The 71,052-nt window shown below is 46.7% G+C and overlaps 1 protein-coding gene across 3 annotated transcripts; it reads left to right on the top strand.

Moving 5' to 3' along the window:
- Positions 1-17,079: 17,079 nt before the first annotated feature.
- Positions 17,080-47,907, top strand: PEG3 (paternally expressed 3). 3 transcript variants are annotated; one of them, XM_077756980.1, is made up of 14 exons: positions 17,080-17,227; positions 21,914-21,999; positions 23,953-24,031; positions 24,570-24,699; positions 28,565-28,700; positions 30,102-30,171; positions 32,533-32,609; positions 35,042-35,516; positions 36,094-36,183; positions 36,916-37,065; positions 37,150-37,259; positions 41,330-41,432; positions 42,446-42,538; positions 42,707-47,907. In XM_077756980.1, exons 8-14 carry the CDS (start codon positions 35,123-35,125, stop codon positions 46,750-46,752), a joined length of 4,986 nt encoding a protein of 1,661 aa, XP_077613106.1. In that variant the 5' UTR covers positions 17,080-17,227; positions 21,914-21,999; positions 23,953-24,031; positions 24,570-24,699; positions 28,565-28,700; positions 30,102-30,171; positions 32,533-32,609; positions 35,042-35,122; the 3' UTR covers positions 46,753-47,907. The 3 variants fall into 3 exon arrangements, with proteins under 3 accessions (XP_077613106.1, XP_077613107.1, XP_077613108.1); XM_077756981.1 differs by lacking the exons at positions 23,953-24,031; positions 24,570-24,699; XM_077756982.1 differs by lacking the exons at positions 23,953-24,031; positions 24,570-24,699; positions 28,565-28,700; positions 30,102-30,171.
- Positions 47,908-71,052: the final 23,145 nt, after the last annotated feature.

Below are 71,052 nucleotides of genomic sequence, written 5' to 3'. Positions count from 1 at the left end.
CAGATTCTGTGTCTCCCTCTCTCTCTGCGTCTTGTGCTCACCTTCTCTCTTGTCAAACATTTAAAAAAAAAAAATGCCGACTTTGTTTACTGCCTCGTTTGGCCCTGGATCCAGGTCCTCTCACTTGCACGTTGTGAGGCTGTTGACAACCGCCCAGCCTTTCTTTGTCTCTGTTTGCCAGAGATCATTGTTCCTAGGTTGGAGTTATTGCATAGAAAGCCTTAGTGCCTTGGCGCAAAGTCCCGATTAAAATGTTAGCTGTTATTAATTTGTAGGGATTCGTTTTTTGGACAGAGAGGGTGATGGGTCAAGAAATGGATGCCATTGCAACCCACAGAGTAGGGCACAAAATTCTTTGGGAAACCTGTTTTTTATGACTGAGACCATTTGGTGGCTCATAATTCTTTGCTCCCTGGGAGTTGGTAGGAAGTTTATAACCCCTGCCCTCCCCCAGCCACCAATATTATTTGATAGTTTGGGTCCTTTATATTTTGTCAGGAAATTGTGCATTTCCTAATATTTGCAGATTTATTAGGTTAAAATTAAATGGCATGGTGTTAAGAGTGTAGCCTCTGAAGGCGGAAACAAGGGTTAGAGGCCTAGGCTCTTACCAAGAGCTTTGGTGCCTTGAGCAATGTGGTTGACCTCCTGAGGCTCTAACTTTATTCCCAGAATTGGGCAACAACAGGACCCTACCTTCCCTTGTTGTCAAGAGGATTAAATGGCAATCTTTGACTTAACACAGCACCTGGCAGCACAGAGAAAGTTCCATAACTCTCAGCTGTTATTTTCATTCTGCAGCATTCTTTCCAATTAAAACAGCTTAGGGATTGTAAACCTCTGTGAACTAGTTAATTAAAAGGAGCTGGGAACCCCTCCACTGTTCTCTAGGCCTTGGAACACATTATGGAACAGAAATTACTTGTTCCTTGAAAGTTGGAAGGAAGCTTCCATTCCTACTCCGGTCACCCTTTGGGGTCATGCTTTTTCTTTCCTTTGGGAGGCACTGTTTATATTCTTCCCTTCCATTTTGCTAAGATTTTTATTTTTATTTAAAGTTTATTTATTTGAGAGGGGCAGAGAGAGAGAGAATCCCAAGCAGGCTCTGTGCAGTCAGTCAGCAGAGGCCAACATGAGGCTTGAACTCTTGAAACCGTGAGATCATGACCTGAGCCAAAATCCAGAGTGGGTCGCTCAACCGACTGAGCCACCCACGCACCCCTTCCTAATACTTTTAAATTTAATACTAAAGAATGAGGTCAGGAAACAGTCTTTGTGAAGGGCCAAATGGTAAATATTTCAGGCTTTGTGGGTTATGTGGTGTCTATTGAAATTAATCAGCCACTATAGTATGAAAGCCATAGAGAGTATGTGAATATGGGTGTGGCTGTGTCCAATAAGATGTTATTTATGGACATTGAAATTTGGATTGCATGTAATTTTCCTGTGTCAAGAAATACTATCCAGGGGCGCCTAGGTGGCTCAGTTGGTTAAGCGTCCAGCTTCGGCTCAGGTCATGATCTCATAGTTTGTGGGTTCGAGCCCCACGTCGGGCTCTGTGCTGACAGCTAGCTCAGAGCCTGGAGCCTGTTTCAGATTCTGTATTTCCCTGTCTCTCTGACCCTCCCTGCTCGCACTGTTTTTCTCATTCTCAGAAATAAATAAAACATTTTTTAAAAAATTTTTAAAGACTATTATCCATTAGATTTTTTAAAGCCATTTAGCCACTTTTGAATTCAACCATGTTGTATGTGGATGGGACAGGACCAGACAGTAGGCCGGACTTGGACTGCAGGCTGCGGTCTGCTGACTCCACCATAGAACTGCATGCATGGCGTAGTGATTCGTGGTGTGATGTGGCATCGGGAAGACTTGGTTCCAACACACATTCACTGTGTGTACTTGGGCATGTTACCCAGCACTCTGTGCCTCGTGTTCTTCAGCTTACAGCTAGGCATTGTTACTGACATTCCTACCTCTTTGGGCCATGAGGTTGAGATGATGCATGCGGAAGGTCTTGCTCAGTGTTGTGCATCTGGTGAACCTCGTATTAGGTATCTCCCATTCTCTTCTGAGAGTTGAATACAATGAAGTGTTAGAGGGTGGCTCTAGGTGACTTGGGTTTAAATCCTGGCTACTTATTAGCCATGTGACTTTGGGCTGGTCACTCAACCACCCTCCCTCCCTTTTCTCATCCTTAAAGTAGAGATTATAATTGTACCCACTTTAGACAACTGTCTAAAAGATTGAATAAGCTAACACTTTATGAAGTGCTTGGAAAAATTCCTGGCACATATTAATTCTCAATCAACATTAGCTATTATTATGTCACAATAAAATATTTGGGGCTGAAAACCCCTGTGCTGTGTTGTATAATTGTGAGATTTTTTTACTTCACTGAAGTGGTACAATTTACAAAGCAGAGGAATTATTTGCTTGTTGGAAGTGTGAAGAAAGTTGCCCCAAAATGGCAAGGGCTCAGAGAACTATTTCAAGAAAGCAGTTCTTTGGCATTTACCAAGTTTTTATCATCTGCCTTCCTTTCAAGAATGATAACATTTCATTATGGCTTTCAGATTTAATAGCCTGGCGATGTACCCCGTGGTGGCTGGGAGCTCGGGTATCTCACAGATTTGGGTTTGATTCCTGACTCTAACGCCTACTAGCATGTACCTGGTATGAGATAACTAACCTCTCAACTCTCAGGGCTTGCCTGAACTATAAGACGATGATAATAATATTACCTGCCTCACGGAGTTGTGCGGATTTAACATCGTAATGCACATAAAGGCTGGGTGCCAGGCTCTGCCCGTAGGAAGAGTTAAATAAATGATAGCTATTACTTTTAGTATTCTCCAGGGCACTCTTAAAGGAAGACCCATTTGAGAATGAAAACCATTTGCTAGGTTCTTAAATGGGCAGCCTTCCCTCCTACTCTTGGTTTGGAACACTTAGTGCTGCTGTAGGAATTATTTGTTCTGAGGAGATTGCCTTTGTGAATCCATTAGTCATCAGTTTATTTGTTCTCAAAAAAGGGGGCCATTTCTTGGAGATCTTCACTATATTTGAAGAGGATTGTATTGGGAAGTAGTAATAAGCAGTGTCGACCGAAAGACCTAGGTTTGAGTCCGGGCTTTCTCAACCAATTAGATTGTGACTTTGAGGGGATGACATCCTTTCTGAGCTGCAGATTTCTCCTCTATAAAATAAATATATTCTGATTTCTTTAAGATTATTGGGAGAATTCATCCAGATATGTATTTTTCTAATAACTTTAGATATAATTCATATACCATACAATTCACCCATTTATAGTGTACAATTCATTGGTGTTTAATATAGTCACAGAATTGCGGACCACGAGCAATTTTAGAACATTTTAAAAAATATTTTTATTTTTGAGAGAGAGAGAGAGTGAGGGTATGAGCAGGGGAGGGGCAGAGAGAGAGGGAGATAGAGGATCTCAAGCAGGCTCGGTGCTGTTAGCACAGAGCCCAATGCAGGGCTCGAACTCATAAACCATCTGATCATGACCTGAGCCAAAATCAAGAGTCATACACTTAGCTGACTGAGCCACTCAAGTGCCCCCTAGAACATTTTCATTACCCTGGAAATAAACCCTCACTCCCTTCCTCTCTTCCCCAGCTCTAGGCAACCATCAATCTCTCTATCTCTACGGACACGCCTATTCTGGACAGTTCATATGAATATGCAAGCTGTCATACGTATATACAAGTTCATACAACACATAAGCTATCATGACTGGCCCCTTTATTTAGTGTAATGTTTCCAAAGTTGACCCACGTTGTGGCATGTCTCAGCACTTCATTTTTTTTTACTGCTAAATAGTCTGTTTTATGGTTGGACCACATTTTATTTATCCATTCATCCGCTGAGGGACTTTTGGGTTGTTGCCACGTTTTGGCTATTACGATAATGCTGCTGTGAACATGCTGTATAAGTTTTTATATAGGCGTATGGCTTCATTTCATCTAGAAATGGAATTGCCGGGTCCTCTGGTAACTGTCTAACCTCCTAAGGAACTACCAGACTGTTTTCCAAGTGGTCCCCAGATCATTTTTTTAAAGCGCTTCACCTGGTCCCCAACACAGAGTGAGTACCTCAACAAGACAGCTGTTCTGGTAACACATTGTCATTGTTAGAAAAATGTTCTCGAAAGCCACTCTCCCAATTTAGTTAAAGGAATTGGCAAGCCGTCTGCCTTTTTTAATGCCCTGTAACAATTTGTGCAGACTAAGAATAATTTGTTCCTCGGGCATTTGTAGGACACTTCCAGTCAAACTGAGATTTCAAGTATTTTCTGCTTCCCTAGAAAATGATGCATTTCTTTCAGGTTTTCCAATTTGTTAGCATAGAATCACATAGCATAGTGGTTGAAGAAGCTGACCTCATTTACGAGGTATGCAAGTTTGAGTGAGCCGCTGTGAACCTTAGTTTCCTTGTATGTAAAAGAGATGAGGACACCTGTCTCACCCGTTTGAAGGATGAGGTACGAAAAAACATGCAATGCTTGATGCAGTCCACAGCACGCAAGAAGTGCTCAAGAAATATTAGTTTTTAATCTCCTAGAGATCGTGCGGTTGAAAATCCCAGTGCTAATTAAAATGTAATTAGGGTAATTAAAATGTATTGGGGAGAGTCTTAACACACAGAAATTCTTTGTAAAAAGATTTTTCCTAACTTCTTTTTTCCTATCCCTTTGATAGTCGGTTTTGGTCACTTTCATTTTCCTTGAAAATGTTCCTTTTCATTAAATTTTCATATGTGTTAGTCAAATCTTACTTACTATTAATGTGTTTGCTATAACTTTTAATAGGTGACATATTTCTGTGATTCAAAATTCAAAAAGGAGAAAGGGGTATGGAGTGAAAATTTCCTTCTCACATGCAGTCCCCAGCTACTGGTTTCCTTCCCTCCCTCTTAATAGCCAGTTTCACTAGTTTTGTGAATAATCTTCCCAAAGTTATTCCGTGCCTATAGAAGCAAACATAGGGGGCACCCAGGTAGCTCGGTCAGTTAAACGTCCGACTCTTAGTTTCAGCTCAAGTCATGATCTCACGGTCATGGAATTGAGCCCCGCTTACAGCGTGGATCCTGCCTAAGATCTCTCCCTCTTTCTCTGCTCCTTCCCAACTCACACACATGCGTGCACTCGCTTGCTCTCTCTCTCTCAAAAAAGCAAACATAGATATATACTTGTTTCCCTTTTATTTAACCAATGAAGTATTCAACTCCTTGGCTTTTCACTTAACAATGTGTCCTGGAGATCATTCCAGGAGATATTTCTCATTCTTTGGAAATTTTGTATTATACGTAATATATACAACTTGTAAAATCTGTATCTCTTATCTACAACTGTTTTTCTGCTTTATGAGTCATTTGTTTCTTTTATCTGAATGATTGCCTTTTTCTTGTTCTCTTTAGATGTATCTTCTGATGGGCCTTCGGCAAAACCAACCAAGTAAGCGTGCATGTTCTCTCCTAGCCTAACCGTATACACAGTGGAAGCCGGATCACGTTTCCATATCCTCTTGGTCATGTCCTGAGATGTCGATAGGTGAGTATGTGTGGAAATCGTGCCGTTTTCCAGGGAACTTGAGTGAGATCTGAGTGGTGGTCGCCCCTAGGAGGAATTTCTGCAGTGTCCTGGAGGTCGTGATTGCCAGGGATCTCTGGTCCTTAAATGGCCTTCAGGACCCTACAGGGTCTGACTTTTCTCTGCAGCGTTTGATTTATGCCACTTCATAGTCCTGTGGCTCTGCCACATACTCCTTTCTGCCTCCTAATCTTTGTACACGCACTCTTTTAAAATTTTTTTTTTTAATGTTTTATTTATTTCTAGGAGAGAGAGAGAGACAGCGTGAGCAGGGGAGGGTCAGAGAGAGAGGGAGTCACAGATTGAAACAGGCTCCAGGCTCTGAGCCGGCAGTCTGCACAGAGCCCGACGCGGGGCTCGAACCCACGAACCGCGAGATCATGACCTAAGCGAAAGTCAGACGCTTAACCGACTAAGCCACCCAGGCGCCCCTGTACACGCACTCCTAATTAGGCATCAAGTGTCTTTCCTCAGCACCAGCTCCAGGTCGCATTTTTATTGTACGTGTGCATCTTTAGCACACTGACTGCCTGTCCCTCACGTTGTGTGGTTATTTGATTGTTTGGCTTCATCCATGGACATACGTCCTATGTAGGCAGAGACTATCTTTTTTTGTTGTTGTTGTATCCCTAGGGTCTGGATATAGTTGAAATTCCATACGTATTTCCTGAACAGTTGAATAAATGAGCATCTGCCATTTTGCCAGGTCAGGATTAGAGCTTTCTCGCTGATAAACCAATTCAAGAAAAAAATATGTGAATAACCCTGCGTTTTCCAAATAAGTATTTTGATTAGCATGTGATAACCTGACTTCTGAATGCTTTTGCCTCCGATGAAGGAAGGTGCCCAGTGCCCTCTCAGCCGGGGACATGTGGGGACACTGGCTGGTGGGCGAGCCTTCTCGGCGTACAGGAACTCTCGTAGTTCTGGCCCTAACACTGTCTGGCAGACTTGACATAGTTTCCTTTTAGAACCTCTGATTTATGACAGGTTGTCCTTTGCCTAAGGCTTCGTCTTATATGTAATTTAACTGTTTGGGGGAGTTATTAACGTTTGAATTTAGGAGCAGTTTATGTGAAAGGATTGGTTGCCTTTAATATAAATGTTTAGTTTTCTGTTATCCTGAAATCCCCTGAGAGGGTTAAAAAACAAAAGGAAGTTTCCCCTTAAGTAAAACCTGGTTAGATCTGCATCACTGAGGAACTTGATACAAATCCGTATACTAAAATATTTACCCGTTAGGCACTGAACATATATATATACATAAGAGTTGTCAACACTGAAGAACTGATTTTCTTTCTTTCTTTTACAAAGTGTTGCTTTTAACCAATCTATGCAACAACCCAGCTCTGTGCAGAGGACTTCCAGAGTTAGAGCTGCAGCAGAGACCTCTCCAGAATTCCTCCGCAGCCTCTCCTTATACCTGATCTGAGTGTAAGCATTTCAGATGTAACATATCCAAAAGAAAGCTCTTGATTTTAGGCTCTTCCCCAAACATGTGATTCAAAGACTCACTAAATAATACTTCCATTTACCCAAACGAGGAACACAGGAATCATTTCTGATACTATTTTTACTCGCCACACACACAGATTCTATCAGCAAGATGTCTCTGTTCTGTCTCCAGAATACATCCTGTATGTCTTCACCTCTGCCTATGTCCACCGCCATCATGTTCATTCAGAGCGCCGCCCTTCTCTGCCTGGACAGCTGACTCTTCTCTTCCCCAGATCTCCACTTCTTCACACAGCAACACGAATCATCTTACAATGGATTAAGACAGACCTTGTGTATGAACCTTTAATGGCTCCCTGTCACCTTAAGGTTTCAATTCAAGATCATCTTGGCCTACCATTCCTAAAGAGCTGGCTCTTACATACCTGTACAACCTCATTTTATGCCCCTCAACCCCATTTTTCCTGCCCTCTACCCATTCTGGTGTCCTCCCATCTTTTCCCCTTATGGTCTTTGTATACTGCTTTGTACACTGTCTGTCTAGATTATTATTCCCCTTGCTTTTCCCAAGCCTGGCTCTTTCTTACCATTTAGTCTTTCTTACCATTTGCTTCTCTTTCAGAGAAGACTTCCCTGACTACTCTGTAACCACCACACAAACACATCCCTCGTCATTTCCACATCCTGGTTTTTTCTTCAAAGCCCTCACCATGATTTTTAAAGGTTTATTTTGTCAACTAATTTACTGTATGTATCTTCCAGTTAGAGTAAAGCTTGAAGACATATTTATTAAATAAATGAATTAGAGCAGGGGCCATATCAGTGTTATTCACAATGAACCATGAACCTGGCCTTAGCATCAGCCCTCATACGGAGTAGGCAATCAAATATTTGTGGAAAGAATGAATGAGCAAGTATTTACTCAGAGATTTCCATGTATTAAGCTCTGGGATAAGCCATGGAATCATTACACCCAATAGCCCAATCTATTACAGATTTATTGTAGACCAAAGTTCTCAAACTTCTTGATCTTAAGACCCATTTACATTCTTGAAAGTGACTGAGGACTCCAAAGAATTCTGTTTATGTGAGTTGTATCTATCTCTTTATCTCTATATATCTAAATAGTTTTTGAAATTGAAATGAAAATTATAAATTTATATTAACTCATTTAAAAATAACAGTAGTAAATCCATTACATGTTAATGTAAGTAACATTTTTTTTTCTGAAAATGTCTGAATTCCCAAAACAAAAGATGACTAGGAGACCAGCATTGTTTTACATCTTTGCAAGTCTCTTCAACATCTGGCTTAAATGAAAATAGCTAAATCCTCCTCTGCTTCAGCATTCTGTCTGTCAGCCTCAGGAGAATGCCACCGCACACTTGGGAAAGAAATGAGATTACTGCTGTAGATAATTTAGAAGATACTGTTTTTGGGATGGTGCTGTGAATTTTTGCATGCACACTTCAATCTCTTTTTAATATAAACTTGCAATGATGTTTATGACACCTCTGTAGATCAAAAACTGAACAGAAAAATGCAAGGATATGTGGGGTTCAAAGACATAAACCTGCCAGACTTTTGATCTTGAAATGGCAGAGGAAGTTCACAATTGGATTGCTGAGGAGTAACGAGGTCTATAGGTCCCCGATGCATATTTAGGTCCCAAGCTCATTGTGTCAGATGGGCCAGGCTGGGACTCTCTTGATATGAGATGAGGCTGGAAAAAACTACTGATGGTTACTCAGGGCTCCAGCTTATATTGTGAGTAGTGGCAGTAAGTACTCATGTACCTACTGTATGTAAAGAGGTAAAGAGACAGCCATGTAGAGAGGACCCAGCTTAAGTAAGCTTAAGTCTTGTTCAGTGGCCAATATTCTGTATTATCACATGGCAAAGAGGCCCCAGTTGACAATATAAAACTTGTCTTAGGATTAAGTTTCTCATGGGCAGGTAGAGATAACTAAAAAAAGAAAGAAAAAAGAAAGAGAAGAAAAAAAGCTAGACATGGAAAAGAGAAGTACTGAGAGAAGGGGATAAACATATACCATAGGAGAAACACTTAGAAACTAAAATTGCAAAGCACTGTATTAAACTTAGGAAAACCTGTAATAAGCAAGACAACAAAATCAACAGCTAGGACATGAATTCACTCCTGACAAAATGCAATTCAAGTCAGATAGTTTTAGTATGACTTTAAGATTCTTGAAAGATAAAGAACAGTATTCATAAAATGTTTTCTCAAATGGATGAGACCAGTTGGATATAATCATTGTAAAACACATCAAGGGAAACACTCTATTGGATGTAGTTAAAAAGAGGAATTATGGAGGTGCCTGGCTGACTGAGTTGGTAGAGCATACGACTCTTGATCTTGGGGTCATGAGTTCAGGTCCCACGTTGGGCATAGAGTTGATTTAATAAAATATACATATTTTAAAGAAGAGGAATTACTCAGAAAGCAACCCAGAAAAGAATACAAAAAATAGAGAAGTTAAGAGAAATGGAAGATAGATGAAGAAGGGCCGATATGCTCCAGTAGGCTGAAAAGAAGAGAATACAATTGAAATGGGAAAAAAGTTATTTTGGCCAAGAAATACTGGGCATGAATTCTCCAGGAGGGAAGTAAAACCTTCATCAGGCCCACAAGTCCTGAGCAGGATAAAAATGAATCCATACATACCACCTATTCTAAAAGCTCCAGGGGTACATTTCAATTGACACCAGAACTCAGTAGTGTCTAAAGACATTGGAAAACATATTTTCAAAATAAGGGGAGAAAATGAGGGTCACCTTAGAATTCCATACCCAGATAAACTGTCATTTAGAAATGTCTATTTTTTTTAATTTTTAATGTTTATTTTTGAGAGAGAGAGAGAGAGTCAGTCAGAGAGAGGGAGATACAGAAGCTGAAGCAGGCTCCAGGCTTTGAGCCATCAGCACAGAGCCCGATGTGGGGCTCAAACCCATGAACTGTGAGATCATGACCTGAGCTTTAGTCTGATGCCGAGCTGACTGAGCCACCCAGGCACCCCTAGAAATGTCTTTTAAAGACATTTTTAGAAATACAAATAGATAGGGGTGCCTGGGTGGCTCAGGTGGTTAAGCGTCCAACTTCGGCTCAGGTCATGATCACACAGTTCGTGGGTTTGAGTCCCGTGTTGGACTCTGTGCTGACAGCTAGCTCAGAGCCTGGAGCCTGTCCTTGGATTCTGTGTCTCTCCCTCTCTCTGGCCCTCCCCTGCTCATACTGTCTCTATCTCTTTCTCAAAAATAAATAAAACATTAAAAAAAAGGAAATACAAATAGACTACCTTATACAGTAACTAAAAGGTTTATTTAAGGATCTATTTCAGTGAGAAAACAAAAAGATGAATCTAGAGAGAAAGAGTGAAATTTAAGAAATCAGAATAATGGAGCACCTGGGTGGCTTAGTTGGTTAAGCATCTGGCTTCGGCTCAGGTCATGATCTCACAGTTCGTGGGTTCAAGCCCCGCATTGGGCTCTGTGCTGACAGGTAGCTCAGAGCCTGGAGCCTGTTTCAGATTCTGTGTCTCCCTCTCTCTCTGACCCTCCCCTGCTCATGCTGTCTCTCTCTCTCTCTCAGAGATAAACATTTAAAAAAGTTTAAGAAATCAGAATGAATGAATAAATTATCAAAATATGGATAAATATAAGTAATTATTGTCTCAAAACTGTTTTGTTTTGTTTTTTAAGTATAGCCAAGGGGTACCTGGCTGGCTCAGTTGGTTGAATGTCTAACCCTTGATTTCAGCTCAGATCATGACCCCAGGGTTGTGGGATCAAGCCCCACATCAGGCTCTGTGCTAACAGTGCAGAGCCTGCTTGGGATTCTCTCTCTCCCCGCCCCTCTCTGCCCTTCTCCTGCATGCTTGCTCGCTCTCTCTCTCTCTCTCAATAAGTAAATAAACTTAAAAATTTTAATAGAAAGTATATCTAAAATTCTAGATAATAACTAGGAAGGAAGAATAGGAAATTCAATAAATTGCTAAGGTATTTGAGAATATCCTTTATTGTTTTATGCTTTGTTAAAAATATATATATTTGCGAAAAAATATACATATATAAACTTGCGTATAAATTAAGAATTTAAAGATAGACAATAAAGTAACTGAAATATAATTGAGAGTTTCCACATTAGCAGAGCGAAAAAGGAGTAAAGAAAATTTGACGTACTCGGTGGAAGGCAAGAAAGTAGAAAATAAGAAGCAAAGGAAAAGGTACATTCAACAAGCAAATATATAAGAAATTTAAAATGGGAAAAGATTAACTCCTCTGTTTAAAAGTAAACTGCCAGATTAACTTCTTACGTATTCACCGTAACAGAGGAAATCATGAACTTGTTTCTACCTAAAAATATGGCCTCGAAACATAAAGCAAAAGCTAAAAGAATTACCAGTAGCAGTGGATAAAACCAAAGGTATAATAGGTGATATTATTATAACTATTTAGAACTGATACATTAAGCAAAGAGAAAATTAGTAAGAATTCTGTAATGTAAACACATAGTTAATAAGCCTGGTCTTACGAACACACATAGAAATTGCTAGCTAACGATTATAGAATACTCATTCTTTTCTAACGCACTAAACAATTAAAAATTGATTACATCCTAAGATCACAAAGTAAGTTTTAACAAATATGAAATAATAATGCATAGGCTATATCATTTGGCTGTAATGCAGTTTAATTAGAAATCTATAATCAAAAGACTTTTGAAGAACTTAGGAACCTGAATGCATTCTTTAATTTCATGGAGAGGAAATCTAATGGAAACCATATAACACAGTACTAAACAACACAAATACATAGAGACCAGTTCAAATGGTATTTGGAGAGAAAGCTATGCAGTGTATTTGTTAAAAATCACAAAAGATTAAAAATAAATGAGGTAAATATGCTATTCAAGATTCTCAGAAGAGAAATTCAAATAAGCAGGAGGAAGGAAATAATAAAATGACCAGAAATTAATTAAATGGAATAGAAGAAAGAATATGATCAAAAAGCCAAAAGCCACTTTAAAAACATAAAAGTGTCAAATCTTTAATAAAACTGATAAAACACAAGAATAGATGAAATGATATTGATACTAGGAAAGATGACATATTACCAATGCAGAAGATATTAAAAATCAAAGAGAATGCTGTGAATAATTCTGTGCTAGTAAAGTGAAATAGACAGTTTTCTTGGAAAATATAAATGACCAAAATGACTCAAGTCAAAGCAGAAATATGTCTCAAACTTACGAGGAAATGAAGTCCAAAATATTCCATGTAAAAAGACATCAGATCTGGATTTTACAGTGAGTTATACTAAACTTTAAAAAATCAGAAAGCACCTATTTTTTTAATAAACAATTGTGGAGAATATAACAGCAAGATAACAATCCAAGTCATTTTATAAGGCCCGTATAACCTTGATACTAAAACCAGGCAAGCATAGTATAATTAACTTAGATGCAAAAAGCAAACATGGAATATAAACCAGTAGTATCCAGTTGTATGTGTATATAAATCAGACCCTCGTAATCATGGTCAAGTATGGTTTAGGAATGCAAACATGTTTCAACAACAGAAAAGTTGCCTTACTTCTCCACATTAACAGATTATATAAAATAATAAAGTCTAATCTTCCCAATAGATATAGAAAAGTCATTGTGTAAAATTAAACTTATTCATGCTAAAGTTTTTAGAAAACCAGAAGTCAAGGGAATTTCCTTAACCCCCAGTAAAGGGTTTCTACAAAAAAAGCATGTGAGCATTTTTACTTGTTGGTGAGAGATAAGAAGTATCCCTACTTCAGAGGTCCTAGTCAATGCATTAATGCTAATGGAATGAGTTACGACTGTCAGAGTAAAAAATGTCAGTAATAAAGATGTTAACATTATAAAAAATCCAGGAAAATCTATAGACAAACTAACAAGTATTAGAACTAATAAGATAGGTAAGCAAATTCACGGGATACAAAATCAATATAAAAGAAGCAAGAGCAGATAATTCTTCTCAAAAACTTCTAATCCAAGAGAAATCATGAGAAAATACTAGACCAACTCATTGAGAGACATTCTATAAAATAACCTGACTAGTACCTCAAAACTGTTAAAGCCATGAAAAACAAGGAAATACTAAGAGGCTATCACAGCCCAGAGTTGCCTAAGGAGAAATAATAATGTGTCCTGGCTAGGATCCTGGAACAGAAGGAAGAGATTTATAGAAACAGGTAAAATCCGAATAAAGTCTGTAATTTAATTAATAGTTTTGTACTAAGGTTAATTCCTTCATTTTCACAATGTGCCAAGGTTATGGAAGATGTTAACATTAGGGGAAACTGAGTAAGGAATCTTTATCCTATCTGCAAATTTCCTGTAAACCTGAAGTTATTTAAAAAAAAAAAAAAAAGCAGCTATACCATGTTGTAACCCTCAAATAACATATTAGATAAGTAATAGGAAAAAAGACTTCCTAAGACTTCAAATTGAAATCCAGTAGGATATCTTTTTCAGTTGTTTTTCTTTTTTAAGTTATCTCTACACAATGTGGGATTTGAATTCACAATCCCAAGGGATCAAAAGTCACATGCTCCACTGACTGAGCCACTCAGGTGCCCTCAGGTAGCATATTTCATCAAATTTGGCAAGCTAATTCTAAAACTCATTTGAAGATGGAGGGCTAAGAATAGCCAAAGACCCTTTTGAAAGACACTTTTGAAGCAAAGTAGGACAGATGCCCTTTCCAATGTCAAGATACTGAAAGTTGTAATAATTACTGTGATGTGTTAACACACAGAGATAGACAAATGGGCCAGTGGGACAGACTAGAGAGTTTTGGAACAGGCTTACTCATATACAGAAACATAGTCAGTAGGAAAATTAGATCCCTACCACAAAACATACAGAAAAGAAAAGGAAACATTAAAAAAAAAAACAAACACCACCACCAAGGCTAATACCCTTGTATCTTTATGACTTCAGTGTGGGTAGGGATTTCTTAAGGAATAAAAAGCAGAAATATGAAGGAGAAGACTTAAATTTTCCAGTGCCAGTATGTAACACTTCCATAACAAAGGATGTTGATGGCTTTTCTTTTGACTTGTTTATGGTACATATTTTAGACTTCTATTTAAGTGCGACTGGTAGGAGACAGGGGTAGGAGACGGGTAATTCAAGCTGGAACATGACACCTTACCCGTCTTTAAACATCACCCTAGATGCTGTGTAGAGAATATTGGGAGGGAAGGGTTTGGAGTGGAAGCAGGCGATCCAGTGAGTAGGCTAATAACCAGGGGAAATCACGGTGAGTAGGACTGTCACCAAGAGGGAAAACGTTGGACAAATGTAGGATGTCTTGGATGTAGGGTCAGCAGGACTTGCTGATGAAACAGATGGTGACGGTAAGGAAGAGAAGAATCAAAAGCAATTGTGAGATTTTTGGCTATGGCAACCGGTGCTCCGTATAGAAATATATAGAATTATAGGATGAGGAAAGGGGAAATTAAGTATTTTAAATGCTTTGAGTTCCTGTTAGATATGCAGGTAGAGCAGTCAGATACAGGAGCCTCTGTGCAAAGTTCTGTGGCCGAGGATTTAAATTCGGGAGCTGTGGGCGTCTAGGTGACATTTAGACCGTGCCTCGGAAGCGCGTGTTTGTGGAGAAGTCTAGCGACTGAGTCCCGAGCGTTTAGAGGTTGACCCGAGCACAGGCCAGCTCAGAGGACGGAGAAGAGACCCCTGGAAACCAGGGCGGCGACCTGTCGTGTCAGGAAAAGGAAGAGAGCGTGGGTTTTTGTTTGTTACCGTTTCTTTTAATGAGGCTGTCGAATGTTACGCAAGGATCGAGCGAGATTCAGGTCAAGTTTCCTAGCTGCGGAGGGGACGGCCCCGCAGCTTCGGCGGGTGACGGTGGCGGGTCGGGGAGAGGCTGTGCAGCCAGGCCGGCGAGTGCGCGACGGGAGGCCGCTCGGTCCGGAGCGGGGGTCACTGCGGGAGCGCCCAGGGCCTGTGGTATCTGCCGGGAGCCAGCGATCCCGGGTCCAGAGCGACACTTGTACTGCCTTTGAGGGGCGAGAACGGGGTCGGGAAACGTGCAGAAATCACCGCCTTCCGAAGCCTGTCCAGACATTAGCGTCACCTGGGGAGCCTCACAGCCACCCGGCGCGGGGCCCGGGGCGCCCCCGGGGGAACAGCTCCCGGGCCCGCCCTGAGGTGTAGCCAGGTGTGAACACCTCTGACCCAAGGGCGGCACCACGTTCACGTGCCGCGGGGCCCCTGGAACCTCCCGAGGGGCTGCTGGGGAACAGGTTTCGGAGGCGCGCGGCACGCCCGGGGTTTCCATTCCGACTTGATGTTCCCGGTGGCGCTGCTGGCCGAGACGAGACTGTTGCAGACTTGGGGAGCTTTAAACGCCCCGCACCCCAAGCCGGTGGCTTCCTAACGTAGCAAGCAACCACTCATTTCTATTTATACTTACTGTGTATAAATAGAACATTTAATTTTGGGCACCGTATTCTGTGTGCTTGTAAGTAACCTGCTCTTTATAATTAACCATCTTAGGAATTTGTTCCTTGAACATTAAAATCCTGCATTTTTTTTTAATTGGCCACGTAAAGTTGCAACGTATGGATTGACCAGAATACAGTTTAAATCTCATGCAGGGTACACTTTTCTAATAAAAAATGACGCTCCACGAAAATGCTTGCCTACAATCTTTGACGCTTCGCTGTTTATCTTTGCTTTCGACCTTTGAGAGTGCAGAGCTGGATCAATGGTACATTAATGAACTTTGTATAATTCATTGATTTTACTACTAGAAAAGAAACTTGTATTTATATTTTATATCACACAGTATGGGTTGGAGCAGGGGGAAAATCCTCCCTTCATCCTCCCCCNCCCCAGCAATTCCTCTTCCTTGGAGGTAACCAGTTTGCGATTTCTTGTTTTGCACAAGTTTCACCTGCAAATGTGTTCATCCTGAGCAAACAAGCAAATGGAAACACTTACCAGCTCGTTCCCACAAACGTGAACAGCTTGTCCCAAGTCCCGGACAAGGGGGTTCCGCTCCCCGGTGTCCTCGGCGGTCAGCGGCGTGCCGGACCCGCGCTGCGGGGAACCCGCGGGGTCTGTGCGGGGGGCCGTGTGCGGGGCGGCTCGTGGGGTCTCCCGGGCACTGTGGGACCTGTGCACACGGAGGGGCTGCGTGCGGCGCTGCGGGACGGATTGAGGGGTGTGTTAGGGACTCTGCGGGGATCCGTGTGGGGTCTGTGCGGGATGCTGCGGGGACCTGTGTGAGGATCTGTGCAGGGACGCGGCGGGGTCTGTGGGTTCCGTGTGGGGGTCTGCGCGGGTTCCGTGCGGGACGCGGCGGGGTCTGTGGGTTCCGTGTGGGGGTCTCTGCGGGTTCCGTGTGGGGGTCTGCGCGGGTTCCGTGCGGGACGCGGCGGGGTCTGTGGGTTCCGTGTGGGGGTCTCTGCNGCTTCCGGCGCAGCCTTGACCGCCCGGAGCCCACCAGCCCCCGGCTTACGGAGGGGCCAGCCCCGCGGCTCTTGCACGTCCCGGACAGAAAAGTGTCGTCTCCCACTTTCTCGTTCTTCACACTTCAATGTACATGGTTTTGCCCGCAGGATTTCCATTTTTTGGACAAATGGTTTTTTTTTCTTTTTCTTCATTGGTTCTGTGTTTGGGAGTCGTTAGTCGGCCCTTCTCTGTGTCACCCCCCCCTTCTTTGTGTGGGGGTCTCACACACCCCCGCACCCTCTCATCGAGACCCCTGTCAGGGGCCCCTGGTGTTGGCTTCGTTGACGTCAACCTGCCTTCGCGCCAAGCTGTCACCACAGCAACCACTGCCTGATTGACAGCACTCAGAGGCGTGGCGAGGGGGGCCCGGGTGGGACGCTCGGCCTCTGATTGGCCTGCGCTGCAGCCCCGCCTCTGCGGAGAGCCTGACAAGGAGTCGCGCGCAGAGGCTCGGTGCAGACGCCGGGAGCCGCGGGAGAACGAGGTCGGAGCTGAGGAGCGGACATGTCCACCCTGGGCTGGTGGCGCCGCCGGGCGCCAGGGGCCCTGTGGGCGTGCTAGACCGTGCACGCGGGCTGCGCCCGGGCCGAGCCGTGAGGCCCGAGGCGGTGTGGTGAGGGGAGGTGAGTCCAGCCGGACCCCCGCCCTGCACGTCCGAGTCAGGACGGTGTCCGAATGCCGCCTAAGGCGGCACGGCGGTCACGCCGTAGTCTGGGACCCTGGTCAGATGGGGAAGGGGGAGGTGGCTGGCGGACACCGCCTGGCGGGGTCCTCAAGGGGTGCAGGGCGCGGGTTGCCGCGCTTGCCGTGGGCACCATCCTGCGTGTCCAGCCGGGGTCTCTGGGATGGGCTGCCCCTTTGAGGTGGCCGCGGAACCGGGGTAGGGGTGGCTGCCGCGCCATCTTGCCTGGTGCAGGTGGGGGACGGGGATGGGATGACCACGGACTTCTGTCAAGAGGGCCCACCAGGGTGGGTGCTGGGGAAGTGGCGGGCTGGCTGGGTCTGGGGGCTGCAGATCACTACGTCCGTCGCTCAGGCTGTCCCTCCATCCCAGCCAGAGTTTGGGGGGCGGGGCTTGTTTTGCCGCAGTGGCGGTGGGAGGAGCTAAGGGCCGCAAGAGGCGGGGCCAAGGGCTTCATGCCTGTGGAGTATTTTCTCTGGACTGTGAGTGACTGGGGAGCCCGCCCACACTGGCGCCATCTTTGGTGTGGGCGGTAAAGTTCGCTGCACAGGCGCTGCCCTGATTGGTTGGCCGTGGATTGGGGCGGGGCCAAGGGCGGTCCAGACTGCCGCGAGCCCAGGTGTGACGTTATCGTTGAGTCCCGCCTACCTTGGCGCCATCTTTGATCGGGGTGGCTGAGGTTTGCCGCGCAGGCAGGCGCAATGGTGGCTGGCTGGCGACAGCAGGGCCGGGCTAAGGGCTGTGGGGGACCGTGATGACCCCGTGTTGTATGCAGTGACTGAAAGCTACAGGGTCCTGACCACCTCACACTTTTGCTAATCAAAGGTCTGGCTGCAGAGGCTTGCTCTGACAGTGCCACCCCGATTGGCTTGAGGGCTGAGCTCTGAATTCTGAGAAAGGGCCATGGCTGGTGACCCAGAGACCGCTTTGTCAGCAGGGTCCACGTGGTTTGGAGAAGCCAGGCCTTGTGCTAAGTTTGCCGCGGCTGCCGCGGTCGCGGCCGCCATGGAACCGTTAGTCCTGAAGTACAGGGCTACAGTCTGTCGACGTGCCCGCTGTTACTCGTTGGCTATATCTGGGCATGGCAGATGCCAGTTTTCTCTTATGGTTTCTCAGTTTTCTCTTATGGTTTCTCAGTTTTCTCTTATGGTTGTCGCCTCGCGGTGTGTCTGGCCCTATCTTTTGGCTAGGGGAATGCTGGAGACACGGAGTAGCGGAGCTGTGCCGCGCAGACTCTGTCAGCGGGGCAGAGGGGGTGGGGCCACGGGCATTTTGGGGAACTGACCCTGCTGCTGGGCCCCGCCCAGGCTGGCACTATTCCTGACTATTCCTGGGCCGACAGGTGACTGCTGAGACTTTTGCGCAGGCGCCATCTTGAAGGACGCAGAGTTGCAAGGGGCGGGTCCAAGGGGGGGAGGAGCTGCAGAGCTCGGCCCACTCTACTGCTGTTAGCCGACAGGTGGCCGCCGAGACTTACTGCGCAGGCGCCGTCTTGAAGGACAGCAAAACTGCAGGGGGCGGGTCCAAGGGGAGGGGCTGCAAAGCTCGGCCCACTCTAGTACTGTTTGCTGGCCGACAGGTGGCAGCTGAGACTTCTGTGCAGGCGCCATCTTGAAGGACAGCCGAGCTGCAGGGGGCGGGTCCACGGGGAGGGGAGGAGCTATATAACGGCCCATTTTAATGTTGGCCAACAGATGGCAGCCGAGACTTACTGCGCAGGCGCCATCTTGAGTGCCCCCCCCCCGCCCGGGGCTGGCTGTAAGGGGTGGGACCAAGGGGCGGGGCTGCAGAGCAGCGCCCACTCTGGCTCTGTTGGCCGACAGGTGGCAGCTGAGGCTTACTGCGCAGGTGCCATCTGAGTGACCGCGGAGCTGGCTGTAGTGGGTGGGATCAAGGGGCGGGGCTGCAGCAGCGCCCACTCTGGCTCTGTTGGCCGACAGGTGGCAGCTGAGGCTTACTGCGCAGGCGCTGTCTTTACCGTTGCGTGGCTGCAGGGGCTGGGCCCAAGGGGAGGGGCTGAGGAGTTCCGCCTACTCTGTCGACAGGTGGCAGCCAAGACTTAATTCGCCGGCACCTTTTGAGTGATAGGGGCCCTGCAGGGGGCGGGAGCGAGGGAAGGACTGCAGAGCCCCACCCACTCGAATTATAGTAAGACCAGTAGGTGACAGCTAAAGCTTATTGCATAAATGTCACCATTAGTGATGGTGGTATTACTGGGAGCAGTCTTGATAGAGGCTTTCATGTTTTGAATAACAGGAGACTGCAGACCCCTACCCATTGGGTGGGTAGTCCTGGGGTAGCCCCTAGAGGCTTATTGCACAGGCGCATCTTGAATGATGGCAGAGCGGCAGGGGGTGAGTCTGAGGGAAGGGCCTGCAGACCCCTATCCATCCCAGCGGTGTGTTTGTTGTCCTGTAGGTGGCTGCCGTGGCTTACTGCGCAGGCGCCATCTTGAAATACAGCTGACCAACAGGGGGCGGGCCCAGAGTTGGCTGCTGAGGCTTACTGCGCAGGCACCATCTTGAATGACGGCTTAGCTGCAGGGGGCGGGACCAGAGGAGCAGCCAGGGCTTGCTACGCAGGCGCAATCTGAATGATGGCGGAGCTGCAGGGGGCGGTGTGAAGGAGGAGCTCTCATGTCCAGATTGATGGGGCTGCAGACCCTGCCCAGCCTTGCGCCATGTTGGCCAGTAGGTGACTACTGAGTCTTAACAGCTGAGGCGTCATCAAAAAGGACTGTGGAGTTGCAGGGGGTGACCTGAAGGTGGGACTGCCATGTCCTAAGTGACTGAGGGGTCCTGGAGAGGCCTGTCCACCTTCGCATGGCTGAGAAAAGGAGTCAGGTTTGCTGTGCAGGCTCCAGTTTAGCCAGCCCGGAGTGTTTGCTGCCGTGGCTGTGCAACAGGGTGGCAGGCACGACCTTTCCTCAGAAGGACACCAAAGCCAAGTCTTGGGAATGTAGCGACAGGATTCATCTGTGCAGCCCTGAGGGTCTGTTTGAAAAACTGGGGTTCAGGTATCGATATTTTAATAGATTTGGGGAAGGCCAGGTCTCCAGAAGACGGAGGTGTGTTGTGACATAAGTTTTGGGGTGTGGAGGCTTTGAGGTCAGTATGGAGTTTACGCAAAGGAAAACATCTATAAGATCTTGGGACTGGACAATTTAGGGCGCAAAAAAGAGGGGCGTGGCACCCTAGGCACGTCGGGGTGTGGTTTGGGAGAGTCCTTCTAGGGGGAGGGGGCAGGGCCGTCCTGGCTCCTGGGTGGGGCTACCTGCTGGCGGCTGGAGGGGGTGGGGGAGCTGCGCGCGCGGAGAGCATCTTGTGGCCCTGTAGCTGCGTCCCCTGCAGGACTGCGGTGAACTAGCACTGAACTAGCTCTCCCTGGGTTTGCTTACATGTATCCCAGACTCCAGCCGGGGCACTTCTAGTCCTGGCTCCACCAAAGCATCTCATAAGCCCCCACCTCTTTTTTCTTTTTCCTTTTCTTTTCTTTTCTTCTCCTTTTTTTTTTTTTTTTTTTAGGTAAAGAAAGTAACATTGGAAGGCTCCTTCCCCACCAGGTGGTGAGAGAAACCTAACTAAGTATGCACATCTTCCAGTCGATATCATCAATATAGAGTTAGAGTCATAGTCATGAAGGTACTTCCCCCAGGAAGTACCCCCTAACTGATTGAATGCGCCCACTGAGGCACAGTGGGACTTGAAATATGTAGTATTAACCCACTTGGGAGCAGGGTGATAACCTCTAAAATGGTAGATAAGCTTAAGGAATGAAGTAATTACCTAATGACGGTAGTACTAAGGTCCTAATAAAAGATAAGCTCCTCGTATTACTTAAATTTACAATGCACTTAAACTTATGGGCCTGCATCACTAGCTATTAGATGGCAAAACTGGAATTTTAATGTACTTTTCTAAGGAGTATCTGTTTCACTAGTCCATATGGTCTCCACGGAAAATGTCAGTAGAAATTCTGTTTTTCAAAGTGATGTTAGCTTGATCTATAGTAGTCTGCCATGAACTCTGAGATTGAGTTCTCTGAGCATCTGATTTTCTATAATAGGAGACTTAGAAAATTAACGGTATTGTGGTGAGGAGTAGCAGAGACAGTGAAAGTAAGATGTTAAGCACTCTATGGGGTTTGTAAATAAGTACATAAATATATAAGTAAGTAATAGTACCACTTCAGCTCTTTTTTTCTCCTGAGTTTTGCCTACATGTGTCCTTTTCTTTTAGAGGGACTACCAGTGTCACATAGTTAATAAGTGGAAAGTCGGGTTCTTGAATTGATTTCTTAATCCAAAGTCCTGTGTCTTTACTGTTTTGCTTTGCTTGTTAGAAAGCTTTCTAAGATGTTCAGATAATGACTTGCACAGCCACTGGTGTAACCCCACAGGGAAGAGGCTATGATTACAGTCCACAGTACGGCTTGTACCTCGGGGAGCAATGCCCATGGCCCGTCCATCTAGAGAGGGAGGGCTCTTCCTCCCGGTCTCACTTGACCTCTGCCACTGGAGGAAGTAAAGGTGCACCTGTTGTGTAGTCCTTTCCAGTCTGAGGAATCTGGGGTTTGCAAAGTGAATTCGGTATATCTCATGCTTTCTTTTTTTTTTTTCCTTCACCAGCTTTGCCTTCTCGAGCTTCTACCCTTCTCAGAGACAGCTGGCAAGAGGAAGTGGTCCAAACACTAGGTGGCTGGATCCAGGTCCAGGTGAGCTGCATTCTGTTCTCACAGTGCCACACTCATCCTTGGAGTGAACACATTCTTCCTCATCCTGACACTTTTCTACTGCATATGTACTCCAGGCAGCCATGCAAGTACTCATTTGTGCTTTCTGAAAACTCACAGACTCTTCTGGTGAATTGTGTGTTTGCCAGAAATTCTCCTTGGCCTCATGCTATCCTTTTCAGTTCCCTACCGTTTTTTTTTTTTTCCAACGCTCAGTTGCACTTTCAGGCCTACTCTTTATCTCTTGTTGGATGATTAAAGAAGCATGAGAGATCCATCAGTTCTTCTAGCAAACATGGCCTAGAGTGGGAAAAGAGGTGTATTTTTGGAGTTCATAGTCTATTGGATAATGAAAGATATTGACAAAATAATTGTGCAATTTATGGTTTTGAGAGAGAATATTCACTGTAGGCAGTTAACCTGAAAGAGGCCACATAGGGCCTTCCTGGAAGGCCAGGGAAGTTCAGGCTGAGCACTGAAGAAGGGAGGATGGTAGGGTGTTGTGGGAAGGGTAATCTCAAGCAGATGGCACAGGGGCATTTTTGAGGGCTCCAAAGAGAAGAGCCAGAAGTCTAGGATGCCTGGAGCAAAAGAAAGAATTGAGTGGCATTTGATCAAGGTGGGGAAGAGGTCAGCTGGTGCTGTGTGTGAAAGGCCTTTCAGTGAGTGGTAAGTATATTGGCTTGACATGAAGCACAGTGGGAAACCATTGAGATGTTTTAGCCATAAAAGTAACATGGGAATCAGATTTGTGTTTTAAAAATATCACCTGTTGTAGGGTTCAGAAGGGAGGGTGGAAACAGTGACTGCAGCGACTGGGTGAGGGATGATGGCTCGGATTAGGGTCAGAGCAGAGAGAGAAGTGAGGCGGACGGATTTGAAAGAGCTACTGAAAGATTTAGTGGGGCCTGTACTCTTCTTTCACACCTTGCTGACTGCTTCACATGAGGTACAGTGAATCACATCATGTGGGGAACTGAGTGAAATAGCAAACATGGATTCCGTCAGCAAACATGGATACTGTCCCCCATTCTGGGATAGGACCATGCCAGGCTTTGTGTCTCTGGAAGTGGGTGATGTAATCACTGGCTTCAGCGTCTGCTGAATGGGAACTGTAGTTAAATGAGGAGTAAGAAAACATGCTTACCAAAATAGGTGACTGTGCTGATGGTGTGTTACCATCTGAAGGAAGGCTCACGTGCCATCCCAGGTGGGTCCCTGGCAGTGGATTGGCTCATTCCTGGCCTCAGTGAATGCTTCAAGTATGCAGTGTCTGGTCCTAAAGCCTGTGGAGACTCAGAAACCTTATTTTGCCTAAGAACTCATCCTGTGTTAGTAGATCCACACTAATGAAGCTCAGGAGACCTGTGTAAACCCTACTGACATACTAGTTTATGTTGAAAACCAGTGTGACTAAAGTACAGTGTTCCTGTTTCCTCAGTTCTGGTTTGTCAGTCTATAGTGGGAGAGAGCTACAACAGGGACCCAAGTACTCAAAAGTGTGTATGCTCAGCAGATTCTCTCCCTGTAGGCAGACCTACATGGGCAGTGAAATCATAATGAGAAAGTTACTTGGTGAGTATGGAATCAAAATGAGAGAATGTGAAGGTTTACTAGCACTGGCCTTAAGGTAGCCTAGTGCTAGCATCTAGTTGCAGTGAAGCTTGTACTAGGGTAACTAGGACACCAGAGGCCACCTATCTACAGTCCCCAATTTCCACTCAGATTAGGTTTGACTAGAGTACCCCTTTCCTGTACATGCTGTGTGGGCTGTCTTGTCACGTCCTTTCTCCTTTGGGGGGAAAAAACTGATCAGCTAATAACTGATGTGAAAATATGGCCAGATAAGTCATACTGGCTCAGAAGACGTTCTCTTTAAAGTAGCTTTATTCGTCTTGAACTATTGGGGTCTGATCATTAAACTAAAACTTTTAGATACTATTTCCTCTCTTCTGAAATTTCTGGGGAAAGCCCACAAGAATGGACACCAACAAGGAAATTTGGCTGCAGTGTGGTAAGTGCTAAGCCTTTGTGATAGAGGTAAGCCCAGGGTGATGTGGATATTATTGAAGAAGAGCCATCTAAAAGACCAGAGGGTGGAGGTCATTGCCAGTATGGTAGGGAGAGTGGTCCTTTACTCTTCGCTGACATTCCCATGTGAAACTGCCCCTCGCCCCCCAGCAGCCCCTGTTGTCCGCATGTTCCTGTTCATGGTTGATCAGACAAGACCGGACATCTAAGCCTAGAGCCATGGTTCTCAAAGTATAGTTACTGGGGTGCCTATTGGAATGCCTCTTTCCTAGAGAACCACAGGCCTTCTAGATTGTCACACCTAGAAAGGCAGGTACATGTTTCACAAGTACCTCGGATGGCTTTTGGCACCCCAAGTTTGAGAACCACCACAGAACCTGAGCTGTGGTGTGCGCTTGCAGCCTCCGAGCTTGGGTTGCTGAGGCTGTCAGCACTGGGCGCGTCACCGGGAGGTGAGGTAGGACTGGGACTGGGGCAGCGTTTACCACGTGCATGCTGAAGTAGAGAATGTCGGTCTGCAGAAAGAGGCAGGAGAATGGAGCAAACGAGAAGAGAGAGGAGACTACACACCATGCTGTCCCCAAGAAACGAAGAAAGTAACTTCCTCGCTTCCTGACTTTAAAGTTCTCAATTCCAGCCCCCTCGGATGAGGTAGGTAGAATGAGTGAGGGGGCTGAATCTAGGTGCACCGTGACGAGGGGCCCAAGTAAGTAAGTAGAGATGGGGTTGAAGAAGCTCTCATGGAGCTTCTTTCTCAACTGAATGGATGTGGGGACCTGAGGTCAAACAGTGGGGTCACAGGATTTCTTTAGCTCTCCTTACATGTCCCAGTCAACGTTTTCCAGCCTCTGATCTGTGTTCTTTGAATTCTTCCCAATCCAGTTGTTCGAGGCCAAAGATACCCCACTAGCAAGGATGAATTCTATCCTTGTTTCAGTTACCTTAATTGTGAGGCCCATACTTTTGTTTTCTATTCATTTTTATGAAATAGACAAGTAAAATGCTATAAAACATTCAAAGAATGGCACAAATACCACAGTCAAAACCACAGTGGACACACTGTCGTCCAGGTGGCGCCACTATCTTATGGTTTTAAGTGGTCAAGCTCACACGTGAAATTTACTCTGCATAAAATGCTTATAATGCATATAACATGTCATGGTTAGATACCTAGCGTATGCAAGAAGTGATGTTGGAGGTTAACGCTGAAAATCCATAAGCCCCTCTACCCAGGGTGGAGAGAGAGTCTGCTTTCTATCATTCATCTCCTCTCTTTCCCTCCTCTTAGAATTGGTGGTCTTGGCCCCTAGGAGCAGGGCCTGGTCCCTTTGTGTCTCCACCTTTGCCTTTGCCTGCCAGATGTGGTCAGACCTTTTAAGATCCTGCCCTTTGCTACTACTTAACCCACGCTAGGATATGTACTCCAGAGAGCAGAGGGAAATACGGAAACTTCAGTAACTAGGGGTATGCAAGGGTCCACCTGCAAGTCAGGAAATGAAGGTGATGGGTTTGCCATGTGGCCAGAATTCAGTTTGAATCGTGAGGCCAGAGGGAGGGCCTGGGCATGGAGCACCATCAGGTGGTGCACAGGCTGGATGGGGATGTACACACAGCGAGTGGAGGCCGCCATGGGAGCAGTGGGAGATGGCCAGAGGGGAAGATGAAGTGTCACGTAAGCAGGGGCCACTTCCTGGGGACCCCACAGCAGGGGACGTGCTGCTCAGCAGTAATAGGCAGAAGGGAAAAGGAAAGATCAACAGCACTTGAATTTATTTTGAATTTTATATTCAAAACATTTTTTCCCAATTGTAAACTTAGAATAACATTTCAAATTAAAATACAAAAAGAAGCAGGATTTTTATTATTTATATTTTTATTTTCCCCATCTTATGAATAGTTTATACAAGTTTAAATGGAAGTTTTCTTCTGGTTTATACATACTTCCATATGTTTAAATACCTGTGAGTTGTTTGCTCTTGTGTGGTGTTTTTTGTTTTGTTTTGTTTTGTTTTTAGCACACTAAGATCACTTTCAGTTCATTAACATTTCAAACTCAAGCTATAAGAGTAAAGTTCCTGGGATGTGAGAAAGTAGTTGGTGAGCGGAGGGAGGGTGCATTATGCCACCTGGAGAGCTCAGATAATGTGTCCACCATGTTTTTAGTCTCCATTTTTATGGGTATGTTTCTTTGCCTGTGTACACATACTACTTTGTAGCTATTTAACAGTATCTACAAGAATTTCCATATAAATACATTCCCATCTATAGGTTTGCTTTCTAAAAACTGCCTTATATTCCATTGTGTGGACATTTTCACCATTTTCTATGTGTGTATAAACAGGTATATATATAAAGGCCATGTATGCTGTACAATTTAACGCCCTGTTACTTCCATTTAATACTTTAAAGGTTTTTTTATGTTAGTGGTTTCCAACAAGCTTAAATAAACAAGTGTACCTGTAGAATGGAATACTACATGGCCTTCAGAAAGAATGGTATAGATCTGTGTGTACTAGTGTAGAATGATAACCATCATAAATTACTAGGTTTTAAAATGCATACACAAGGGACACCTGGCTGGCTTGGTCGGCAGAACACGCGACTCTTCATTTTGGGATTGTGAGTTCCAACCCCATGTTGGGCATAAAGTTTACTTAAAAAAATAAAAATAAAAAAGTTAAAAGCACACACATGAAAAACACCTAATGTGATCTCATTTCGATAAAAATTTAATGCTATTCTGTGGATGTCAAAAGGTTTAGTATAGCAACAGATTTGATCAGTAGGTGTGGCTTGTGGTTTCTACATTAAATATTCTGTACTGTCTGAACGTTGTACTACCTTTTATGTTTGCAATCAAAATAAAGTTAAACTTCTTGAAAGCATAAACTTAATGGCTACATAGCATTCCATTAAAGATTTTTATGTTTTTATTCCTTCCTGTTTGGTGAAAATTTTGGAGGAATGCAGTTTTTTGAGTGCACTGACTTACTTTAGCGAGAGCAAAGTAGGTTATTGGCCTTTGGGGCCTTACGCTTCCAGTGATGCATTGTTGAAATACAGAATTTCTTGGGAGGAGGCCAGACCCCAGCACTGGTTTTGTGGTGCTTTCCTAAAGCCAGAGTCTGTCTCCAGCCCTTCTTAGAAATGCATACTTAAATAAATGGTCAGAAGTTAAAGTGTTGGCCATACCCCTCATCACTTTTGTTAAAATTACTCTTTACCATTTAGTCCTCAGAAATTTCATAGTTTGTATTTTAAATAGTTATTGCTTCTCTTGATTTAAAAACCTTTCTTTATTATAAACTAAATCCCATGTATGTGTACACTTTCACGCAAGTCAGTTTGGGGACAGTATTAGCTCGGTTAGTGTATTTGTCTTGACACTTGCGTCATTGTGGTGGAAAGAATACTGTACGTTTCCATATGTTTGGGTCATTTTACAGACAACACACTGCGCCCACCACACACATACCTTATTCAGGATTGTCCTGATAGTTTTGTACACTTATTCTTCTAGAGGAACTGGATTCTCGATTTGTCAAAGCTCCCCATCCTTTTATTGGATTTTAATGTATGTATGTTCAAGGAAGGATTGACAATTTCCACATTCCCATCCAAAAACATGTCTTCATGTACATAGGACTTGTTTTATGTCCTTCTATACGCTTAAAAAGATTTGTTTGGAGTTGCAGATAGTTTGAATTTATTTATGGGAATTTATTTATTTTGCTATTAATGGGATTTTTCCCTTGTATTTACTGACAGGCTTGTCAGATCAAAATAATGCCTTTTCCACATTATGCCTTTCATTTCTTTGTCTTCAGTTGTGTTAGCTAGATTTTTCCAGAATAGTGTTGCATGGTGGTTGTGAAGGACCTCTCTTCCTGGCCTCCACTTTTAGTTGGAATACCTTTAGTGTTTAATATATTTGCTTGCTTTTATTTGAGGTAAATCTTTATTGTTCATAGGTGGCCTCCTGGTTGCACTGTTTGCTAAGAATGTATAAGGAGAGGCTGTTGAAGTTTGCAAACTCTTTTTAACACGTAACAATGCTCATGGGACTCCCTTCCCCCTATAATCCATTGTATAGAACAGTCCACTGGAATTGGAATATCTTCTTTTTATTACTGGAATGAGCTATTTATAGTGTTCTAGATTGGATTTATTAAACATTTTTGCATCTAAGTGCAAAAAACTTTATTGAACACCTGTGTGCCAATCCTGTGAGATAAAAAATACAGTGATAGAAAAGGCAACAGAGGCCTTGCCCTCAGGGACTTTGGGTGTAAGTGCAGACACTCTCATATCTACTGAGTTCACGCATCTTTAGGTACATCTCTGATCATATGGGTAAATTGTTACTGTTGGCCTTTCCGGGTTGTCCTTGGACAGGCTTCCCCCTCAGCCCCAACATTTCATGTGATCGTATCAGACAAACCTTTACCCAACTCCTCTTTGATGCTTTCATCTCAGCTACCTCCAAACCTGTATCTTCTGTTTTCTTTAACGGTAGGCGTGGCTGTTGCCATGGAGGCAGAAGCTGGACTGGGGAAGTGGGGGCGAAGTGGGTAGAGCAGTTTGCTTTTGATTGGCCAGAGGCGCTGTCACAGGACGAGTTCACCTGAAATCTGGGTCTTCCTGAGGGTAAGGTGAGTATGGGGCCCTGGCAAGTACTCGCCCAGCATATCCGGCCCCACTCTGAGTTGCCCTTTTGGCTGTAAATGGAGGACAGAGTGAGTCAGGGACAAGGGTTGGGTCACTTGGTCAGGATGCACCTAACCTCATCTCACAGGGCTCACCTGCTGTCAGGTACCCCTGTAGGAGTTTGTCGATCGGTGTCTCCTTTTCCGGAGTTTGACTCTTGAGGACTTGGACAGGATTCGAGTCCCACTTTGGGACTATGGTTATACAAGAACACGTTAGCAACATAACAGTTTTCTGACATGCGCTTGTCCCTTCCCATGGCTCCATGTGTAAAATGGCATCACTCACTCATTTACTGTGGCAGCTTTTTAGTGCTACACGTATAACCTTTTGTAAACTGGAAACTAGATGTATATGTAAGGACTTTATTGTAGTTGGCACCTGACTTTTTAGCTTTTTTTTTTCCTTACTACTTGATTGTCCTTAAATGGAGACTTGTTGGTTCAAAAGAAATGGGCATTTTTAATGTTATTAAAACATAGGCTGAAATGGCATCCAGAATTACGGTTCATACCTGTACCAGCCAGCTTCTCACCAACATCAGTTTTTCCTTTTGATTTTTCTTTTTGAAATATCTGCCCATTTGATGGGCCAAAAAAGTGTTCACTATAATATTTCACATTTCTTTGATTTCTGATGAGATTGTTAGAAATTATCACTAATTTTATGGACTGTATTTTTTATTTTCACGGGGTGACGTTTCTCTTATTACTTTCTAAGAGCTTCTCACATTTGAAATATTAACTGTCATCTATGTTGCAAAATATTTTCCCCCTCCTTTTATGGTTTGTTTTTATTTTGGTTGCTTTTTATAGTGCAGAAAATTTGTACCCATTTTTATTTTCCTGTCTGCTGAGTAGTGGTCTTTCGGTGGGCTTTGCTGTTGGAATTCTGCTTGGGCATTCTTCTCCCCATCGCTGTTCTTTGCTGTTGCACACAGTGCCTCTGTGAACACACCTGTATCTCTGTCCCCATGGGCAGACAGGTCTATCAGCTAGATTTCAGATTCAGTGGAATCCCTAGGATAAGGGATGACCTTGCATTTAGGTATTAATAATTGCTGGAGATCTGGGGAGTATAGTCAACTTACAGCTGCAATTTCTGTGTGTGATTCTTGGTTTCAGAGTTCCAGAGTTGATTCTTTGGGGTTCTCTAAATTGCCTGGTTTAGGATATGACCTTGGGCTTCAGCAGGGCGTGATGGGCAGGGAAGGGAAGAGACCCCCCCCTCGGTGTTCAGGCATCACGGTTGCATGAACTCACTTAGTGGGTGGAACGGTCTCTAAGGCCTCTACAAGTGCTTTTGTTTATTGTTTTGTTTTAACTTTAATTTATTTTTTTGACTAGGTAATACATGCTCATGGTAAAAAATAAGTAAATAAAAACAAAAAACAAAAGGAGACTATACAGTGAAAAAGTAAGTTTCCCTTCTTTCCCTGGCCTCCAGTTCCCTTCCCCACGGGTGATCACTATTAATCGCTATTACTAGTCTTATATATATTCTTACAGAAATAGTCTGTTTAAGTAAACACATCTGTTTTTATAATTTCTTAAGAGTGCTCTACACATTTTCGTGCCCCATTTTGCACTTAACTCCGTTAGAGGTCATCTCATATCTGTTTATTTCCGATTGCCTCATTATTTTAAAAGGTTTCATAATCATGAATATGTACCATATTTTGTGCATTGTCAGTACTACTTCAATGATTATATTCTTGCACATATGTCATTATGTATTTCTGGGATAAATTCATGGAAATAGAATTTATAGGACAGGGTACATACATTTAAAATTTCAAGGAGTTATCCAAATTGCTCTCTATAAAATCTCCATTGCCACAAGCACTATGTGGGTACGCCCAGTACAATATACACATACTTATATTGTCCATCTTTATGATTACTCTGTTCTTTTTTACTCTCAGATCTGAAATGAACCTCCTCTGCATTTGTGGGAAGGAGTTGTTAGGGCCTGATTCTTTTTTTTTAAGGTTTTCCTGTTAAATTAAAAAAAAAAATTTAATGTTTTTGCTGACTAAGGGCTGTTCTGTTGCCCTGGTTAGAAAATCTTAAGGACATTTAAAGAAGATCATATTTGTTTGCTCTAGTCCTGAATTTCTTGAGAAAAGAAATGAATGAATTTTTGGTGTAGGATTTGGCATGTACCTTATGACAGGATTCTTAAGGGCATTTAAACAGACAGATTATTAATGAGTAGAATGTCCTCCATCTATTTTCTGTGTTCTGGAAGGGTTTTTATAACATAGTGAGTTCATCGCTCATGGAAATCTTAATGGAAGTTGCCCCTTAAATCATTTCATTTTTTTAAATTTCTTCCCTAGATTTTCCTCTGCTTTCTGAGGTTTGCCTGTCTGTATTCTCTTAGAAAAGTTACTGATTCCCTGTCAAACCTTTTCATCTTACAGTTATTGTATAGAGTTTTCACCTACTGGTGGTTTACACTTCAAATACATGTCTACTGGAAAGAAAAATTACCATAGTAAAGAAGTGCATGTATGAAGTCAAAGTTGTCCTTACTATCTCCCAATTTTATCGTCTAGTTAGAAGAGCCCCTTTCTGCTCCATAATTCTAAAAAGTAATCTTTTATTTGGATTTTAGCGTTTTTATATATGGTATGACCCTTTCCCCCAGGTGAAAGATCAGCTAGTTTTCCTACTACTGAAGTAATGTGTACATTCCTTATTGGTTTGTAAATGCCACTTTTCAGGTCACTGCTGGATACCTGACTACTGTGTGGTCAACTTAGACCATGATTCCTAAGTGAATCCAGTTTCTTGTCATAAGTTATAAGTAGGTCTTTTTTGTTGTTTTATTTCTTGGGTTTTGATGGTATACACAGAACCATCATTGTTATTTTTATGTAGTCTTTCTCCTTTAGGTGGATTATAAACGAACTTTCTTACCCTGAGATTATGTGAAAATATTCCTTAAATTTTGTGTATGGTTTGTTGGCCTTTTGATAAATGAATTTTCAAAATATTGATCAAGTGGAACTCTTCCAGGTCAACTTTGGAACCATCACCAAGTTCGGCAACATTAATATTTTTCGAAGTTCCATTAAATTATATAGATTAACTTGGGGGAGGTCTTAGAGCTTTAATATGCCAAATACATACATTCCCATGATTATCCCATGTCTCCAGTTACTGCCTTTTATTATTATAGTTTGTAACATTATCCATGTGGATGCTGTTGTCTTTCATTAAATCTTTTCTGTCTTTATAATGGCAGTTCTCTTCCCACTTTTTAGAATTTTTAATTGCTGATACATATTTAGGGAGCCTGTTGTGAGTTCCTTATTAAATTATTGTAAGGTCTGTTTCCATTGATTCACAGTATCTGAGCGGACACTCTTAAATGAAAGAGAATGATAGTTTTAGATCTTTCTTTATGTCTCAGGTTTTTCTTGCCTTGTTGTAACTGGCTGGAACTCTGTAGAATAGTGTTCAACGGTGATAGTGCTAGAGACTTTTGTCTCCTTTTATAACTGAATTTGGTCTGTGGTTTGTTAGTGCTAGTTTTGTATTGGCTTTTTAAATTATTCTGATTTCATAAAAACATTGGGAACCCTCTCTATTTCTCTTTGGTTGGTTTACGACCTTGGAATTGGCCTTTTCTTGAAGGTGATATATAATGCCTCACCTCTGATGCTATCTGTGTTCACAGCCATTTGGAGAATTAATTCTCTGACACTCTTTTTGCATTTCTTCCATGTTTATTTGTCCATGTGGTTTTTTTTCTTTAAAATGTCTGCAGGTCCCTGCCATTTTGACCCTGTTCCTGCGGAAAGCTGCTTGTTCTGAAGTTCTGGAAAGGATCCTCTTCTCAAACAGGTGATTTACATACCTGAAGGTATCCTGTCTCCTCTGAGAAGTTGGACTAGTGTCTACTATGGGACTAGAGTTTCCTCTGGGATCTGGGTGCTGAAGAGCAGGCTTGGGCTTCCAGCCCTTTCGTCTTTGCCATTCAGGCCTGCTGGGTTGGAGAGCACTGCCCTGATGAGGGCAGTGCACTCTGTCCCTCTTAGCCAGGCATCGCTCCAGTCCCCAGAGCCTGGACACTTGCCCTTTTCCTTCCCTGACTTTGGAAGTCTTCTGCCAGGCAGGGTGCCATCTCGTGTCCTCCCCTCTGTCGTCACCCATCCTCAAGAAGGGCAGGGCAGACAGAGAGGCAGTACTTGATTCCCAAGGGTCTTCATGATAGGTGTGCGTGCGTGCGTGTGTGTGTGAAGGTTGATGCATCAGAGGAGAGCGGTGGGAGAAAGCATGGCGGGGGTAGGGGTGTTTCTGCATGAGCAGAGTGGAAGCCTGTCACTGCAGGGGGGAAATGGCATGGCAGAGTTTGCTAGGTTTATTCACAAATAACATATGAAACACCTTTTTTTCTCTTTATAAAAAAAAAAAGAACCTTTATTTTAAACTTACTGGTTTAACATTTAAAACAAAAGCATAAAATTTTTACTGCATATTGTTTTGTTTTTCCTTGGAAGTGAAGCCAGAAGTTCAAAAGTGTCAGGTGAATTAATTCATCTAAATTCACCCAAACCTAGATTTTTTCCCATATTGTCTACATTCTCATACCATTTGTGGCTGTCCACATGGGGAGATGGTTTAGGTAATGGGAAATGTATAGCCTTAATTGATTGCATTAGAAAAAATGAAAATCAGCTTTTAAACTCAGTCTAAAAGGTTTTTCTAAAATGAAGAGGCGGATAATAAAAGAAAAAAAGAAATGAAATAAATGAAGGGAAATAAATGGGAAATAAATGAAGCAATACAGAGGATTATCAAAGCTGGTTCTTTTTTTTCTAGGAGAGAGAGAGAGAGAGAGACAGCGTGAGCAGGGGAGGGTCAGAGAGAGAGGGAGACACAGACTCTGAAACAGGCCCCAGGCTCTGAGCTGGCAGTCAGCACAGAGCCCGACGCGGGGCTCGAACCCACGAACCGCGAGATCATGACCTAAGCGAAAGTCGGACGCTTAACCGACTAAGCCACCCAGGTGCCCCAAAGCTGGTTCTTTCCTAGAGGGGCTGGTAGAAAAGTGGGCAGGTGAGGGTGGGTGACACGCCAGAATGTTCTTTGGAAGGAAGGGCATAGAGGTTAATCCAGGATGTTCTCTCTCCCCAGAAACTTAGCTATGCTTCTTCAGCCACGTTTTAATGCATGCCTATGTCTAAAACCTATTTTATTTTATTTATTTTTCAAGTTTGTTTATTTTTGAGAGAGACACCATGAGCAGGGAAGGGGCAGAGAGAGAGGGAGAGAGAGAATCCCAAGCAGGCTCCATGCTGTCAACACAGAGCCCAGTGTGGGGCTCAGACTCACAAAACCGTGAGATCATGACCTGGGCTGAAACCAAGAGTTAGACACTTAACTGACTGGGCCACCCAGGTGCCTCTAAAATCAATTTTTAAAATGGGTTTGTGCCCGTTAATTTCAGTATGTTCTATCAGGGTTGGTACCTGACTTTGTGACAGGCAGGCACTAGAGGATACAGGGCTGAAAAAGTTAGTCTCTAATCCCTGGAGTAGAGTTTATAGTTGAGGCTGTGGAGAGGGGCAAGTTAACTCCAGTAGTTAAAAATACATAGGAGTGCTTGCAACACCTGAGAGGTGAATAGTGCAGCTCAGGAAACCTACCCGAGGAGGAGGCGTCAGCAGAGCCCGAGGCTGGGGTTCGGGACAGGCATTTGTCAGAAGGGTGTGCAGTGCCGACAGAAGGTGTCCTGAGCGAACCTGCAGACTCTACCCCTCTGGCCAGTAGAACTTTCCACAGTGATGGAGACATTCAGAAATCATCAGAAATGGCAGATTTGACCCTTGTTCCCTGTATCCCCTTTTCCATTTTTGCTGAGAAAAAAATTGACCTTCGCTTTTAGTGATGCCTAGCACCTTGAGCCTCTCTCATGTGTGGGCAGTGGGTAGGCAGGCCTTTTAGGATATTAGCTTATTTCACCTCACGTTCTAAAAGGGTTGAGGGCTGTTGTTCCCCTGGAGTAGGTAAGGGGACAGACTCTAGGACATTGAATAGTTGCCCATAGGGATGACACCAGTTAGTAGCAGAGCTGACTCTCAAGCAAGTCATGCTTGGAACCCCTATGAGAGGCTGTGTTTGTGTGCCACATGTGCATCTGTATAGTGCGAGACTGTGCCTCTCTGCCCCTGGGGTTTGTTCACAGAGCATTATTGATGCCCATGTAGGGCAGCCCCACACTGCTGCCTCATCTCACCTTCTGGGACATGTGTATATCTCATTGCGATCTACAGGTCCCCGAGACCGTCACAGACTGCCGTGTCTTTCCTTTTGATTCATGTTTGGTTCCTCCAGTGAAGATTTCACTTAGAAAAATGCTGCCTCCGAAGTACTTGTCTGCTACCAAACCCAAGAAGTCATGGGCCCCAGATGTACAAGAACTAGACAGTGACTTGACTAAGGAGCCGGATGCCACCATAAGAGAAGGTGCAACTGACCCGGAATTCTTTCATCAGAGGTTTCGGAATTTCCTCTACGTGGAATTTGTTGGGCCTCGGAAGACGCTGTTCAAACTCCGAAACCTCTGCCTCGATTGGTTGCAGCCACAGACTCGCACCAAGGAAGAGATTATCGAGCTCTTGGTCCTTGAACAGTACCTGACCATCCTTCCAGAAAAGATCAAGCCATGGGTGCGGGCAAAAAAGCCAGAGAACTGTGAGAAGCTAGTTACTCTGCTGGAAAATTACAAGGAGATGTATGAGCCAGGAGGTGAGGCACGGAGGTCGTCGGGAAGCCATGATCTCCCTGGGGTTTGCAGCCATGGCTCCACTGGTGGTCAAGGCCAGATCACTCTCTTCATGGGGTGCCGGCCTGTCATAGGATGTGCAGTGACATACCCCTGGCCCCTCTCTCCTACCCACAGGATGCTGGTTGCACCCCCTCCCCAGCTGTGACAACCAGACATGATGTTGCCGCATGTCTCTGGGGAGTAGAGTGCTCCAGTAAGAACTGCCACCCTAAGGTGGCGTGGGCAGGAATGGCACACCTCAGTGAGGGCCTCTGTGTACCTCATGGCCCTGGCCCAGGCCCCCTTTCATGACACGAAGGGTGTGTTACCGCAGAGAGTTGTGCTGCCGTGTAAAGGGGAGGGGAGGGCGGTGGCAGCCACATAGGCTGCCCAGGTGTGGTAGGAAGCTGAGAAACGCAGGGATCAGATCACTCCAGCTTCCCATGGGGGTGAGGGGATCGTGTGGTCGGGGCAAGGGTGGGCTCCACGTGGGGGAGCTTTTTCGAGAACACAGGTGGGAGGTGATAAAGCATTAAGTCAGCGTTTGTGTCCTCTCAGATGACAACAGCAGTGACCTGCGCAGCGAAGACAGCATAAGCCGGAAGGGAGCAGAGTCCCCACCTCCACGCTCCGCCGCCTCTTTCTGCAGTGAGTAACCCTGTCAGGTTGCAGCACTGTTGGGGTAGACTTGGGCTCAGCTTCCCTGGCCACCCGCTTGACCCAGTGCCTGGCAGTGCACGGTGGGCCTGGTGCTCTCAGTGGACGCAGCAGTGCAGATCTGAGGGGAACGTCAGTTGATGATGCAATGAGACATTTTTTATATCTGAGCAGATACCAGTATGAAACAAATTTTTTTTTAATAATGAGAAAGTATTTCAAGCTGTTTCAAATTGGCAGCGGGCTGTTTAAAGCTGTGCCCACAGCCTCCCCAGGAGGGGCAGAGTTCATCACTACTTGGCCTCTGAAAGCAGTTTTGTTAAAGGTCCTTCAGTGGACTTTTTAAAAGGAAGCTTGATTTTGGGGAAGGCATGTGTTTTGTCTCTTGGGGCAGTGTCATGTGCACGTGGAGACTGGCGGGTGGGTCTGAAGTCATAGTCCGGAGCGTGGGGCTGACCGTGTAGGAGCCAGGAAACAACAGAAGTGTCTGCAGAGGACCGGCCCCTAGCCCACGCTGTGGCACTTGTTTTGCCGTACCCGGCACTTGGGCAAAGCCTCCGGAAGTGGTGTTCCGGGTCCGGGGTAATTGGAAGAGCCCAGATCATGCATGGGAGTCTGGAGACCTCAGTGTGGGATCTGCCTCCTCAAGGGATGAGCGGGGATGGGGCCCCCATCCCACGTGTCCCAGCACCGTGTTAACTCCTCCATGTCTGGCTTCTTCAGGTGACCGGGATCGGGACTGGGACCAGGAGTGGGACCGGGAGCGAGACCGGGACTGGGATCTGGACTGGGAGCGGGACCGGGAGCGGAGAGGCAGGAGCAGAGACCTGGAGGCTCGGGAGCGCTGGCCGTACCCCAGGAACCCCAGAGGCAGTACGTCCCACGCTTGGACTTCCCTGACGCACATGCAGGGCCACGCCATCCCCTGTGCCTCTGTGACACCTTTTCTCTTCCCAGGACTTCCTCAGCGGGACCTTTCCCTTCCTCTAATGGAGAAAACAACTTTTGCGACGGAAAGAGAGCGCAAACGTAGGGACACAGTGATGGATTATGAGTCAAGATCCCAGGTATGCTTAGGTCTCCTCTCTTTCTGGAAAGGCCATCTTCATTTCATGGCAGAGATGCCTTTCTTTCCCAGGGGGGTGTGCTCATCTGCCCCTAGAATCCCACCTGAGTGCTCAGAGGGGACACTTCTTCCCTGCATGGAGCCCAGGCCTGTCCCCAGAGGTGGCAAGTGGCTGGGTTGACTCCTGCCTACTTTCTGACTCACCCGCATCATCAGAGGAGCACTTTGCCAACCCGCAGCTGTGGCATGTGGTACGCTGGCCATTTCAGTGGTTCCCTATGGGGCCAGAGAAGCAGGACCATTGCGGGGGTCTTTCTAGCACACCACATGGAGCCAGGGATGCTGCACATCCACGCAGCAGTCAGGCAAGAGAGTGAAGGCTCTGGAGCTAGCAAGGGCTGGGTTCGAGGCCCAGCTTTGCCGCCTGCTAGGTGTGCAGCCTTGGAGCATTTGCTCAACTAAGCTGAGCCTCAGTTTCCTTATCTGCAGAATGGATGTGGCGATTGGCTCAGCAGGGCTGCTGTGAGGAGTGAGTGCAATTCATATGTATACGTGAAGTCCTTAATGCGATGCCTAGCATGTGGTGGGCACAGCCTACATGTCGGCAGTTACGGCAATAGTTTTAGGAGGCGGTGTGCTGGGGAGATCAGTGAACGCGAAAAGGCCTTGGGATCTGGGCTGACCTGTAAAGAGAAGGGTCACTCGTGAAGGAGGGCCACAGCGTGGAAAGGGCTTTGAGAAGAAGGGGGAGCCAAGTTCCTGGAGGCTGCATGCCTGCATCTCCTCTTAGTGCTAAGGACCTCGCCCAGGTCAGAGAGTGCAGAGGGGACTGAGGTGGTCCGCATCCCCCGCTCCCTGGAAACATTGAGCCTTAAAACCACAAAAGGCACTCAGCAGTCCCCTGAATAAGCCTTCGTAGGATACCGTATGGGATCCTCATTCCACAGAGTGCTGGGAAGCAAAAATTGAGGGTTATAACAGACAGTTGTCCAGAGATCTTGATTTGGATTTGAAAGGAAGCTTCTTGAAGGCAGTGAAGCTAGGGTCAGGAGGTCTCAGGTGAAGGCCCTGGGGCAGGAACCAGACAGAGGCCAAGCAGGCGGAACACAGAGGGCAGAAGAGCTGAGACAGCTTCAAGGCATGGCTGGGCCTGGCGCAGGTGTCCTGTGTCCTGCAGCTGAGCGGAGAGCTCAGGTCAGTCCCCAGTGCACGCCTGCAGTGGCACTTAGAAGTTGGTGTCCGCTGGTGGAGGGCTTCCAATCCCACCCTGAAACCTCTGTCACTGGTCCTCTGTCCAGGAGACCAGCAAGGACCACAGGTGTATGGGAGGGAGGGGTGAGCAGAGCACACGCAGCGGTAGTAACTGGAGGAAGGTGGGTGGGGTCGGAGGTAACTGCATCCCTCTGTCCCAGACGTCCTTGTCCCTTGTGACAGAGGAAACTAAGTTTGTGGCACACTTAGTTTGCTACTAATTTTAATACCTTATTTGAAGAAACCAAATTGGCCAAAATTTTAGGAATCTAGATAAAAATACTAAACAAACTCACTCTTAAGCTTGATTTTTGACAACAAAAAGTCTCCGTGATACGCCCTTACCCCCGAGGAGGTGGTGCGGTGTGGTGCGCATCCGCGGCTTGCAAGCCCTGCTCCGTTCCCACTCATCTGTAATGGTGTGAGCGATTCAAGCCCTTATTTGGGGGTGTTGAAATACTCAGGAAATAAAGATGATAGGAGGTTGCTAATTTTGCTTTTTATTTATTTTTTAAAAAAATTTTTTTTAATGTTTTTATTTATTTCTAGGAGAGAGAGAGAGAGATAGCGTGAGCAGGGCAGGGTCAGAGAGAGAGGGAGACACAGACTCTGAAACAGGCTCCAGGCTCCGAGCTGGCAGTCAGCACAGAGCCCGACGCGGGGCTCAAACCCACAAACCGTGAGATCATGACCCAAGCGAAAGTCGGACGCTCAAGCGACTAAGCCACCCAGGCGCCCCTAATTTTGCTTTTTTAAACACCCTTCCTCGACCCCGGTGATGGTTGGCTCCTCGTCCTTGTAGTCGGAGGAGAGTCTGGACACCACAGGTTGCCACTAACCTGGCCTGTGGGCTGGCGGCCACCGCAGATGAATGGTATCGCGAGGCGCCCAGAACAGGGAGTCATCTGTTAGCGTGTGCGTAACTCTGCACTGCCTGTCGGAGTCGTGCTGCTTTCCAGGCAGCACCCGTTTGAGGGACACTCAGTGGCTGCTTCTGCAAGTTGAGGTGCCATTTTGGCTACAGATCCATAGTAACCAGCTGCTGTAGAGACACCCACTTAGGGAGATTAACTTACCTTTAATCATCATTTTTCTTTCATAGAACAGTGTAGTTCACAATTCAACATGCTCTTACTTTACTCAGGCAGAGAGAAGAATATGAAAAGTAGCCCTTCCCTTTTGCCTTTGCCTATGGGGTCTGTCAACACCAGGGACGGTGACTCTTCTGACTCCCTAAACCTCCCAAGTTCTTGACCTCATCTACTCTCTCTGTTGATGCTTCAGGTCAGGAGCCCAGGTTTCCTTCCTTTAACTGTGGATGCATTTGTGTCCCCCCATCCTCCCCTCCCCCGGTCTTCCCTTCATAGTAGAATACACCAGTGCTGGGACTCAGGACGCGCTGTCGCCAGACAGGAGCTGGGCAACCAGCAAAAGTGATAGCCGTTCACTCTACGGGGTGCCCGTTGTCCCGAGTTCGCAGAGCCTCCTGAGCTTCTGTAACTTGTGCGCTGCTCTAGGCCTTCTCAGCCCAGACCTAGAAAGAATTTCGTTTTTGAAGGTCTGCTCAGTTTTGGTTGTGGTTTTTGCGTTCCATCATTGGATGTTGGCAGTTGCATCAATGAGGCCTTCCTCTGAAATCCCAGTGTGTGTGCACGTGTGCACTCTTGTTTCTGCATTTCACACAGCTGTAATGTCTGTGCCACTTCCCAGCAAGGAGCTGTAATCAATTTAATATCAAGATGTCTTTTATATAGTAGTGTAGTAATTTACATTTTCTTTACATAACTCTTCTTGGTGTTTAAGCAACATATCACGTTGCAGAAAATCCCCATGATATTGCTGGGCAGGTTGATGCTGACTCTCCATTTTACGGATGAAGAACCTGAGGCTTAGAAAGATTTCTGTTCCCAAGGCTGCATGGCTCAGAAATGGTACAGTCCCCCTTTGGTCCTTGAGTTTTCTCTTGCTCCCAAACCTGTGGGCGTCCCATAGGTTGTGTCCATCCTTATGTCTGTCTCCAGGCCTCGGTGCTGTGCTCCCCGGGACCACGCTTCCCTGATACCGCTGATGTCCTAGTGCATCAGTAAGAAAAGGTGTCGTGAGATCCTGCATAGAAGACTCTTATGAATAATCCAGGGACTTGGAAAATGACTTCTAGAGACGTGTCCACTAAGTGGGAAAGGCAGCTGTAAAATGAAGGCATTCAGTTCCATCAGGGGTTCCATCAGGGGTTCCATCAGGGTTATTTGGGATATCTCTGTGCCTGGAAGAGTACAGCATGTCCCCATGGTGTGCAGTGAAGGTGAACACATGACACAGTGGGACCGCTGAGGGTGGCTTAAGTCCCACTTCCTGACCAGACATCTGCTGAAACACATTTTCCTTCCATCCCTGCACATGCCACACAGTCCATGTTTGGCCTGTTGAAGCTCTCACACCACCAACCCCTTTCCTCTGCATCAGAGTCTTACCACTTAAGGCCCCGCCGAAGTCCCTCTACCATTTAGCACTGATTATCTGTACCCCACTTTATTGTTTATTGTTCTCTAATTGTTTCATGAGTCTTTTCTCTCCAACCAAATTATAAGCTGCATGAGGGCAAGGATTGTGTGTCATACGTCTTTTGGATCTTCCTCACAGTATAGCACCAAGGTAGGTATGCAGTAGGTCCGTAGTAAAACTTGCCCCGGATCACTCAGAACCCCAGACACTGTGCGCACTTTCTACATATCTGTGTGTGTGTAGCACCCGTGTTGCCAGCGTTCTCTCTCGGGCGCCCCTGGAAGGACTCCATCAAGAGGTCTGTGTTTGGTATTTCAGGATGCCGTGTCATACCAGGATGTTGTGAATCTGACTGAGGACAGGAAGCCTCAGAACCCGATTCAGGACAACATGGAGAACTACAGGAAGCTGCTGTCTCTGGGTAAGCAGAGAAACCCAGTTACTGGAGCTCTTTGTCACCTGACTCTTAAAGCTATAGGACATTAGATTCCGTGTTAATCTATTTGGATTTTAATTTTTTTTTTAATGTTTTATTTCTTTTTGAGAGAGAGAGAGAGAGAGAGAGAGAAACAGTGTGAGCAGGGGAGAGTCAGAGGGAGGAGGAGACACAGAATCCAAAACAGGCTCCAGGCTCTGAGCTAGCTGTCAGCACAGAGCCTGATGCGGGGCTCAAACCCACGAACTGAGATCATGACCTGAGCCTAAGTCAGATGCTTAACCGACTGAGCCACCCAGGCGCCCCCTATTTGGATTTTAAGGGTGATGAGAAGCCTTTGAAATATTTTTAGCAGAGAAATAAACGATGAGATGTGTTTTTGAGAAATCATTCTGGCTTTGGGTATGTTGAGTGTATTATACAAGGTCGGGAAGATTGGGGAGATGTCTCTTGCCACAAGAATTGATGCTTTTTCTGGAGAGGTGGCAGTGAAGATTTTTACATATACACTTAGAATGGGATCCTGAGTTCCAGTTTGGACTTTCCTCGAAGTTGGCTAGCATAGTGGGCAGTTGGCTGGCATTGAAGGGAGAGAGCTTTGCAAGGCAGTGGAGCCTTGAGGAGCTCTGGTATTAGGAGAACAGAGGAAAAGAATCAAGAAGGAGGAAGAGAATCCTGGAAGCCAGTGAAAAGGAGGGTGTCAGGATTTAAGTGTTGATTACAGGAAGGTGAAGACTAAAAAGGATGCACTGAATTTCAGGACACGTGGTAGTCTCTGTGTAGATTTCTAGGTGGAATCAGGAGAATTAATTAAAATTTAGGCTAGAATGGGCAGAGGGGTGGACAGTAAGGACATGGGACTGCACATAGAAGACACTCCAGGAGTTGGGTGTGGATCACCTCCTGTTTAGTGGCTCCAAGGAAGGTAGGCACCATCTTACGGTGACGAGTCTTATGCCCAACTTAAACATAAGCTGTCGTATCATTCTTGTGAACAGGTGTTCAGCTTGCAGAAGATGACGGCCACTCCCACATGACACAAGGCCATTCATCGAGGTCAAAGAGAAGTGCCTACCCGAGCACCAGTCGAGGTAAGCACTAGGCAGATTGTACTTAGTGGCCACTTCAGTTAGTGAGATGGGAGCCATACATACATATTGGTAAATCTCTTACGTTTTATATTCACACCATCATCACAGAAGTCTCACTATTACAGGTGCAGGAATTAGGGAGTATTTACCCTTGGGGTTTCTTTTCAGGTCTAAAATCTATGCCTGAAACCAAAAAGTCAACCCATCGGCGGGGAATTTGTGAAGACGAATCTTCCCACGGGGTGATCATGGAAAAATTCATCAAGGACGTTTCACGCAACTCCAAATCAGGACGGGCAAGGGAATCTAACGATAGGTCCCAGAGGTTCCCCAGAAGGCCAGACAATGATTGGAAAGAAGTTTCGTTCAACAAGAGGGAGTCGGTGATTCAGGAGAGGGGCTATGAAGGGAATGGCTTTGGGGGAGGCTTTAATTTTAACTCGAGTGTTGTTTCCAAAAAGAGAGTTCTTGAAAGGAAAAGGCGCTATCAGTTTGACACAGATGGGAAGGGCTCAGCGCATGAGCAGAAAGGCTATGCAAGGAAAAGACCTTTTGAATGTAGTGAAATGAGAAAAGCCATGAGCATGAGCAGCCTTAGCGCCCCCTCTTTCACCGAGTCTCACCCACTTGATTTTGGGGCAATGGCTTATGTGTGTGATGAATGTGGGAGGTCTTTCAATGTGATTTCCGAATTTGTCGAACATCAGATCATGCATACTAGAGAGAACCTCTATGAGTATGGTGAATCATTTATTCATAGTGTGGCTGTCAGTGAGGTTCAGAAAAGTCAGGCTGGAGGGAAACGCTTTGAATGTAAGGAGTGTGGGGAAACTTTCAATAAGAGTGCTGCACTTGCTGAACATCGGAAAATTCATGCTAGAGAGCATCTTGCAGAATGTAATGATGAGGAGTATGAGGAGCCCTTTATGCCTAGCCCAACCTTCAGTGAGCTCCAGAAAATATATGGGAAAGATAAATTCTATGAATGTAAGGTGTGTAAGGAAACCTTCCTTCATAGCTCTGCCCTGATTGAGCACCAGAAAACCCATGGCAGAGATGACAAAGATAATGAGCGTGGGGAGGCCTTTAAACCCAGCCCACCCCCCAGTGATCTTCCAAAAGGGTATGGTAAAGAGAAAATGTATGAATGTAAGGTGTGTGGGGAGACCTTCCATCATAGCTCATCCCTGAAAGAACATCAGAAGATCCATACTCGAGGAAACCTCTTTGAAAGTAAGGGTAAAGTGTGTGAGGAAACCTTTATTCCTGGTCAGTCCCTTAAAAGGCGTCAGAAGACGTACCCAAAAGAGAAGCTCTATGACTTTACAGATGGTGGGGATGCCTTTAGGCAAAGCTCAGACCTCAGTGAGCATCAGAAAGTTCATTCTCGAAAGAATGTCTTTGAAGGCAGGGGGTATGAGAAGTCTGTCATTCATAGTGTGCCCTTCACTGAATCTCAGAAGAGTCATACTATAACGAGGCCACCTGAAGAGGATGAGGACGAGAAGGCATTCACCATCAGCTCTAACCCTGATGACAACCAGCAGGTTCCCCCTCAAGAAAATGTCTATGAGAGGAAACCATACGAGAGGTCTGTTATTCATAGCTTAGCCTTTGCTAAAGCTCAGAAGAGTCACAGTACAGTGGGGCCCAGCAAACCAAAAGTGATTGCAGAGTCTACCATTCAAAGCTCAAGTGTTACCGAACATCAGAAAGTCCATGCTGGAGAGAATACCTCCGAAGGAAAGAAATATGAGAGGTCTGTTATCCATAGTGTAGCTGCTTTCAAACCTCCCAAAAGCTTCAGTCGAAATGAAGTCGTTGATGAGAAGGGTGAATCCTCCACTTCTGTCTCAGACCGTCATAATAAGCAGCAGACAACTCCTGCCAGAGAGAACCCTAATGAAGGAGGTACAAATGGCAACTATAAGGACTCTGTCATACAAAGTGTATCCCATATGGAACCTCAGAACAATCCAACTAGTCAGGGATCCAATGAACTTCAGAAGGATGGCGAATCATCTGCTCCCACCTCACCTGTCCGCGAACATCAGAAGGCCCGTTCAAAGAAGAAAAACATTGAGCGTAGGAACTACGAGACCTCTGTCATTCACTCCCTGCGTTTTGGTGACCATCAAGCATTTCGCCCTAGAGAGAAATTCTACGAATGTCCAGAGTGTGGAGAATCCTTTGTTCGTAGCTATGAACTCACTGAGCATCTGAAGATTCATGATAGAAAGAAGCCCTCTGGAAGTAAAAACTATGAACGATCTGTCATTCGCAGCTTAGTCTCTACTGACCCTCAGACCAGTTATGCTGAACAGCAGCCGCAGACAAGTTATGCTGGATACTCAGCACAGATGAGGTACTCTGACCAAGTAGCACAAACAAGTTACATCAAGCAGCCAGTGCAGATGAGTTACACCAGTGAAGCACCGCAGACAAGTTACTCTGGAGGGCACATGAGTTACGCTGTACGACCAGTGCATATCAGTTACGCACAGCAAATGGCACAAACGAGCTACATGGAGCCACCAACACAGATAAGTTATGATGAAGAGCAAGCGCAGACAAGTTATGCTGAACAGCAAGTGCGCAACAAATGTAGGGAGTGTGGGGAATGCTTTGCTACCCTTGAAGCCCTTGGTGCACATCAGAAAATCTATGCCCGAGAGGAACTCCATGGTCGGAAGCTCTTTGGAGACACCGTTATTCAGGGCATAGGCTTGGGTGGGCCTCGGCCAGAAGAGCCTCGGCAGAGTGAGCCAGATGAGCCAGATGAGCAGGACGAGGCTGAAGATGCGATCTATGGCTGTAAGGACTGTGGGCTGGGCTTTGCAGACCGCGCAGACCTAAAGGATCATCAGAAAGTTCACGGCAGAGAGTATCTCATCGATAGTCGTGAGTACACCCATTCTGTAATCCACACCCATTCTGTCAGCGAGTATCAGAAAGATTACATTGGAGAGCAGCTCTATGAATGCCCAGCATGTGGGGAATCCTTCGTTCATAGTTCATTCCTTTTTGAGCATCAGAAAATCCATGAGCAAGATCAATTTTATGGCCAAAGAAGGTATGATGAGCCTTTTATGCAGCCCTTGGTCATCAACCCACAGAGGCCTCATGCCCCACAGAAGAATCCCACTGCAGGAACGTCCCTTCAGTGCCACGTGTGTGGACAAGACTTCATTCATGCCTCTGTCCTCAGCGAGCATATGAGAATTCACACTGGAGAGGATTTTCCAGAGCAGGGCCAGAGAAGTGAAGATGCGGTGAGTCCAGGCTTGGCCCTTACTGAGTATCAGAGAAGTCAAACTGAAGAGAAACACTATGACTGTAAAACATGTGGAGAAACCTTCCTCAATCAGTCAGACCTTAGGGAGCACATGAGAATTCATGAGAAAGATGAGCCCTATGATTATGGGGCCTCCTTCGTTCACACCTCGTTTCTTACTGAGCCCCCAAAAAGAGATTCACCATTCTATGAATGCAAGGACTGTGGGAAGTCCTTTATTCATAACACCGTTCTCAACAAGCATCAGAAGCTTCATCTTGAAGAAGAGGAAGAAGAAGGAGCCCAAGAGGTAGAAGCCAATGTCCTTGTTCCACGAGAAGTTCTGCGGATCCAGGGGTCAAACGTAGAGGCTGCCGAGCCTGAGGTAGAGGCTGCCGAGCCCGAGGTGGAGGCTGCCGAGCCCAATGTGGAGGCTGCCGAGCCCAATGGAGAGGCTGAGGGGCCAGATGGGGAGGCCGCAGAGCCAGACGGAGAGGCCGAACAGCCCAACGGAGAGGCCGAACAGCCCAACGGAGATGCTGATGAACCAGATGGGGCAGGGATCGAAGACCCAGAAGAAAGAGCTGAAGAGCCAGAGGGAGACGCTGATGAGCCAGATGGGGCAGGGATCGAAGACCCAGAAGAAGAAGGTGAAGATCAAGAGATTCAGGTTGAGGAACCATACTATGACTGCAGGGAATGTGGAGAAACCTTCGCTTCCAACTCTGCCTATGGCGAGCACCTGAAAACCCACGCCAGGGTGATAATATTTGAGCCTGGAAGTGTCTATGGGGAAAGCTCACGCTACACTGAACATGCCAGCACCAGCACCAGTGACAACGACAGGGCCGATGACAAGTACTTCAAATGTGATGTCTGTGGGCAGCTTTTCAGTGATCGCCTATCCCTCGCTAGACACCAGAATACTCACACTGGCTGAGAACATAAGAATAAAGGTTAGGAAACCTTCACTTAGAACTTGACCTTTACTAAACCAGACAGTTCAAACCAATCCATAACAATGTCAGAAGAAACTTACCTTGGCACATACACACCTGACTTTTAACATCAGACAACTCAGATTTAAAAGAAACCAAAGGTGGAAACTGCTTTGGTCTCACCTCTCCCATTTGACACCAGTGTGTGCACGTGGGAGAGCTATAGCACATACTTTGCATCTGAGTGACCATGTTGAGGGAAAACCCTAGGGTTTTTTGAGACCACAGAAATTGCCCCTGTCCACTGTAAATGACATTTCTGTAACCTATATATAATGCTCCCTGCAGTGTATATAAAATAGCATATCGTAGCAAAACAGTAATCACCTACCTTTGGATTTAATATGATATACAGCTACAGTTTACTGTGCAGAGGTACCTTATCTGGTACTCAGATTTCTGTTTTTTTTTTTTTTTTTTTTTTGGAGGAGGAAGAGAGCAACAAATTAGAATATATTTCTAAGCATCTTAGATTCTGAGAAAGACTTCTTGTGCATTATTTGGTCCCCATCGGTATTGTTTCGAGTAATTGTGTGTTGTTCCTTACCCTTAAGTATTCCTGTGAAAGTGTAAGCATGAAAGGTAAAATGTCTTTTATTCTTTGCTGTTTGAAAAGGGAAGTGCTTTGAACTTCCTTTTCAGCCATTTCGTCTACACCGACACTTTGGAACCTAATGCTGTGTAAGCCTTTACGATATGTGGATTGGCCTTTTGTGACCCAAAGTGGTTGGTTGCCACATTGTACCTTGCAGTGGTTCTCATGCTAAAATACTAGTTGTCGTTGTGTTTTTTTTGTAACCAACCTGATGTGTGTTTGATAATGAATTTACAAAAGCTGAAGCTTTTCCCTATAAACCCTACATTTTTGCCTTTAAAGAGTGGGTTGCAACCATCACTAGATCACAGTTGTGCCTACTGACGGTTGAGAACCAGAGGGAGAGGCTTTCATATTGTAAATAAGGATGCAGGTTAACAACTTCCATCACTTCCTTTGTGCGCTTCCTGCCTTAAGTAACAAGTAGCATCGTGGCTTCATTAGTGTGAACTGCCACAAGTCAGTCTGCACCCTGGGTGCCCAGGAGCTGGTATCCTTAGAGCTNCCTCGCCTTCTAACTTAAATTTTAAAAAATTAAAAAACAAAAACAACAACAAAAAAAAAGCTTTCTTTACAGTCAACTTAAGCTTAACATGGACTCAGGTTCCCCAGCAGCCTTAATTTGTTTCCTTACCATCTGTTCCTCCCTCTTGCAGCCCTTCTAAGTATTTCTGAGCTATCCATTAGTGTCATGTTTGTCGAATCACCTCAGTTTTCCATTCAATCACAAATTGACCTCATAGCTTGAGGTTTCCTGTGTCCTGTTCTGTGGACCACCTGTGCTCCTTTTGCTTCCCCTCCCCTTGCATAGTGACTATTAAATTTTTTGGCTTTGAGTTGGCTGGAAAAAAAAAATTAAAAAAAAAAAACAAACCTTAAAAGCGGATCTGTAGATTAAGTGAACAAAAGACAAGAGCAGATAATTTGAGCAAGCAAAATTAATCTACGTGCTGGGGGAACGTGTCTAAATCCTCCTCTCCTAGATCCGCATGGTTAGGGCTCTGGGATCGTGTGTCACAGCTGTAGGGAATGCCAAAGTCCAGGGAGGCTATAGGTTGAGAGCACAAAGCAGAAGTGAGGAGGCCAAAGAAAGAAGCCCTAATACATCTCCAGATCTAGGAGCATGAGGAAGCAGACAGAAGGGAACGTGGGAAGCAGGGCTTGGAAGGCCAGGTTGGTGGGAATGAAGTGAGCAGGATGTCCTGGGCAGTGAAGAAGGGGCCTTTTTGGTGTAGGTGACGGCCAGCTGCATAGAAGGACGTGAGGTTGGAATGGACATCCAAGAAAACTGAGGAGAATCGAGGCCCCGCAGCACAGGAGGGGGACCCTTTAGATGGGAACCAGCGTTGATGTTATTGGGGAGCACTTAGGTTGATCACTGTTGGAAGTATTAATTGGTAGAACCTTTTCAGAAAACAACTTGCCAAATGTCAGGGTGTCCGTTCCAACCTCAGGTTAGTGAAAAATTGGGAACGAAATAAATGCCAAAACAGTAGGAGGATTATTACGTGAAGGTATTCATGGACTGTATGCAGCTGCTTAAAAATGATAATCAAGAGTTATGTAGCAATGTGGAAATATATTTACGGAATATTAAGTGGAAAATGCAGGACACAGAATTATATTTATACTACAATTATAACTGATTAAAAATGTATGCTTATAGTCAAATGCTGTTGTGTTGTTGTTGTTGTAGGCTTATAGTTGAGCATTATTTTCTCAAATTCTTTGAATGTTCTTTATGGTAGTGTTACTAAAAAGTTTATAATCATGTTTCCATTGTGAACATAATTTGAACACATCATCAGACACTTGGAAAATACAGAAAAGTGGAGGGAAAAAAAATCCATATTCCAACCATCCAAAGACAGATACATACTCTTCAGCATCTTGTTTGTTCTTATTTCTGTGCACAGGTTTACGATTATAACTGTGTCAAAACGTGTATTCAGAATAGCTGTTATGTTACCTTTGTGGAATTATGGTTAAACACTTTCATCTTAATGTTTTCAAATATTCCTTATGATAATGTTCTTATAACAAAGTTTATTATGTTTGTTTCCATTACAAGCATAATACATACCCAGAGGAAAAATTGGAAAATACAATAAATTAGAAAAGAGGAAAAAGTCATCCATATACCCAACACCCAACAACTACTGTTAACATCTTGATCTGTTTCCTCCATCTTGTTTTAGTGCACAAGCTTGTGATTATAACAGTGTTAAATATGTATGCATAAAGTCTAAAATGAAAAAAATATTGAAAATAATTAAAATAGTGTTGTAATTGTGGGATTATGGTTAAATATTTTGTCTCAAATTCCTTGAATGACCTTTGGTGTTTTGGTATTAAATCTTGTGTATGTATTTCTCCATTACAAATATAATACATACTCATAGCAAACTTTGGAAAATTCAGTAAAATTAGAAGGAAAGAAATTCACCCATATTCCCAACACCCAGCAACAGTTGCTGTTAACATCTTGGTCTGTGCACCAATCTCTAATTAGGGTGTTGATGATAGGTATACATAGAGTCAAAGATGGGAAGAAATACGGAAAACAATTAAATAGTTGTATGGTTGTTGTGGGATTATGGTGAAATATTTTGTCTTGGTTTCCTCCAGTGGTCTTTATCACAGTGTTATTGGTAATCCACCTTTATTACATATATACCATTATAAACACTGTATGTGTTCATTATAGAAACTTTGAAGTTACAGAAATGTAGAAGAGAAACTCACCCATATTTTCACCATCCAAAGACTGTGGTTAACATCTTGATATATTTTCTTCATCTTGTTTCTGTGCACAGGTTTTTGGTTTGTTAATATGGTTGTGGTTGTTATATCTATCTGTAATAGTGTCAACAATAAAAATAAAGTTAAAAATAAGATATTGGTCAGTCCCCTCTTTTGTCAAGTTTAAGTGTTTGGGGTTGGTAAATACAGTTTTTTGTTATAAGTCCAAAAGCTTAGTGCCTCCTTAGGCCTTTAAGTTTGGCTTACAAATCATACTCCATTTCTAAGTTTTGCATATGTCAACAATTCCTTTTAATAGTACATGATTCCACATTTTTAACTGCACTTAAACATGTTTTTTAATTTGATAACCACAACTATTTCAGTTACTTGGGTCAGCATTTTTAGTTTTTAATCTCAAAAAAGAGATTCTCTCAAAAAAAAAAAAAAACACAAGAGTGATTCCTTAACATAAAAATGTTAACTTCATGGTTTAGAATCTGTTTAAAGGGTCTATTCCCAACTCTTCCTTGAGGTTAAAAGTTTTTAGGGAAGTCACTTCCCTTATTTGAACCTGACTTTACCACCGAAACATCTCCTGCAGTTTGGTAGGGTATCATCCCCGGTAAATTGGGGAGGTGGTTTTTAAGCACGCTATAATTCCACCAGGACTAGAGATTTTTGGCCAGGTTGTTGACTGGATCGCCGCTGGTTACAACGGTGGTTTGCATCATGCCCAATTTGGAATTGTTGTCCTTGACTCCATGACACACAGGAGATAGTTAAATACTTGATCCCTTCTAATCTGCATGTCACAAGATTGGATTCTACTCTTAGAATATAAAAATACAGTTTTCATTTAATTCTACCTGTAGAATTTGACAGTGGCAAAATCTCAGGGTTTTTTCATATTATTAGAAACTTATTTATATTAAAATGAAAGCCTGTTGAACTATGGTTATCTCTTGTGATGTCTGACCCATGGGTCACAGTGTCGATGGCCATTGTATGGTGAGGGGTCAGTGTAGTTCACGGTGAGAGGGTCAGTTCTCTTTAAGAGTGATTTCCTGGGGTGCCTGGGTGGCTCAGTCAGTTAAGCGTCCAACTTCGGCTCAAGTCATGATCTCACAGTCCATAAGTTCGAGGCCCGTGTTAGGCTCTGTGCTGACAGCTAGTTCAGAGCCTGGAGTCTGCTTCGGATTCTCTGTCTCCCTCTCTTTCTGACCCTCCCCTGCTCATGCTGCTGTCTCTTTCTCTCTCAGAAATAAATAAAACATTTTAAGAAAGACTGATTTCCTGAAGAGTATATTAAAAAGGAAGTAAAAGAAGGGAATTAAGTGGATATTTGGGCTTGCCTGACCAGCACTTACACTGTTTAGGAATTCCTCCACTGCTTGTTAGTTGTAGAAGTAACCATATCCCAGCCACCATGTTTATCCCAGGAAATCTGACTCCTCTCACCCCCTGGTCTCAGCTGATTGGTGCTCCTGGGCTCCCAGTGTGCAGTCAGACCAAGGGCTACCTCATTGGTCATATGTTGTAGACTCTAAGTCTAAAGTTCATTTTGTCCAGCAAGAAAGCAGATGCAGGGTTAAAATACAAGAGATGGCTAACGTCCCTTAGATGGGAAAAGACAAGAGCCCCGAATAAGGGTCCTTGCTCCATGTTTATTAAGATCAGAAGGCTTACAAACGTGATGGGCGTGCACAAAGAGACAATGAATCTGTGAACGTTAACTCATGGGCATGAGGGAAAGGGGGTTTTGAAGATTAACGGTTAGGGGTTTGGGTCAATATAAAACAAAATCCTGGCGCTCGGCAGATGGGCAGATGGTTGTTAACAGCAGGCAGGAGGCGCTGTGTCTGTTCATCTTAGCTGGCCTAGGGGAGAAGGCAGAGCCAGTAACCTCGGGGTCAACAAGGCATCTTTCTTTTGCTAATCAGCTCCTCTCTGGGCAGCATCAGCTGCAGCGGTCTGTCTAATTTGGTCCTTCCTTCCTGTGAAAGCAGCTTTCTGCTATAGTACTAAGGTGGGGGGCATTTCCGCCTGAATGCCTAATCTTGCTTACCTCCTGTACTTTGTATTGGGGCCTTGCCCCTCCCCCCCCATTGAAGAGGCTTTGCCCCCCCCTCTATCCTGGAGGCCTTTGCCCCCACCCTGCTCTATCCTGGAGTCCTAATCTTGTTCACCCAAGCTTGGGTGAGAGCATCCTATGGCTTTGTAATTCTTTATGGCTTGTTAACCCACTGGTGCAGGCCCAGGGAATTCCAAAGCTTATTCCCCACTGTCATAGGTTGGGGGCTGGATGTGCTGACAAACAGGCATGGAGTACGCTCATACAGCTGGAGGGAAACTTGGCTCCTGATGCCGCCCCCCACCCCAGTACTTTGTGGATCCTGGCCGAACTGCCTACTTTGGGGTTCCCTAAGAACCTCTGTATTTTTAACCTTCCTTACCAAACAAAAAATCCCTTCCCTTTGCTAGAGACCACTCTCCATAGTGCCCCTTCCTCAATCAAAGGCTGACCCTGGTGTCTGTTAGGCTCCCAGAGCAGAAGGATATGCAGAAGTCATTCCAGTGGTAGCGCTGTTATTACTTCCTGTACAGAGATAGCTGTTCTGATAACTGTCCTTCTTGAGAACTTGCTGATTGCCTGGGCTACCCAGTATCCTTCCAGTCTATTCCTTATTTGCTCTCTTTGCCCAGCGTTAGTTGTTTGCAATCCAAAAGGGCAACTGGAATAGAAGTTGATGCCAGAGAATGCATTGGAGATAATAAACCTGAGGGAAATGTAGGATACTTTGGATTCAATGTTGGGCCTTGGAATGGGAAACTAGAGGAGCATGTGACACTTGATCTCAGGGTTGTGAGTTCAAGCCCCACACTGGGGATAGAGATTACATGAAAAAAATAATTTTTAAAAAGGCCTAGTGAGAACAGAACAGGGACAAACAGCTCAATGGGATCAGGAAGACAATACATGAACAAGCAGAACATCAGCAAATACATAAAAACAAATCAACCAACATCCAAATACTGATTCTGAAGAATACAAAAACTACTGAGAAATTTGTGAGTAGAGTTCAAAAGCAGACTTAATCAAACAGAAGAAAATAAGTCAATGAACTTAACACAAAGTCCTTCAAAATGATCTAGTCAAAACAAAAAGAATGAGAGTGATGAAAGGCTAAACAATTTATAGGACTTCATAAAATGAACAAATATGAACATTATGGGAGTCCCAGGAAGGAGGGGGGGGAAGAGGAGGAGTCGGAGAAGGAGAGGAGAGAGAGCAGAAAGCCATTTTAAGGAAATAAAGGCTGAAATTTCCCCAATTTGGGGAAGCAAATAAACATCCAAATTCATGAAGCCCATAGAATTCCAAATAGGTTGAGTTTTAATTTTTTTTAATGTCTTACTTATTCCTGAGAGAGAGAGAGACAGCGTGAGCAGGGGAGGGTCAGAGAGAGAGGGAGATACAGGATCTGAAGCAGGCTCCAGGCTCTGAGCTAGCTGTCGGCACAGAGCCCAGCGTGGGGCTTGAACCCACAAACTGTGAGATCATGACCTGAGCCAAAGTCGGATGCTTAACCAACAGAGCCACCCAGGCACCACTAAATAGGTTGAATTTTAAAAGACTGACACTAAGACAAAAAAATTATCAAGTTGTCCAAAGCCAAAGAAAAAAAGAATTTTGAAAGCAGCGAAACTTGACTCAAACTAGATGGCCCTGATAAGACTGTCTGCAGATTTCTCTGCAGAAACCTTGCAGGCCAGAAAAGAATGGGGTGACAGCTTAAAAGCGCTAAAAGGGAAAAACTGCCAATCGAGAATACTATACTTGCCAAAGCTGTCCTTTAGAAATGAAGGAAAACAAAGGCTTTCCCAGATGGAGCTGAGAGAGTTTATTACCATTAGACCTGCCTTACAAGAAATGCCCAAAGAGGGGCGCCTGGGTGGCTCAGTCGGGTAAGCATCTGACTTTGGTTTAGGTCATGGTCTCACGGTTTGTTCAACCCCACGTTGGGCTCTGTACTTAACAGCTCAGAGCCTGGAGCCTGCTTTGGGTTCTGTGCCTCCCTCTCTCTCTGCCCCTCCCCTGCTGGCACTCTCTCTCTCTCTGTCTAAAAAATAAACATTAAAAATAAAAAATAAAAAACTAAAAAATAAATCAAGAAATGCCAAAGAGAGTTCTTCAAGCTGAAATGAAAAAAAGACACCAATTAGCATGAAAACATACAAATATTTTTTAAATTTTTTTATGTTTTTTTTTTTTTTATTGAAACAGAGAGAAACAGAGCATGAGTGGTGGAGTTTCATAAAGAGAGGGAGACACAGAATCCAAAGCAGTCTCCAGGCTCCAAGCTGTCAGCACAGAGCCTGAGGCGGGGCTTGAGCCCACAAACTGAGAGATGTAACCTGAGCCGAAGTCGGCTGCTTAACCAACTGAGCCACCCCCCCCACTCCGGGGGTCCCAACATATGAATATTTAAAATTCACTAGTACAGAGAAGTATATAGTTAAATACAGAATACTCAAATACTGTTATAGTGGTGCAGAAATCGCTTTAAATTCTTGTATAAAAGTTAAACAAAAGCATTAAAAATAATTATAATAACTTATGAATACACCATATAAAAAGATGTAAATTGTGCCATCAGTCACAAAATGCGTGGGGGAGGGAGTCAAAGCATACAGTTTTTCTGTGTCATCAAAATTAAGCTGTTATCAGCTTAAAGTAGACTGTTAAAACTATAAGATGCTGCTTCTTAGTCTTATGATAAACACAAAATTTAAAGAAAATAGCAGGTACACAAAAATATAAAGAAACAGAATAAAAATATACCACTACATGAGATTATCAATTGACAAAGGAAAACAGCAAAAGACAAAGAAAAGAACAAAGGAACTATTTTTTAAAAGTCTGAAAACAGCTAACAAAATGACAATAATATGTCCTAACCTATCAATAAGTGTAAATGGATTAAATCCTCCAATCAAAAGATATAGAATATCTGAGTGGGTAAAAAAGCAAACACAAAAGCAAAATAAACAAACAAAAAAACATGATCCACATATATGCTCCCTACAAGAGATAGATTTTAGGTTTAAGGACACACATAGGCTGAAATTGAAGGGTTGGAAAAAGCTATTTCATGTAAATGGAATGGTAGGCAAAAGAGAGTAGAAGTGGTTATTTCTTTATCAGGTAGAGTAGACCTCAGGTCAAAAACTGTTATAAGAGAGGCATCTGGGTGGTTCAGTCAACATGACAGATTCTTGGTTTCATCTCAGGTCATGATCTCATGGTACTTGAGTTCAAACCCCGCATCAGGCTCTGCACTGACAGCATGAAGCCTGCTTGATTAGGATTCTTTTTCTCCCTCTCTCTCCCCCTCCCCTGCTTGTTCTCTCTCTCTCAAAACAAACAAAGTGTTAAACAAACAGTTACAAGAGACCAAGATAGTCATTACATAATGGTAACGGGATTAATTCACCAAGCAAATATAATAATTATATATGTACCTAACATGAAAGTCCCTAAAAACAGAGTAAATATTAACAGAAATTAAAGAAGAAAGAGACAGCAATATACAATAAAAGTAGGGTACTTTAGTGCCTCATTTTCAACAGTGGATCGATCCAACAGAAAATAAAGAAACAGCAGATTGGTTCAACACTCTCCAAATGGACCTAGACACAGGGAACATTTCATCCAGCGGTAGTAGAATATACCCTTTTCTCAAGTGCACACAAAACATCTCCTCAGATACTTCATATGTTAGATCACAAAACAAGGCTTAACTAATTTAGGAAGGTAGAAGCCATCATATCTTTTCCGAACACAAAACAATAGCAAAGATGAATGAAACAAAGAGCTAGTAATTAAAAATATAAACAAAATTGGCAAAACTTTAGCTAGACTAAGGGAAAAGAAGAAAAGCCTCAAGTAAATAATACTGTAAGGGAAAGAGGAAACATTACAACTGAGCACAGAATTACAAAACAAAATTATGACCCCACTATGAGCAATCACAGGCTAATAAATTGGACAGCCTAGAAGAAACGGATGCATTTTTTAGAAACCCACAACTTACCAAGACTGTATCATGAAGAAATCAAAAATGTGAACAGGCCAGTAATGAATAAGGAGATAAAGTCACTAATCAAAAACCTCCCAACAAAGAAAACTCCAGAACCAGATGGTTTCACTGGTGATTCTACCAAGCATTCAAAGAATAATTAACATAGGAGGCACCTAAGTGGCTCAGCTGGTTAAGTGAGCAACTTCAGCTCAGGTCATGATCTCACAGTTAATGAGTGCGAGCCCCGTGTCAGGCTCTGTGCTGACAACTTAAAGCTTGGAGCCTGTTTCAGATTCTGTGTTTCCCTCCCTCTCTGCCCCTCTTACCTCTTAAAAATAAACATTAAGAAAAATTTTAAAGAAGAATTCACACTGATCCTTCTTAAACTCCCCCCCACCCCCGACACACACACAAAGGAACTTGTAAAAACCCTTCTGAGCTCATTTTACGAAGTCAGCACTACACCAATACCACAGATTTCTTTCCTTTTTCCAGCTTTGTTAAGATATAGTTGTGTGAGCTTATTGTGATATAACACTAGAAGCCTAAGGTGTGTAACATGATAACTTGATACATGTATATACTACAAAGTGGTTAAAGCAATAAGGTTAGTGAATGCGTTCATCCCTTCACATAATTACCATTTTTTTGTGGCACAATGTGAATTCTAATCAAGCCATATACTATGATTTGCGTGCTTTTTCATATGTATTTTATACTCTAGCAAAACTTTTCAATCAAAGATATAATTTTTTTAATGTTGATAGATTTTTGAGAGGGAGCAAGAGAGAGACAGAGAGACAGAGTGTGAGCAGGGGAGGGGCAGAAGGAGGGAGACACAGAATCTGAAGCAGCCTCCAGACTCCAAGTTGAATCACAGAGTCCGACGTGGGGCTTGAACCCAGGAACCATGAGATCATAACCTGAGCCGAAGTCAAATGCTCAACTGACTGAGTCACCCAAGCACCCTTCAACCAAAGATTTAAAAAAAAAAAAAAAAACCACAATGGCATTAAAAAAAGAGAGATCTTACATTCTAAATCCCTTTCAGACCAGAAGACAAGGGATGTGCTGAAGATGTCATTTGCAAAGCCAGACACTTCTAAGAGGCCATTCTGGGGGAAAGCAACAAAAATGGGTGCCCGGGGTGCTAGGACAGAAAAGGCTTTGGAAACCAAGGACAGGCCACAGATTCATGCGAAAAAATTCTGCCTGGAAAGAAGAGGCATGAATCCATGGCCTTGAAGAGATGCTGGAGTCACCCTCCAACAACGAGGAGGACCCTCATGGAAAGGACCCCAAAAAGAGATACCCATAGAAAAACACAGGTGCCTGGCCTCACGAGACACACTCGTCCAAGACTCACAAGGGGGAAGATGTACTTTAAATGTGAAGAATGCGGGAAAACCTTCAACCAGACCCTCCTCCTCATGGAGTACGAGCAGGCCCAGCCCAGGAGAGACCCCACAGATGTAAGGGGTGAAGCCTCCGGCAGCAGCTCCGCCCCCCCCCCACCCCGGAGCAGCCACCACAGAACCCACGGGAGGGGAGAAACCTTCCAGTGTGAGGAGTGTGGGCAATCCCTCCGGCAGAGCTCGGAGCTCCCTCTCACTGATGGTGATGGTGCGCTGTGGGGACAGGCCCGACCGGTGCAGTGAGTGTGCAAAGCCTCGGCCGCAGCTCCCCCTTGACAGAGCATGAAATAATCCACACGGAAGAGAAGCCAGGCCGCTGGAGGTGTGTGGGAAAGCCTTCAGATGCAACTCCCGCCCTCCCGAGCACCATCAGAGGACCCAGACCCGCCCCTGTAAACGGTGCGGGGTGCACTTCTGCAAGGGCTCCCACCTGTGGGAACACAGCAGCTTCACCAGCGGGGCTCCCAGAGCAAGGCGGGCAGGTGAGAGAGCCTTCCCTCGCCAGCAGCAGGGGGGGCCCGGGGAGGACGCGGGGAGGCCTTCCCTGGCGGCCAAGCGCTCAGAGGCATCAGAGAATGTGTGCGGGAGGCAAGGCCTACGAGTGCCCCGAGTGTGGGAAAGAAAGCTCTCCCCGGCAGCTCCAGCCCCCGCAGTCAGCGCCAAGTCCACCCGCACAGGAGCTGTTCCCGTGCCCCGAGGGCAGTAGGGGTCCAACTGCCGACAGAGGCTTCTGAGGCTATGCTGCTGTCCACGGATGGTTCTGTGGCCACCCTGATGTCCCAGGCCCGGCCAGCATCCTGCCCACAGGACACCCTCTCCTGCCTGGGGCATAGTAGCCAACCCGTCGTTGATAACGCTGCTTGATAAATCCTGACGTTTCCCAAGCACCAGAATTCCTGGTAGTAAGAAAAGACCAGAAGCAACCTGAACGTCCGCCCATTGGAGACTGGTGAAAGAGGTCATTCCATAAAGTCATTCTGAGGAATAATCTACCACCATTTAGGAAAACGAGGCAGTGCTGGGGGCGCCTGGGTGGCTCAGTTGGTTAAGCATCTGACTTCAGCTCCGGTCATGATCTCACAGTTTGTGTGGTTCGAGCCCCGTGTCGGGCTCTGGACAGGCCTGGAGCCCGCTTTGAGTTCTGTGTCTCCCCTTCTCTCTGCCCCTCTCCTGCTCATGCTCTGTCTCTCTCTGTTTCTCAGTAACAAATAAATGTTTAAAAAGAAAAGAAAAGAAAATGAGGCAGTGCTGTATGTACTGATATGGCAAGATTTCCAAAATATATTCATTTGTTAGTTAAATGAAGAAAACACTGAGGGGGAGGGGGATTACCTGGCTGGCTCAGTCAGAGGAGTGTGTGACTCCTACTCTCAGGATTGTGAGTTCAAGCCCCATTTTGGATATAGAGATTACTTAAATGAAAAAAATAATAGGGGCACCTGAGTGGCTCAGTCCGTTAAGCATCTGCACGGTCGTGGGATCGAGCCCCGCATCAGGCTCTGCACTGATGGCTCAGAGCCTGCTTGGGATGCTCTCTCTCCTTCTCTCTGCCCCTCCCCTGCTTGTGCTCGCTCTCTTTCTCTTTCTCTCAAAATGAATACATAAACTTAAAAATAAATAAGAATAAAAATCATAAAATAAAATACAGGCAAAAGAGTTTATGTGATAGGATACCATTTATGTTAAGAAAACATTGGGGCAGAGAGGGGCAGATGGAAAAAACTATATATACACACATGTATATAGCATATATCACTAAGTACATATAAATTTAAAATATAATTAGATAAGTTAAATAATCGATAGATAGATAGATAGATAGATAGATAGATAGATAGATAGATAGATAGTTACCTCTGGGCATATACAAAAGACACCGGCCACCTCAGAAGGGACTGACCCCAAGGAGAGGAATCGGTATGGGAGACCTGGAACAGAGAGAGACATACTTTTCTCCAGACAGTAGTTTATCCCATTGGATGTTTTCACCACTCTTGTTTCTAGAAACCACTGTTCCTCCAATACCCACTGTCTCTCTGGTCTCAGAAGCCCTGATTGGTAGCTGGCTGGACACCTGAACTGAAGACCAAGTCTCGTACCTCGGATGGCTGGGGGTCCATCTGAACTGACTTCAGGCCCATGATGATGAACAGAGGAGCCATCCTGCACAGACAGCCAAGTGCGTAGGTAGAAGTGTTTCTGCACAGGTGTGTGTGTGTGTGTGTGTGTGTGTGTGTGTGTGTGTGTGTGTGTGGTTCTGCAAGTGACCAGGGTAGGCAGACTTAGTGTCTCTGTTACTTGAACCAAAATCTAGGTTCCACCTTCTGACTGGAAGGTCTGGCTCAGGACCACACACTGGGCAGAGGGGAAGGTGCAGGAAGAAGGGCCTGGGGGGAAGGCCCAGGGATGCGGACAGAGATGCAGAAAATCCGAAACAACAGGAACCGCAAACACAGGCTCCTGAATCCCCGGCCCCAGGCAAACCGTTGTAGCAGCGCGGGAAGTGCTTACACTCAAATCAAGAACTCTCTCACTCTACTTAAGGGTCTCGGTGGACAGGGGCATCTGGGCGGCTCAGTCCGACTTCAGCTTAGGTCACGATTTCACCATTCACAAGTTCTGGCCCGCATCGGGCTCTGTGCTAACGCCTCAAGGCCTGGAGCCTGCTTCGGATTCTGTTTCCCCCTCTCTCCGCCCCTCCCCCATTCATGCTCTGTCTCTCTCTGTCTCTCAAAAATAAATTTTAAAAAACATTTTAACATGAAACATATGTATCTCAGCAGACAGACCTGGGGAATGACCCCGAACTAAGCTAAATCCCTGATTCGTACCCGCACTCCTGGAACAAGGTAGTTCCCAGACATATCTTGCGGTAGCAGCGTGAAAACCCACGGAAGAGACTCAATTCAGAAAACCTCTCCCCTGAAATGGCCAAAAACAGACGCCAAGTCAGACGCTGGGGGAAAGACAGTCCTAGGCTGGTGAGGCTCAGAGGGGACTGCGCTGCTGTCCTCAAGGCAAGGGCGCTAATCTGGGGCCACCCAGTGGCAGCAGGATCAGGATCCTGATAAGGTGGGGGATGGGATGAGGATCTTTGGCCTGGGCCTCTGCGTGAAGGGCAGGGGAGGCGGCCGGGNGCCAGAAGGACAGTCCCAGGCTGGTGAGGCCCAGAAGGGACCTCCTGCGCTCGGCTCAGGGCTGGGGCGCTAATAGGGGCGGCCCTGTGGCAGGGGGATCAGCTTCTGGTTCTGGATGGGGATGAGGATCGCACTGCTAGGTAACTTGGCAAAAAGAGGGGCCCCTCCGGCAGAGCACAGGAGGGCTCTCGGGGCCTCAGGGCTCCAGCGTGCTGTCCAGGCGCCCCTGAGATGCACATGGGACGCACAGATCCATGCAGAGGACCAGAGACTCATCCCCACCACCGCTGGCACTTTCCAGGCCATTCCCGAGCTGACGGCCACTCTGGATTGTGTGGCTGCCTCCTGCCACCTGCGGGAGAGAAGACCGGAGGGGACACAGCACACGGGACCTCACAGAGGAGATGACTGGGGGGCATCTACCCTGCTAGTGACATGCAGACAGGGAGGGGAAGGCACGGAGCATGTGTGGGGTTGCACACACTGGAGAGGTNGGGGTTCCTACCGCGAGGCCCAGCCTGGGTCCTGGGTGTCAGCCAGAGGGCATCTGTATGTCTGGAGGGTGACATGGGGTTTGCAAGCTGTGCATCTGCAGATGCATGTGAACCCGGGCGTGTGCGCATGCGTGTCTGCGTTCCCAGGGAGTCCTGCAGGCCTGGGTGTGTGTCTGCAGACGTGTGTGTGACGTTAAGTCCTGGTGTCTCCGGAGTTCATTTCAAAATGTGTGTGTGTATGTAACAGTTTGTGTATGTTTGTGCCTGAGTGTGGACTGTGTGTCTTCCTGTTTCCGTGCGGGGGTCTGCAAGTCAGTCTCATGTTGCTAACCGGCTTCCGTAGGCTGCAGGTCGTCTGCGAGGCTCCAGGAATGTGTGTGTTTACCGCTGTGTAGGCCCCTGTGCGCCCCCGTGCTGTGAGCGTGAGGATGCGTCTGTGGATTGTGTGTGTCTGTGGGATCCGCGTGAGCCCCACGGGGGTGATTGTGGGTTTTCATGGTATGCGTTGTGTGCAATATCCGGGTGGGTGGAGGGGGGGCCCAGGGCGTTCCTGGGGGTCCCGGGGTGTCTGAGCTGATGCTCCCGCAGGGCCCCGCCCCTGTCCCCCATCCAGCCCCGTGGGGTCCCCAGGCCCCTGTGTCTGTGCTGCTCTGAAGCCTGCAGCTGTGCGAGCTGGCTGCGACCTTCCGTGTCCACACTGACTTTCCTTTCCCTGCAGGCCTGGCTCCGAACCAGAGGCGGGGCTCCTGCGGGACGGGCGATGGGGGAGGGGACCTCCATACACGCTCTGTATAAAGACCCCTGCCAGAGCCAGGATGGTGAAGCATGGAATCCAGGGCCGGAGAGGGGGTGTGGGAAGAAGACTCTGGACCCTCACCCTCTAAGCACAGTGAATGGTAGTTGGCACGCATCCTGCGAAGCGTCCTTCTCAGGCGCGGTCTGACTCACTGGTTTGCACGGGTCTGCGGAGGGATGGGGGTGCGGGGGGGTGTCTGCGAGCTTCCCTGAGTACAGGTCCATTCTCGTGCTCTTTGTCCAGCTCAGTACCTGGCGTCTGGTGAGGGCGCTCCGCACAGATGCTCAGGAGGCTCACTGCACAAGCCTGCCAGGCCTCTGCCAGCAGGGTGCTGCCAACGGGGAAGTGCAGGCCCAGCCAGAACACGGGCTGGCGGCACCGCCCAGCGGCTGCAGCTCGGACAAGGCCCCCTGCACCCCGGGTCGAGGTGCTCATGGGAGGAGTGCATTCCGGGAACGGGGTTCAGGGGCGCAGCCGTGGAGCCCCGCGACCCACGTGATAGGCCTGCAGCGGGGGCTCTCACCGGCACAGGCAGCCGGCCAGGAGCAGGCTTGTTCTGAGCTGCTGGGCCAAATAGAGGAATGATCTCAAGGAGGAGAGGACACCTGAGGGGGCGCTGGGGGCTTTGGGCAGCCAAGGGGAAAGGACGCGGGGACTCCCTCGGGGATTCTGGGTTGAGGGGCCAAGATCGGGGTGAGAAGGGACAAGTCCAGAGGGCTTTAGGAGGCATGACAGCTGGGCCTTGGGGAGTGCTAGTCTGATGGCGGAGGCGGAGGCTGTGCTGAAGGGCTCCTGGAGGCTGGTGAGGTCAGTTAGGGGCCCCGGGGACACTTACTAACTTGGCCGGCTCGGGCACCGGAGAATAATTTGGTGGGGAATCCTGAGGGCAGTCAGGTGGGCGTGGAGCACCCAGGAGCCCTCAGGCGTTGAGAGGGGGCTGTGGAAGGAACACCCAGGTGAAGACCTTGGGGGTGATGAGGGTGCTTGGAGAGCAGCTGGGGAGCCTGCAGTGAGTCTGTGTGCGAGCGCCCGGCTGCAGGCGGGGACTGGGAGCCCGTGTGGTGTGTGCTTCTGGGAGGGCCACGTTCTGTATACAACTCATTTGTGTGACCTGACCTGTGGTGCATTTCTGCCCAGAGCCGCACGTACACGCTCTTGGGGCGCTTGCTCGCCTTGTGCTCCGTCTCTGGCCTCGGGATCAGAATCGGCCCTTCTGTTCCTGACGTCCAGAGGGATTAACTTGCCTCACCTCCTCGAGCCAGACCAGGCTGGCCCCCTGGAACGGACCAGGGAGGGAAGAGGCCTATGCCAGGGCCCAGGCCTCTAAGGTGGTGAGATACGGTAAGAGACACAGAGGGGGAAGAAGCCCCAGCCTGCTGGGGACTGCACGTGGGCGAACTTCGTGACTCCTCACAGACCACACACGGACAGTGTACATATTGCCTGGCAGACACAGAAGCCCGAGGGGAAGACGCTGTGCCCGGACCCTCAACCCAGACTCTAACCATGATATTCACCCTGGGGCTTCCCCATCAGAAGGCTGGGTGTTGTGAGCCCTCGATCTGACGTATGAACCCTTCTCTGTCTTTCTCCGCACTCTCTCCCTCTTTATGTTTGCTCTGTTGAATTCTGAATCTTCCCTTTCCCTTATAATTAATAAAACTTTGCTCCATGAAACAGGAAGTGTGGTTATCGTGAATTACTATCATTCAGAACTAGGCACCTGAGGGGGGGGCAGGGACCTGAGTGGGGGGAGACTGGGTGTTTACAAATAGACTCACCAGCCTGGGTGGCTCCCGGGTGTTTCAGTTTCCCTGCTGTGTGTGCCCACAGGTGTTTTTAGTGGCTTTATCTCTGGTTGTGCTCAGTCTCTATCCAGGAATCTGTGTTTCCAGGGACAATTGTGTGTATGTATGTATTTGTGCGTGTGTGTACACACGCTTGGGTACCGCTGCCCATGTGGACGTGTTCCTGAACGTTTGTGTGAGTCTGTGCGTCTTAATTCTGACCGGGGGGCCTTGGAGCCTGGAGGGTTGATCCTGAACTTTGCTAGTGTGCTGCTGTGTGTGCAGGGCCCTGAGGGAGTGCCCTGTGCCGGGATCATCCTGTGTGTGACGAGCGTGCAGGGCCCAGCCCTGGACGCCACTGGCCCTGCTCCGTCCGGAAGCCCTGCAGACGCCTGGCCTCTGTAGCGAGCACGCATGCAGCCTGTGACCTTGGCATCTCCATCCTCAGGGACTGGCCTCTGTGTGGAAGGCCAGGCCCAGGGCCAGGGGCGGGACGCTGGGGGAAGGGCACTGTGAGAGCACCTGTATTTGGGTGGCAGAGAAGACTCTGCTACTGGGCGGGTGCTTCCGGGACACGGGAGGCCAGAGAGGAGGTGGTGGAAAGGCCTCCTGCCCCTCAGCCTGGAAACACAAGAAAACTGTCGCCAGCACCACAGCGGCCTCTGTCCGCTCAGGCGCTGTTGAAATCCCTTGTCTGGGAGCACAGAGGGGGCGGTGGGGGCGGGGAGTGTCCCTGAGCCCTGGGAGAGCACGTTCTTTCCCACACTCTTTGTCCTGCATGGTCTGTGGGCCGGTGCTGAGGGGCCCTAGCAGGCAAGTGGAGAGGGGCTGAGCAAGGCCGCCCCGCCCCTGCCCCGCGGGAAAGCGAGCTCGGAGCCTGACCCGGCCAGAAGGACAGTCCCAGGCTGGTGAGGCCCAGAAGGGACCTCCTGCGCTCGGCTCAGGGCTGGAGTGCTAATCAGGGCCGGCCAGGTGGCAGCTGTATCTGGATCAGGATGGGGATGCGGATGGGGATGGAATCGGGCCTCTGGACCACTGCCCAAGTGTAAGTGGAGGCACTCACCCAGCAGCGCACAGAAGGGGCCTCGGGGTCTCGGGGCTCGGGCGTGCTGTCTAGGCGCCCCTGAGATGGGGGTGGGAGGTGTGCAGGCAGGCAGGGGACCAGAGACTCATCCCCACCACCGCTGGCACTTTCCAGGCCATTCCCGAGCTGACGGCCACTCTGCATTGTGTGGCTGCCTCCTGCCACCTGCAGGAGAGAAGACCGGAGGGGACACAGGACACGGGCCTCACAGAGGAGACGGCTGGGGGCACACCCTCCATGCCAGCGAGGGGGGCAGGGACGGGAACAAGGGTGCATCGGGTGGGGTTGAACACACTGGAGAGGGCACTCAGGAGTCGGGGGAAAGGCATGGACTTGGCCGGCGGGGGCATAGGAAAAGGATATTAGGGGAGAGTCCTGAGGGGTGTTTGTGGAGGTGGGGGGGTGCAGGTGCGGGTTGAGGGTGGGGGTGAGGGTTGTTGAATGGAGCGACTGCGGAGGACGCTTGGGAAGATCTTGGACAAGAGCACCTGCAAACCAGCCTCGGAGCCTCCAGTGAGTGTGCGGGCCTGAGCCCTGCCCTGGGTGGGGGCTGGGAGAGAGCCCGGCGTGCGCATCCAGGAGGGGCGCCTGTCAGTGAGACCAGAGTGCACCCACACCTGGAGCCCAGGCCGGGACCCAGGGGTCGCCTCCGCGGTGGGGCAGCCCCGCTCTGCACAGCTCAGCGTCTCGGGCTCCCGTGATTTCTGCGCCACCTGGAGGAGAGAAGTCTGGAAGGGACAGAGGAGGAAGGGCCAGCCCGCAAGAGGGGACCACGTGGCTCCCTCCCCACGGGCCTGTGGACCTGGGCACGGGTGAGGAGGCTTCGAGAGGCGGGAGGGTAGGGCCTTGCTCCAAGGTAGTCTGATGGAGGAGGCACAGGTTAATTCGAAGGCCTGAGGACTCTGGCCCGGTCAGCTGGGGAGCAGGGGAGACAGTGGCCTACTTGTCGGGACGGGACACAGGGAATTTAGAGGTGCCCCCAAGTCTTCTGGGGCCAGGGCCGGGGCTGGGGAGGGGGTTGTGGAGCAGACCCTTGAGAGTCTCTGACATAGAGAGATACCGTTGAGGTGGATTGGTGAAGTGGACGCAACTGAAAACACCCCAATGAGAAGGGCGCTTGCGCACTGGCTCCGGAGCCTCCAGCGAGTCTGTGTGCGCATGCCCGGCTGGGGTGGGGGGCTGGGCGCCTGTGGGCTATGTGCATCCAGGAGGAGCACTTGCGGGGGTGATGGTCCACCCGAAAGGCCCACCCTGGGTCCTGGGTACCAGACAGAGGGCGTCTGTGTGTCTGGAGGGCGACATGGGGTTTCCAAGCTGTGCGTCTGCAGAAGAGGGGCTGAGCAAGGCCGCCCCGCCCCTGCCCCGCGGGAAAGCAGACGCCAAGTCAACCCCAGCCAGTCCCAGGCTGGTGAGGCTCAGAAAGGACCTCCTGGGCTCAGCTCTGGGCTGGGGCGCTAATCCGGGGCTGGACAGGGTGCAGCGGGATCAGGATGGATCCAGTTCAGGATTGGGATGGGGATGTGGATCTCGCTGCCGGGCCCCTAGGCGCCCCGCCAGCAGAGCACAGGAGCGCTCTCAGGGTCTCGGGGCTCAAGTGTGCTGTCTAGGAGCTGCTGAGGTGGGTCTGGGAAGCACAGATCCGTTCAAGGACCAGAGACTCATCCCCACCACCGCTGGCACTTTCCAGGCCATTCCCGAGCTGACGGCCACTCTGGATTGTGTGGCTGCCTCCTGCCACCTGCGGGAGAGAAGACCGGAGGGGACACAACACGGGACCTCACAGAGGAGACGGCTGGAGGCCCCCTCTTTGCTAGTGAGATGTTGGGGGAGGGGGTCAGGGACTAGGAAGGGGAACAAGGGTGCATCTGAAGGGTTCAGGACTCTGGAAAGTTCATTTAGAAGTCATTGCAAAAAGGTATGGACCTGACGGCCAGGGTGCGTGCATGGTAGAAGGATTTTAGGGGAGCCCGGAGGGATGTTTTCGGGAGTGGAGGTGGAGTTGGGGTTGGGTGTGTGTGAAGGCGGGGGTGGGGTTGTTGAATGGAGCTGCTGGGGAGGACTCTGTGAAGGTCGTGGAGGAGAAGGGCACCTGCAAACCAGCCTTGGAGCCTCCAGTGAGTGTGCGTGCGGGAGCCCTGCGTTGGCGGGGACTGGGAGATAGCCCGGTGTGTGCATTCAGGGTGGGCCCTGGGGGTGGGGGGCTGTGGGTAAGCGCCAGGGTGGGCCCTGGTGTCAGTGAGAGAGCGTCCTCGAGTCCTGGAGGGTGGCTTGGAGACGCACCCGGGGGGTCACTGTATTTCAGATGATCCTGCTGCGTCCCACCTCCATAGCCCAGCCCCCCCGACCAGGGCGCCAGGATGTGTCCCTGCTCCGAAGCATGAAGCTCTGTGCCTGCCGTCAATTCAGATTGCCTTTCCCTGGACCGTCTGGCCCAGGCTCCTGGGCTGGGCTGGTTGTGGTGGAAGTTGCTTGCGTGTTTGGGGGTGTGTGAGGGTGGGGTGAAGGGGAAGAAGATGTCCCCTCAGTACAGGCCTGCAGACCTGGGCACTGGTGGGCAGGGCTTCAAGAGGCAGGAGGGTCGGGCCTCGCTCAAAGGCAGTCTGATGGAGGAGGCAGAGGTTATTCAGGCCTGAGGACTCTGGACAGGTCAACTGGGGATCAAGGGAGACAGTGGCCGAATTGGCGGCCTGGGACACAGGAGAATAAATTTAGAGGCGCTCCAAAGTCAGTCTGCGGTCAGGGCTGGGGCTGGGGAGGAGGCCGGTTTGGGTGCAGGGAGCCCCTCACGAGGCCTTTGGCGGGGGAGGCGGGGCGGGGACTGGAGAGGAGGACAGGACTGAAAATTCATGGATAAGAAGGGCGCTTGCGCACTGGCTCTGGTGCCGCCAGCAAGTCTGTGCGCGCATGCCCGGCTGGGGTGGGGGCTGGGCGCGTGTTGGGTGTGTGCATCCAGGAGGGGACACCTGGCCAGAGTGAGACCACGCGACACTCAGCCTGGGTCCTGGGTGTCAGACAGAGGGCATCTGTATGTCTGGCGAGTGACTTGGGGTTTTCAAGCTGTGCGTCTGCAGATGCATGTGGTCCCCGGCGCTTGTGCGCATGCGTATCCTTGTTCCCCGAGAGGCCTGCTGGCCTGGGTGTGTGCCTGTCTCAGAGTTTCCCTGCAGTGTGTCTGCAGACGTGTGCGTGACGTTACGTCCTAGTGTTCTCAGGATTCATTTCAAAATGTGTGTGACTGTTAAGTGTGTGTTTGCGTATCCCTGTCTGTTGAGGGTGTGGATGTGTTTCTGAACGTTGTGTATTTGTCAATGTGCCCAGAATCTCTTTTTAAAAGAGGGCTGTTGGGCAATGGTATGTTCTCTGTGTGGCCTGAGTGTGAGTGTGGAGTGCTTAAAGGGGGGTCTCCATGTGTGGGTTGGGAGGTGTGGAGGAATGGCTGGTGGGTTGTAACTGTGTCTTTTTTCCCCTAGCAAAAAGAAATGTAACCCCCCATCTTTTGAGGTGTAATTTATGAATAAAAATTGTACTTTTTAAAATGTACGATGTGTTATATTGGTATATTTCTTTAAGTGATAATCTACATCAAGTTGTAGAACACTTTCTTTACCTTCCTGGCTATCTTGTTTTTTCGTGCTTTGAGTACTTAACAGTGTGAGGTGGCTCTCTTTCAGCCTGAGGATCATTTGATGGCTGATGACTCTGCAGAGCTCAGCCCCTACCACCAGCCTGCCCCCTGACCGGGAATCCAGCCCCCTGTGTCTCTGCTGCTTTGAAGTGTGAAGGTCTGTGATTCTCTGGTTTTCACTTCAACTGTAGTACACCGTTTCCTGTAAGTTCTGGCAACCCAGGGGCTGTAGTCATGGGGTAGGGGCACCCGGCAAAGAGATCCGGTGTGGGAGGCCAGGAGAAAACCCCACCCACAGGGTCGGTGATGCACGTAGCTGTGGTCCAGGCACAGAGGGAGAGTGAGATGCTTCCTGACCCTCATCCACTAATAATGGTAAAATGGTAGCCAGTACACAAACTGCCTGTGCTGGGGTCAGACACTATTTAATCACTTGTTACATGGTAGAGTTTAGGATAACAGACCCTGAATATGACACCTTGGTATATTGACACTCAAGGAGTTTGAGAAAAACACCAGAAATAAGAAGGACACTCTGACATCCTCCACCTTCTTTCTTGAAACAGGTTATAAAACTCTCATGTGAGAGTTTCCCTCCTCATACCAGAAGGAAAGGGACATCTTCATCTCTGAAGAGGAAGAGAATTCAAGAAGAATTGTAACAAACAGGTCTTGCTACAGTTTCCTGCAATCCCTCATGCTCTTAACTGGCCATGTTCCTCCAGGAGTGTCCACTCTTCATCAAACCTAGCATAAAATATCTCTTTCTCATTTTCTCAGGAAGGCTCTCATGTCACATAAAACTTACATTGAACTGGTGAACATTTCTCCTGTTAATCTTGGTCAGTTTAATTGTCAGACCCACCTGAGATTCCCAAGAGGATTAAGGAAACTTTTTAATCATGCATAATCCTTACATTTAACAACTTAGTGACCTTCCTCCCTCCCACCCCACCCCCACACACTGCCCCCACAGAGGGGTAAACTGAAGCTCAGACAGTTTGAACAACTTCTGAATCATTGGTTTCCAGATAAAACACACAGGGGAGCACTTCTGGGGGAATTTGTGTGTTCTGGCTTTGGGTTTTACTCGGCCAGGGTGTGGTTATGTGTATCCTTCTTCTAGGAGTTTTATAGTTTTGATTTTACACATAGGTCTGTGATCCATTTTGAGTTAATTTTTGGAAAGGCTATAAGGTCAGTGTCTATATTCATTTTTGTGTGCGTATCTGGATATCTGTCTGTTCCAGCACCATTTGTAGAAAAGGCTATCTTTCCTCCATTGTTCTGCCTTTTCTCCTTTGTTAAGGATCAGATTTATGTGAGTTTATGTCTGGGGTCTCTGTTCTGTTCCATTGATGCCTTGGTCTATTGTTTCAGCAGTACCCACTATCTTGATTACTTTAGCTTTAGAGTGTTGACCTTAAAAAATAAAGCAGTGCGTTTACCATCTGAAAAGGTCTTTCATAACTGGGAAGAGCAGAGAATAGCAGTTCAGGCCAAGTAAGCTGCTGCAAAAAGCATAGGCTAGTCTGACAAACAAAAGAGAGGAACTTTTTTCATGGAGAAGGAGGAAGTTGGGAGGGGTTGTTTTGAATGAAAGTCCATTGGATAAAAGCAGGGGTTCAGGGTAGTGATGGCTCATCATTGGCTGAGTTGCAGGGGTGGTCGATATCTTGTAGGAGATGCAGTGTCCATCTTTCCCTGTTGGGTCCTGGAATTGATGATTCTTCCTGTGCCGCGCATTCTTCTCACAGCGAATGTAATCCACAGTTCTTGATTTAGAGTGAGGGCTCCCCCTTCTGGTCTCCTAACTTCATTTTAGTGAGGTTTCCCCTTTATTAATTTTCTCACTTAATAAGTCTTGAAAGTCCAGGAGTGTCAAGTGCTGAAGTCCTCTGACTTTGTTTTTCTCTTTTCAATATCATATTGGCCATTCTGGGTCTTTTGCCTCTCCTATAAACTTTAGAGTCAGTTTCTTGATATCCACAAAATCAGTGAGGGTTCCAAAATAATCCCAGACTGAGGAGTTCAGGGGTTCTTGGTTCCTCTGGGCCTGTGCTCCCATATCTGTGAGATGCAGCCTGGCTACTCTGGGCCTTCCTGGGCAAGGCGAGGCTCTGTCTCAACCTTGGTTCAACCGGGGCTTCCCTTTCTCATCTGAGCTGCCCTCTGGACAGACATGCGCACACAGGGTGTGGGAGGTCTAAGATGCAATAATGTTGATGGAAGGCAACTTAGAAATCTCTCTCAAAATGACACATACATGGGGTGCCTGGCTGGCTGGCTCAGTGGGTGGAGCGTGCGACTCTTGATTTTGGGGTTGTGAGTTTGAGCCCTATATTGGGTGTAGAAATTACTTAAAAATAAAGTCTTAGAAAAATAAGACACATGTATATGTTTTGCTTCAGCAAGCCTGTTTCAGGAGATTTATCTTGCCGCTAGATTTATACACCAGCACCATCATTGAAGGTCAAGAGT

Source organism: Crocuta crocuta, unplaced genomic scaffold (genome assembly GCF_008692635.1).
Source record: "Crocuta crocuta isolate KB4526 unplaced genomic scaffold, BGI_CrCroc_1.0 scaffold142, whole genome shotgun sequence".
Classification (NCBI taxonomy): Eukaryota; Metazoa; Chordata; class Mammalia; order Carnivora; family Hyaenidae; genus Crocuta; species Crocuta crocuta.
Note: the sequence above shows the minus strand (reverse complement) of the source record. Positions and strands in the feature narration are given on the sequence as shown.

Excerpts from the sequence above, each read along its gene's own strand:
- PEG3 (XM_077756982.1), top strand. The coding sequence starts at position 35,123 with ATGCTGCCTCCGAAGTACTTGTCTGCTACCAAACCCAAGAAGTCATGG. Across the intron at positions 36,184-36,915 it reads CTCCGCCGCCTCTTTCTGCA|GTGACCGGGATCGGGACTGG; the intron begins GTGAGTAACCCT and ends TGGCTTCTTCAG. Across the intron at positions 37,260-41,329 it reads ATTATGAGTCAAGATCCCAG|GATGCCGTGTCATACCAGGA; the intron begins GTATGCTTAGGT and ends TTGGTATTTCAG.